This window comes from Pituophis catenifer, unplaced genomic scaffold, assembly GCF_029215685.1.
Source record: "Pituophis catenifer annectens isolate HBS135680 unplaced genomic scaffold, rPitCat1.0.hap2 SCAF_2, whole genome shotgun sequence".
Lineage (NCBI taxonomy): Eukaryota > Metazoa > Chordata > Lepidosauria > Squamata > Colubridae > Pituophis > Pituophis catenifer.
The window spans coordinates 165,136,569-165,200,742 of record NW_027256882.1 but is presented as its reverse complement, the minus strand read 5'-3'; the positions used below and the strand labels follow the sequence as shown (position 1 = coordinate 165,200,742).

Here is a 64,174-nt window from a genome sequence, read left to right as displayed (position 1 = left end):
CTAGAAAGCGTCTGGAGCCTGGGGAGGGGGAAAAACGGGCCTACTGGGCCCACCATGCCATTGCGTGCCAAAAGCAGGGGGTAACGTGTGCATGCGCGGGAAGTGGGGCACATTGAACTATGGATGTGGGCACAGGCATCCGCGACCCCCCTCCCCCCGCTTTTGGCACGTGACGGCAAAATGGTTAGCCATCACTGCACTATGACTTCAACTATTGTTCTCCTGGTCAACTAAGTAACTCATCTGATGCAATGTAACTGATTGGGGCACACCAAACTGGGTAAAACTAATTTAAGATTAGAAAGTAACCTGTGCCTTTGAAGTACTGACTAAAAGTGAATACAAAATTATCCGATATCCTTACTAAATATCTCCTTTTTGAATCTGAGGAACTGTAGAGGAAACAATTGATTCAAGAATGCAGCTGATTTGGATTTGAGAGGGTTGTCTCCTTCTACTGTGTATGCAGAGATTACATCTATTGACATCCCTGAACATGAAGTCTCCCTAAGATCAAAACAAGAGTTCCTCAGGGCAAAAACAGAACTTTATAACAACCAAGGTTGCTCCCCATATATTCCATGTCATAACCTCTGGAAATTTAAATCAGAGGCTCTGACACAGAGTTAGGGATCTGAAGATCAAACAGGAAAGAGTTAATTTCCCATGTTATGGTAAATAATTTATCCAGCTCTGGGTATCCAGCTCATATACTCAAGATCTTGCTTAATCTTGCATAACAAGGAAATTTTGGGGCCAAGGTAAGCCAAAAGAAATGCCAAAATATAGAAGCTGTACACAATTGTTTACAAAAATACAGAAAATATAAAAAGGCTAAAAAAATACAAAAAAGCTGTACAATACCATTTCCTTCCACTTATGACTGTATGACTATAACCTTGTTGCTGGTATCCTTAAGATTTATATTGTCTGTTTCCTAATATGATTTGATTGCCTATTTGTTCCCTATGACTATCTTTAAGTTGTACCTTGATTCTTGATGAATGTATCTTTTCTTTTATGTACACCAAGAGCGTATGCATCAAGACAAATTCCTTGTGTGTCCAATCATACTTGGCCAATTAAGAATTCTATTCTATTCTATTCTATTCTATTCTATTCTATTCTATTCTATTCTATTCTATTCTATTCTATTCTATTCTATTCTATTTTTACCAAGTCATTTATTAGCAATTTTCAAGTATGCCGCCAACAAACTCTTATCTAATTTATAATTTTTATAAAGATAGAACTAAAATTCCAAGGAGGGGTGTATACGTTGTCTAGTAGAATACAAATATTTTAAATTGCATGCCTTCCCAAACATCCATAGTGAATGGCTATATTGACTGGGGCTGCTGAAAGTTGGAATACAAAGTCTGGCAGGACTGTTACCTCTTTCCCATATTTTGTCCAGTCCCTAAGTCTAGACAAGTCAGCTCGAGCATCCTCAGTCAAGACTTGAACATATCCGGACTTCCGGTTTCCTGGTCTTTGGCGGTGGCGGTGCCTTTTGAAGCTCCGCCAGCCCCGCCGCTTGTAGAGCCGCTTCGTGACTAAGAAGCGGCTCGAAAACTTCAAAAATCTTTAGGATTTCTGAAGAGAGATCGCAGGGCACAGGTTGAGCCCCTGCAACCCCCCCAGGGGATAGTTTCTGGGGAGGGAACAGGAGCGGCTCCCATTCAACCTGCTGGAACTCCGGGCGGCGTGGGACAAGTCTGCATTTGCAGAACAAGCCGGCTACAGGAAACTTTAAATTGAAAGAAAAGGAATCAGCCTTAATAAGCAGCATACCGTTACTTGAACCCTGAAACTCGGAATCGCAAGTATTAGAGTTTTTTTGGCTTTCTAACCTGAGTGGAAAAATGCGGATGAGTGAAAGTGAACTGTAAAAATATGGCGCCTAGCCTCAGAGTTAACGAGCGGGCGAGTGTGGATTGCTGAACTCATCTTGCTTTGTTACAAAGTTTTTAAACTGCTACGAAGTTGCTTCGCTTGTAACAAGAGAAATAAGAGAGAAATTTCTCCTTTTTCAATACTGGACTTTGCTTTGCTTTGGTTTTTATTTGATTAAATCTGGGGGACTTTTTTAGAAGTCTTTGTGGAGGTGGGAGAGGAAGAAGAATTTCCCTTTTTAGTAAAACTAGCCTACGTGGCAGCATGGCCTCAAAGAAGCAGGAAGCGAAGGCAACAGGAGGTGGATCTCCCACACATAAAGCACAGCCTCCCCCTGCACAACAGATACAGACTCAGAAAAAAGATTTTGATGTGGGAGATTTAAAAGAATTTATTTCTAACACTTTGGATGATAAATTTCAAAAATCTCAACAGGAGATAGATGATAAACTCCAAAAATCACATCAGGAATTTATGCAGGAAATTAATGAAGTTAAAGATATGGTGAAACAAAATCAAAACAAGGTGACTAAAAAAATATCAGAAGTGGCGTCTGGCCTGGCAGAATTTATTATGAAAGTTGATTCTAAAGTTGAAGAACTTAAATCAGAAGTTAATGTTAAGATGAAAGATAATGATTATAAAATTGCTGATGTTGACAATAAAATGCAAAGAGTTGAAAATGAGATTGTGATGATACAATTCAGGGCAATGGAGTTTGCCATACGGCTTCGAGGAATTCGAGAAGAGGAAAGACAGGATTTGAGACAGGTTTGTTCTGAGGCCCTGGCTAAGATCCTACAAGTTAATCCTGATGTGGTTTTTCACAAAATAGATAAAATTTACAGAGTCAATTCTTGGGTGGCCAGACAAAGACAATTGCCTAGAGATGTGGTCATATATTTTACAGATAGAGAAATAAGAAATGACATCCTGCAAAAATCCTTCTACACCTCTGTCCAAGTGGGGGGCTCACGAATTGGAATTTATAAAGAATTACCTCCTAAAATGCTGAAAACCAGAAAAGAATTTGGCTTTCTTGTTAAGGAGTTGCAAAATTTACAGATACCATTTCGGTGGGACGCCCCAGCTGGTATAATTTTCAGATACAAGGGAGAAAGATATCGTTTGAATACCGTGGAGAAGGCACAGCACTTTTACACTACTATTCTTAAGGAAAGAACACCATCCCCACGTACATCTACAGTTTTGGAGATTAAGGAGAGTGATGAGAAGCAACCTCAACGAGAACTGCAAGAACAGTCTAAGCAGGAACCAGAGGAAATGCAAGGCGCAGAAGGAGGTTTTCTGGATGAGCCTTTGCTGGAATCTTCTCCAATCTTGGATTCGCTTCAGATGATTGAAGTTAAGGATCAATGTATAACTCGAGCTCAATCTAAGTTACTTAAACAAAAGCAACAACAACAACAGGAAAGACAAGACAAGAAGGCAGTTAAGAGTACTGCACAAGAGACTGGAGCCATGGGGGGAGCAAGATCGAAGCTTTCGGATGACATTCGATTATTCTGCTCTTTGCTCCAGAAAGAGGAAGATGATGCTTAAGTGTTTATCTTGGAATGTGAATGGGTTGAATTCAGCACAGAAAAGGAAGAAATTATTTACATATTTGAAACAATTTAATAATGATATAATTTGTTTATAAGAAACGCATATCACAACTCAAGATCAAAAATACCTGATAAACTCCAAACTAGGAACACATTTTATATCTTCAACTTCGCAAAAAAAGAATGGTGTGGTTATTTATGTAAATAAAAAGTTAACAGCAAAAGTTATAGAAGCAGACGAAGATGGTAGGTTTGTAGCAATTGAATTGCTTACAGCAAATGGCCAAATTCTTCTGATTGGAATTTATGCTCCCAATCAACAACAGGACTATTTTTATAAGATGTTACATACCAAAATACTGCAATGGGACTATAGATCTATTTTAATTATGGGAGACTGGAATGGAGTAATTGATCCTAAATTAGATAAAAAGAGTCTGGCAAAGTCTAGGATCAGATTACCACAGACTTTTTTTGATATGAAAGAAGATATGGAATTAAAAGATGTTTGGAGAATACATAATCCAAAAGATTTGGATTACACTTTTTTTTCTGACAGACACAGATCCTTCTCTAGGATTGACTTTATTTTGTTGTCAGATGATTTACTTGTTAAGACAAAAAGAACAAAGATTTTTCCAAGAACTTTGACTGACCATAGCCCAGTATGGATAGAAATTGAGATGGATAAGGTTGAGAGACGTTCTTGGAGACTAAATGAGAACTTGTTTAGATATGAAAAAAATATAACAGAACTTAAAAAGCATTTGAAAGAATTTTTTGAAATAAATTTGAATAAAGGTACCCCAATTGAAATTGTATGGGATGCAAGTAAAGCTTATATGAGAGGGGTACTTATTTACATGAACTCTAAACATAGACTGTTTCGACAAAAGAAAAGATCTGAATTGGAAATAGAAATAAAGAATAAAGAACAGTTACTTATTAAAAATCCAACAGATGAAAGAATATGCGGTGCTATAAAACTTTTGAAAGACCAATTTCAAATGCTTATGGCGGAACAAGTTGCAACAAACTTACAATATGCGAAGCACAATACATTTTGTAACGCTAATAAACCGGGCAGATGGTTGGCTTACACATTGAGAAAAAAACAAAGTATACGGACTATTGATAGTATTGATATTGGAGGGAAAGAAATTTCTCAACAAAAATTAATTAAAGAAGCTTTTGTGGACTATTATACTAAATTATATGCCAAAGAGGAGGTGCAGAATGGACTCATAGAAAAATATTTAAACGATAAAAGAGTTACAAAAATTACTGATCAACAAAAGGAAAGAATGAATTATCCTATAACAGAGGAGGAGATAATAGTAGCAATTAAACAGCTAAAAACAGCCAAAGCTCCTGGCACGGATGGTTTGACCGCAGTGTATTACAAAACTTTGCAAGCTGAAATGGTGGAACAACTCAGAGATTTATTTTGCAATATTCAACAAGGGGGTAAAATACCCCCATCATTGACAACAGCTTATATATCTTTGATACCAAAAGAACAAGTCGGTCCTAAAAAACCAGAGAACTATAGACCAATATCTCTTTTGAATACAGATTATAAAATTTATGCGAAAGTATTAGCCAACAGGTTGATGCCAGTAATTCAAAAGGTGATTCATGATGATCAAGCGGGATTTATCGAGGGCAGACACATGAAGGATAATGTAAGGCAAGTAATAGATTTATTGGAATATCTAGAGAAGAATAAACAGATTCCTGCAGTGCTGGTCTTTCTGGATGCAGAGAAGGCCTTTGACAGAGTGGATTGGAATTTTCTACTAAAGACTTTAAAAAAGATGGATTTTGGGGATCAATTTATACAGGCGATTTCAGCAATTTACCAAGAGCAAAAGGCACAGATTATTATTAATGGAAGCTTGACAACAGAGTTTAAAATTGAAAAAGGAACAAGACAGGGATGTCCGTTGTCCCCACTTTTATTTATCCTAACACTAGAAGTCTTGCTAAATACAATACGGGACTCTAATATCTTGAAAGGTATAATGATTAGGCAAGAGGATTACAGAATAAAGGCATTTGCAGATGATCTGGTTGTTACCCTATCACAACCAATGGAATCAATAATCCTGATGAAGGACATTATACAAGACTATGGTAAAGTTTCAGGTTTTAGACTGAATCCAAAAAAGACTAAAATGATAGTTAAAAATATGACACAAGATCGTAAATATGAGCTTGAAAGGAGGGCAGGTTTTGAGACTGTACCTAAGGTAAAATATCTAGGAGTTCAGGTTGCAGAATCAAACATGAAATTGTTTCAAAATAACTATGAGGTGTTGTGGCGAGAGGTGCAGAAAGACATGGAGACTTGGAAAAAACTGCAGCTGTCTCTACTTGGAAGAATAGCAGCAGTTAAGATGAACATTTTGCCAAGATTTCTTTTTTTGTTTCAAATGATTCCGGTGCTTAAAAGTGATAAACAATTGAAAGTCTGGCAAACTGGACTTAATAAGTTTGTCTGGAACGAGAAAAAGCCGAGAGTGAAACTGAAAATTATGCAAGATGTTCCAGAAAGAGGAGGTCTTAAACTTCCAAACCTACAGTTATATTACGATGCAGCAGCTTTAACCTTAACAAGTGATTGGTTTGGAAGTAAAAAGGCTGCAATATTGAATGCAGAAAGTTTTGATCTTGAATTTGGATGGCATGCTTACTTATTTTATGATGACAAAGTTGATAAAGTATTTAAAAGTCATATACTTAGAGACTCTTTGATGAGAGTTTGGAAGAAGCACCGACTCAAATGGGATTATAAAATACCACTATGGCTGGATCTTGGTCATATTTTATGGAATACAAATATAATGTCACTCGGGGGGTTTTCTTACAAAGAGGTTCTTTTTACAGATGCGGGCAGATGGCAGCTGAAGACATTGAAGACACTGTTGGACGAAGGGATTAATTTAACTTGGTTACAATATAATCAATTACAATTGAGATGGAAAGAGGACCAAAAAACTGGTATTATGTTGCACGAGGAAGAATTGGTTAGACATATAAAAGAGAAAGGTCCAATGCATATCAAAAGGCTTTATAATGTTTTGCTAGAAAGGGACTCAGAAACTGAATTAGTTAAAGATTGTATGATTAAGTGGGCACAAAATTTTGAAGAACCAGTGATGTTGGAAACATGGGAAAAAATTTGGGTTCAGAATGTTAAATTTACAGTCGCAGAACCTGAGGGAAAATTTTTATAAAATGTTTTATAGATGGCATTTAGATCCCAAAAAGTTGTCATGTATGTACCCTAATGTTCAGCCAAAATGTTGGAGATGTGAATGTTTGGATGCTACGTATTATGTTTGGTGGACCTGTAGGAAAGTTAAGGCTTTTTGGATAAAAATTTGGTGGGTCATGCAGAATGTTTTGAAGAAAAAAATTCAATTCTCTCCACAATTGTTTTTATTGGGTATAGTTAAGGGTTTTACATCGGGTGAAACAAAACTGATATTGTATATGATAACAGCAGCAAGATTGTTGATAGGTAAATACTGGAAAAATGAAGCTTTGCCCACTATTGAGGAATGGACTTTGAAGATGGCCAGTTTTGCAGAGATGGCGAAGATTTCAGCATACTTAAGACTGTTCACAAGAGACTTATGAATGGGAATGGAAAAGGTGGCTAGAATATGTTCAGAACAAATATCAAACTAGAAAGTATCAAATAGCTTTTATTTGAAAATAATGTATTAGAAATATTTTAAGGTAATGAGGGTAAAAAGAAAAATTATACAGGGGAGGGAGGGGTTCAAGTTTTTATATAAGTGTTATATTAAGGGTTTTTTTTGTGTTTTTTTTTTTATCTTTCTTTACCAGTTATGAGTATATTATAGGGAAGTCTGGGGGGAGGGTAGGGTTAGGGAGGGTTAGGGAGGTTGGGAAGTTTGGGGGGGGATGGTGGGGGGGGGGAAAGGGCTGAAAATGTAATTGTAAAACTTTTGCAATAAAAAAAAAAAAAAAAGACTTGAACATATCCCCTGCCCCAGGTTCAGGTTGCATGTATACACAGATCTTATTGGCATCCTTCAGTCTCAAGAGACTATGGTATCGTGCTCTGGAAAGAGGTCCTAAAACAGCATCTAGTGTGACTAAAAAGGCCAATTCGAGAGTGGCAATCCCTTCCACACTGAGGGCAGATACATTCTGTCCCCTGCCCAACCCCCAGATTTCTCTGGTTCCGGGACTGCCTCTTTGCCTCAGCCTGCCGAACAAGTGTCTCTTCGAATTGGAGAAGGCCATGCTGTGTCTTTAGCCTCCAAGCTGAACGATTGGATGTCAGGGTTTCCCAGTTGTTAATGTCCATTCCCAGGGCCTTTAGGTCCCTCTTGCAAATATCCTTATATCACAGCTGTGGTCTCCCTCTGAGGTGCTTTCCCTGCACTAATTCTCCATACAGGAGATCTTTCAGAATCTAACCATCAGCCATTGTCACAACATGCCCCATGGGGCATACGCAGAAGTTGTTTGCTTTTAACTTTTATTGAGGTTTTGAAACTTTAAAATACAAATACAATTTAATAACTTACAATAATTGTTGAACGTTTACTCTGTACAAATGTGATACATATTTCAAAAGATAGCAGCTTACATAGGTTCTTCTGTAAGAACGAATGCAGGCCTGCTACAGTAAAAAGGCAAGGTAAATATACTAGCATAAATTAAATGTTTATCTTTTCTCTTGAAAGTTAAACACAATGTATACTTAAGGCAATTCAAAATGTAGTAATAAATTCATTCAACCCCTTTCACTCCCCCCCCCCCTTAAAGGTTATATCTCATGTTTTGTTGAGTTTTCTATTTCAGGAATACTGGTAAGCCATATGCAACTGGAGCAGCTCCAATCATGTATCTGAGCTTGGGAGCCTGGCGGGATTCAATGATGTACTGTAGCAAAGGGGTTCCAGAACCTGCCTTGAGCCAGTTGTTCAGAAGTGCTTGCATATAGCGATCAATATCTCGATCTGTTACATCCCAGAGATTACCCAGCACCAGGGGACTGGAAAACAAGGGAGGGGAAAGAAGTATGTGAGCACAAGTCATGTTTATAACAGAATCCTGGATACATCAATTAGTAGGCAAAACAAAGCAAAAAGTTTACTTGAGTAATACTTAGGCTTGCACAAGCATTCCATGTTGGATGATGTCTCCTTGCTCCTGAAGCTTTAGGACAGGCATCCTCAAACTATGGCTTGCGGGACAGATACGGCCCGCCAACGCAATCTATCCGGCCCGCGTGCAGTGGTGATTAAGCCCCGCCCCCATCCTGCCCTTTCCAGCAGTCGCCCTTATCTTCAATTGCCCCAACACGCTCCTCTGTCCCAAAGTAGGATTTGAGTGGGTGGAAGGGTACAGGGGAAAGGGTAGGAGGGAAGGAGAAGCCCGGCTGGGCTGGCTTTCCTTTGGCGTGGAGCTGGGTCGGGGACCCAATACCCCCTCCATGCCTGCCCGCTGCTCTCGCAGTGCTTTGCACAGCACAGCACAGCAAAATCTAGCACGTTTCACAATGGGGGAGACTGGGTCCCCTCCTCCTCCTGGAGCCCATTCCCTACCCCATTTGCCCCTGGCAGCGTTCTCTCTCTCTCTCTTGGCGGAGAGTAAACCCGGAACTAGCCGCCTGCCATTTCCCACCAGTCAGGCAGGGCAGGGAGGGGAATGGGAGAGACAGATTCGGCTCGATTCAGCCCTTGCCAAAGACGCTCACCCATCAGCCAGTCTCCATCTGTGTGTGTGTGTGTGTGTGTGTGTGTGTGTGTGTGTGTGTGTGTGTGTGCGCGCGCGCGCGCGCGCGCATCTCTCCCTTTCTCTCACTCCCTGTCTCTGTGTGTCTTCTCACATGGAAAGACTTGCTTTCCTTGGGGCTTTTCGCTACCCGTTTTTCTTTCTTCCTTTTGGAAATCTGGGCTTGCTGAGGAAGGAGTAGCGGAGGCTTGCCTCCTCCTCCCACTCCTTCTCCTCTCGTGCACACCCTCCCGGCCCCGCCATAGTCAGCCAGGGGGTTGCGAGAGAAGGAGGAAGAGGGGGATCCAGTCTATGTCTCACTCAAGTTCATTATGGGCTTTGCTGTGGGAGGTTTTATCTCCACTCCCTTCCCAGGTATTTGAGTATCTGCAATGATGCAATCTTGCCCAGGTTTTTATATGAATAGTTCAGTCCTGCAAATGCTTTTATAGAAGCTGCATTAGCTTTTGGATCCTTCTGAATATTTTTGCCTTAGATCCTGATGAGAGCAGTTTACCAAACGTGACTCTGGGTGGCACACAATAGTGAGATAAAACTATATAAAAACTATAGATGTAAAACATAAAAATTCATATCAATAAATAAATTGGCCATGCCCACCCAGTCAACTTGACCACCCAGCCATGCCCACCCAGCCAGTCTGGCCCTCCAACAGTCTGAGGGACCATGAATTGGCCCGGTTGAAAAAATTTGAGGACCCTTGCTTTTAAGATTTCTTTGTACTGGCTTCATGTATACTCTTCCCATCATAGCTTGGAAGTCAGTATATCAGGATTTAGGAACTATGATTCTGGGCAATTACCATGATGATTGACTATCTTTTAGCAACTTACCATCCTGCCATGATGAACTTGAGGATAGCACCAGTTCCCTCCAGGTTGCCCTGTACAGCTAGAGCAGCACTGCTGCAGCCAAAAAGAAAAGCCACAGCTCTGCAATCCATTTTTAAGATGGAATCCACAAAACGTGCGCCTGCCCCGTGACCAGCATAGCTAAAAAAAGAAAAAAAAATTGACACCTCAAAAAATCTGGCAGATTCCCATTGTGCAATTTCTTGATTGTCTATTTCCCATTCATTTGCAGATATAAATGTTAAAAAATATACCATCAGAAACTAAAAACAGAAAATATTTTAAAATGCTGCTTCTCAATCACATATCAGAAAGCTGCATCCCCTTTTTTGCTCAATTTATCCATGGCAAAAGAGAGTGAGAAGTTTGCTTCCAGCAGGCGTTTTTTCCATTCTGTTATTTTTCCTTTATTAACATATAAAAAATACATATATCCATATTCATACACACATACAATGGAACAATACATTGGAAATTTTTAAATATCAAGTAATTTAGCCTAGACTGAAATCTGCTGTAAAACAAATACTTTGATATGTGTTTTTTCTTGAATCTTTCATTTCATTTTCAATGTTATATTTAATTTTGAAGAAAAAGTCCAATAATAATGCTTGCAATATTAATATTCAAAACTGTGATTACTACTGATAGACTATCTATTTTGTCTTTGTCATCTACATTTAATACTCTAAGGTACCTAAATAATAGATTACATAAATACCACTGCACTGAAATAAGATATTGTATGAAAACTGATGAAACAATAGATGATCTATATATGATTAGATTTAATAATACGTAAAAGATTGAGCTATTTCTATATTAACACTTTACGAATATATTTTTAGTTTCTTCAAATGTCAGTCATTTAATTACTTACTCTGTATATTCTCTTCTGATTTGATTAGCATTACCATATTTTTATTGTATTTTTGATATAATGATACAAAATATATGAGATACATGATATGACATGATATAGGATATGATAAGCAGCAGAGTATTGCCTGCTTAGTTAATCATCCAAAGGGACCATTCTTTTCCTTTGGCATTCTTGCTTGATGCTAGCAAAAGAATTAGGTCTGCTAAAACCTCCCAGCTGAACTGAATACATCTATTAAATGTGTTCTTGCACATGACTTGCTAATATGGTTCTAGGAAGAGGCTAGGCTTGGATTACAAGCTTCAGGATAAGCTTGTTGCTTATCTTGTCATTTAATGTAGGGTCATAAAAGCCACTAATAAATGTTATAGGAATGGGAAAAAGGGGGGTGGGGAGGAAATCAAAGCGTTTCCAACACTGTTGTCCTGGTAAGTAGCCCAAAATATAGTTATGGCATAGAAACGTTTTTCTTTCCCCATAAACCAGTTCTTACTTCTCTGTGATATTTTGGTTTTGCCTATTATCTGAGACTTCCAGGGGTGTCAAACTCTCATCGTCATGGCAGCATCACGTGACGTATCGTGACTTCCCCCCCTTCACTAAACAGGGCGTGGCCGTGGCCAGCAAGTGACGCACCCGGCCTGCGAGTTTGACAGCCCTGCTCTAGACCTCTGCTCACATACTTCTCGGACAATGAATAGCATTTCTCCAATGAGCCTATGTAGCCGAGATCTACTGTATTAAAACCTTTTTTAAAGGCAAGAACCCTTGCAATTAAGAGTCTAACCAAAAAAAATGTTATTCTCTCGGAGCAACTACGTCAGACCCAGGATCCACTTCCTCTATGTTTTAATAGCTTTCATTACACATGTTCTCAATCTGTAGTTCATTCAAGCATTCAAACTTTTTGTTGGCAGTAGTAGAGGATATGCAACTGTCTTGTACTCACATGTAGAGGTCACGTTCTTCGAGGGCCAGTGGTACTTGGTCTGTACTGGGAACCTCTCCCACCACTCCTGTCCATCCAGGTTCACTATCAAATAACAAGCAGAGAAAGAAAAAGATGATTGGTTGGAGTGAGTCAGTTTAGCTGTGTCAACATGATAAGCAACTTTGATTCAAAAGGAAGCCTATGGACAGATTGTGTAATGCTATAGTTTCCCTGATGGATCCAAAATTGGCTGCGATAGATACATAGTGCAAATACCTACCCTTGAAACCATTCTTTGAACATCTGCTCTGTGCCAGGAAGATTTTTGTGTGGGTTCAGAACATAGAAGGTACTGCTGCTATCGACTCCATTATCAAGGATAGTCTCTTCCCTATACTGTTTGAGAGAGATCAAAAGAGTTGCTTCATTAGATGGCGATAAAGCACCATGAAATCAGACACGAATTTTAGGATGTGAGGATTTTCACTTCATTATCCAAAGTCCATGAGAAGAAAGTGTGTGTGTGTGTGTGTGTGTGTGTGTGTGTGTGTGTGTCTTCTATTATCAGCTGTAAAAGCACCAATGAGCATTAAGGAAGGCCATTGTGGGATTCATGCTGTGGTTAGCACATTGCTTCTGAGCCAAGAAAGGTTTACCACAAACTGTACTGTTCTTTGAAATGACTTCTTGCAGTATATCAAGCTCTAATGTAGCCATATTTTTATCTGTATCTGTGTTTGTTTCTCTCTGTCTCTATTCTATCTATTCAACCATCTTTGGTCTCCTTTAATATTGTTCAGTCTTTTAAAGGACTATTTAATGGTTATTTTAAACTATTGGGGGGGGGGAATTGCATACAATTTCCCCCCCAAATTTAAAGTTTAAAGTTTAAATTCTTTAAACAAACAATGGTACTTGTAAGCAATATTTCACTCTCAATCAAGTTGATTGTTCCTCCTAGTTTGCACGCTGGCTTTCTCAAGACAAGGAACAGAGTTTTTAGAGCTATAGAAATTATGCTAGTTTTCTTAGCTCAAAACAGCTCAGTTGCTCTACTTAGGCCAGCAGAGAAGGCCTAATGAGGATCCCATTGGTTGAAGAACTCTGACTGTCCAGAAGAAGAGCCTTCTCTGCTGCAGTGCCTTCCAGGGTAAGATCTGCCCCCAATCGCCTATCCTTCCATAAGAGCCTAAAGACCTGGCTCTGCAAATTGGCCTGGGGATCTAATGGGGGAATTCAACTCTAGAGGTGGCTGCTAGATTGACAGCAAGCCACCTCCCCTCCCTGCTTTCTGCTCCCATCTTTTTTATAATCATATTGATGTATTTTCTTTGTTTTCTTTTTTGTTGTTTGTTTTATTGTTCTATTATTTTGTTCTATTAAACAAATCACTTTGTTTAAATTTCCTTTTTATTGTTTTTAAAAATGATTGTTAGCCACCTAGAGTAGCCCATAGCGAGATAGGCAGTAAATAAATTTAATATATTTTTTTAAATTTGATTTATATGCCGCCCTTCTCCGGAGACTCAGGGCGGTTTACAGTGTGTTAAGCAATAGCCTTCATACTTTTGTATATTTAATACAAAGTCAGCTTATTGCCCCCACAAACTGGGTCCTCAATTTACCTACCTTAGAAAGGATGGAAGGCTGAGTCAACCTTGAGCCTGGCAAGATTCAAACTTACTTTAATTGCAGACAGCTGGTGTTAAATTACAGTCCTTAGTCTGCAGAGCTATCCAGGCTCCTAATAATAGTAATAATCTCACCTACTGGGTGTAATCTTACCCAGTACCAGAACTAGGTGACTCAATTTTTGTTCGTCCAGCAGAACTAATGCCTAAACTATACAAATCAGAGATGGAGGCTTTGATGCTAATAGCATTGGCCAGCTTAAGTGAATCAGTCTTCCTTGCCACTTGCCAGAGAGGAAGCAAGGAAATGAATACTATCTAAAAATCTCCCCAGATTCTTGCAAAATAGTGCCTCCTAGCATTTATTCAGCACTCCTTTTCCCTTTAGACTCCAATAACGAGGCAGAACCCTAAGATGCAAAAGAACTGTTATTTAATGATAGCGTTAAAATTGCTATTAAATGCATCAGAAAGGGTGATGGAAAAGAGCATGATGGAAAAGAGCATATCTGAGTCAAGCTCTCAGCCTCCAGAAAGTTACAGATACTTCACCTTTTTCATAAGTGAGTAGCTAAGCAGAAAGTGTAGAGATGGTAACCGGGTTATTGACTGGCTTCTTAAGCATGGTATGTTTTCCCAAGGAAGCTTCTGGAGATGCTGCAAAGAAAGATCAAGTGGTCAGTTCCCCTTCCATGAAACATTTATTGGGTGAAGCAAGTCAATAATATGGTAAGTTGCTGGGCCAGTCTTGGAATATTTAGAAGATCAAAATATTTCATGATGATTCTCTCTACATGTTTCCATGGGATGAGAATCCAGGCAGCAGCCTCTTGCACAATACAAGAATGTGCCCTTGCCATTTGCTCATCCCTGTGGTGAAACAGAGATGGGCTCCATCCTTACTCACTTTATCCAGCACAAGCACCAAGTGGCCACTTGGTGCCTGGCCAGTGTATGATTTCAGTTTGTCCACTGTCTCCTGTAGAAGGCTCAGGGCTCTCTCAGGTTGAGCTGGGTGAAGGCCCCGTACCAAGTGCTCCACAAGTTGTGGAGTTAACAGATGGGATCCAGCCAGTATGACCTATCAAAAAAACAAAACAAAACAAAAATCCCCATGTCCGGAGCTGCCTGATAATAATAACCTGAGCCGATCATAACAGTAGAAAACAAAAAGGCAATTGGAATTAAAAACATGGCAGATTTCTCATTTGAGACCGAAAATGTTGCAGGCTGGAGGCTTATTAAAATTCTGAAGGTGTGCCGACAGAAGAACTAATCCCTTTTTTTTTTTTAAATCTCCCTTTTGAAGGCAAGGTGTACCTGGCTAACCTCACCTTCTATGGTCAAAGCCTGTCCATCTCCTCACCTTAAGCAAAGCTAAATCGACCTTTTCACAACCACATTCTCTGAGATGTGTTAGGAGATGGGTGGCTTCTTTCACCAAGCTGTCATTCTCACAGGCTGGTAGGAGTGCAATCTTCCAGCAGCTCAGCACATGTGTCTCCAGAGAATCCATCAACGCCTGTGGAGTCAAGCAGAAGAGTCCTTTAAACTGGGGGTGGGGGCAGAACAGCACAACAGCAGTGTGGTTTGGAGGATGCTACCCCTGACCTGATTCTGATTCCCACCAAAGGAAGAAAGTTCATTACATGTGTATTGGGTGTGTGTGTGTGTGTGTTGGGGAGGGAGAAGAACTTGAAGGAGCATGAAGGAATTGGATGTGATTGCACAATCAAGACAGCACATCATCCTGACAGCCTTGATCTCCAATTCTTTTTGTTGAACTCAGAACGTTTCAAGCTTGTCACCACCTCAACTTTTGTCAATGCAGTGCCTTTTACATGTGCTTAGATTAACAATCTCATTATCCCTATTCAACATAACTTATGTCCAGAGGATCATGGACATCATGGGCATTATATTCCTTGAAAACTATAGAGCAGAGATGAAGCCACCAAGAGGACTGACAAAATGGTCAGATATGGGAGATTCCATTCTATACCCTACAATGAACGTCTCTGCACCTGCAGAACAGAAGAGATACAGTAGAAGATCTGGCTTACATCCTATTTGATTGTTGCCTGTATAAGAGGGTGAGAGACAGGTACTTTGGTCTATATACCAAACAAATGACCCACTGGGATCCCCATATCAAAACAAGTTACCTTATGTGCGGCCAGATTTAACACAGCACAGTACTTAAGCAAAATGGTTCGGTTGAGATTGGCATATGTGGGACTGATTGAGGTAGGTTGTAGGGGTGATAGCGAAATATAATTTTATCATATTTTATTTATCTATATATTAAATTGTTGTATTTTATTCCAGTTTCATTTTAAACTGTATTTTATTCCAATTCCGTTCTAAATTGTATTTTATCCAATTCCATTTTAGACGGTTTTTAATCAGATTTTAGTAATAATTTGTGTCTGGAACTCTGCACTCTGCACTTCGATATGGCACAAGGGCTAATCAATAAAGTAAACTAACTAAACTGCAAATTTTAACTTGACTGAAAGAGGAAAGTAGTTTTAATATAGGCAGAACAAACGTGCTAAATTGGATTAATTTAATCTACTAAATGAAGGGTTTTTGCCCTTGATATGAAAGAGAACTATGTGTAGTAGGAAAGCAGACTCACCATCATTCTTTTGTCCAATGCTATCCGACCAGTCCACCAATCCTCTTTCTGTGTGAAATTTGAGATCTCTTTTTGTTTTTGCAGGATGGCTTCGAATTCACTTAGAGCTGCACTTAAGGAGACCTGGAAAAAAAAACACACCAAGGAATATTATGAGATAAAACATGGCCTATATCCAGAAAGTTTAAAGCAGGAGTCTTCAACCTTGGCAACTTGAAGACTTCAACTCCCAGAGCCCAGCTTTGCTGGCTAAGGAATTCTGGGAGTTGAAGTCCACAAGTCTTCAAGTTGCCAAGGTTGGAGACCCCTGATTTAAAGTTCTCCTTTTTGCTGTTCTTACCTTGGCATGCAGAGTCTGTATCTGGATGTTCACAGGAGTAGCACCTTTCTCTAACCTTGTCAATAAGAGGATGTCCCCAGTGGTCTCTGGCTGGGTGCTCACCAGAGTCATTATGCACACAGTGACTCCTAAGAAGGAGACAGCAAGACTCTTAAATAAGTCAATTGAAAAGAGAAAATGTAACGAGGTAGTAATATCACAGTAAAACAACACAGGCAAAAAACTGTGTTGTTTGCCAAAGCACAACACAGAGAAAATTCTACTTCAATATCTTGAACTAGGCCTTCAAGCCATCATCTCTGCTCATCGCTCTCCTCCTTTAAACCCTGTATTTTTTAGCCCCCCAAAAGTTAGAGCAGTAAAATGAAAAACCCAATTAACGATTGAAAAAAGATGGGCAGGACAAAACTCTGAATGTAAATCACATGACCATGGGGATGCTACAATGTTGGTAAAGTATGAAAAACAGTCATAAGTCAGTTTTTTCAGTGATGTTGTAACTTCGGTCACTAAACTGTTATAAGTCAAGGACTACCTGTATTAATGCACAAGAACCAGTTTGGTGTAGTGTTAAGGTACCAGGCTTGAAACCAAGAGAGCATGAGTTCTAGTCCAGCCTTAGGCATGAAGCCAGCTGGGTGACCTTGGACCAGTCATTCTCTCTTAGCAAATAAGTCAAAGGACTTCCCCCCAAAAAACCTTGCCAAGAAAATTGGAGGGGCTAGTCCAGTCATGAAGATTCAAAACTGACCTGAAAGCGCACATACATGCCCACGTGCACATTAACATACATCTCTGAGAAGGCCCCCTTATGTCTGAGAACAGTCTTCCTTTTCAGAGTGGTGCTACTTGCCAACCACAATCAAAATACAATTCTGTCTTACACATCCATCACATACCAGGGGGGATTTCCTGCAGGCCTTCTCTGAATTTCTTTGTTTCCAACCCTGTTGACCTGGGGCAACTGAACTCAAAAACGTTCTGAAGTTCTAAGAGCTGCTGAAGCCGAGAATCCGCTTTTCCTTCTTGCAGGGTAAGTGCCTCCAGTTGCTTGGAAACACTGGCCACTGATGTTTTTTTAATTTTGCTAAGGAGGAAATGTAACACTAAGATTATTAAAACATTCTTAAAATGCGTCTCTGCTTTATTGCAAAAATATGCTTTCAGATGTACTCCTTTCTATAGATGTTTCACAAATATATACCCACAGGGAGGCTACCCACTATATCTCTGCACGGTTTACTAATCTGATTTCCAGAAGATTCATAGTAATAAGACAGTTCTGCTGCATCTCTTGCAACTTTACTTCCATTTGGTATAAAATCACAGCAAAATCACTGAAAGAGCCTGTCTGATAAGCACCTTTATGAACTCCTGTTCTGGGATTATCTCCTTCCAATGAGGAACCTTGTTCAGATCCACCAGCATGGTGAATAAGGATAGGATTGTTTGGTGTCGTTTTTACATTCTTGCACTTGCCACACTTGTCAAATTGATAAGATACCATGTGTTCTGCCCCAGCTACAGACCCCAAAGAACACAGCACACACAAAGTCAGATCAAACCTTAGTTTACTAAATAAACCAGTCTTTTACAACAACGGCTGTTAATTAATTGCATTAACAGCCACCAAGAATTCTTTTTTTTTTTTTTAATATGTCGTCCTTCTCTGGAGACTCAGGGCGGCTTACAATGCGTTAAGCAATAGCCTTCATACTTTTGTATATTTTATATACAATTCAAAGAAGAATTCAAAGAAGAATAACTGAAAGCTTACTATGGTTGACAGAATGCCCAGAAGCAATTTGTAGGAAGCTGATAAGATAAGCAAGACAAGACATGAAGGTATGTGAAGTAAGTTGTTCCCTGCAAATTGCTTCAGCCGGTGTTCCTCCTTAAATAGGCTAAGGGAGTGGCCAATTAGCCCCAAGCCTTACTCTCGAGGAGATCTCCTCCTGAGGAGCCACTCCTGCCTTTTGGCAGCTCTGTGTGCCCGTGCATTGAGAAGAGGCTCCTCCTCTTCGTCCTCTTCAGTTAAAGGAGCTTCTGGAGGTTCTGAAGGCCCTGGCTGAATCCCCACCTCTGGCACCACATCTTCTACAGCCTCCTCACTGTCCGACTCGAGTGCCAGCTGCACAGGCTGCTGGCGCAGCACCACACCAGCCTCCTCACTGTCTGAATCAGTTACTAACTGCACAGGCTGCGTATGGGCCACAACACCATGTTCCCCTTTTCCCCTTCCATCACTATGAACTTACTTGACTTTCTTATGAATCATGGTCACCTTCTGATGACGAAGAGTGATAGAGACTGACTCAGAAACCAGATAGGCAGTAGCAATGGGGTCCTGGTTCCCAATACACAGCGCCATGAGTTGACAGAGATGGTTGTAGAGGGCACCCAGTGGATAATGGGCAATTGAATGAAAAGCAGCTTGCAGGGAGTCATAGACTGAGTCCATGGATAAGATGTCTGTAACATTGCAAGTTAGGGAAGAAAAACAAAAGCCGACGATCAGTGAAAACCCGAATGTGGTTATGTTGAGATTATTACTCGGTCTATTTCATACTCGAGCAGTGTTCGTTAGTTCTCCTTTTGAATTTGCAATATTAATCTATTAACCTGATTTCTCTAGTCATGGTTCCCTCTCTTCCCAATGTGGGCTACGTCAGCCAAAATACATTCAGAAATAAGTTCTTCTTTCCTAAAGATTCATTTGTAGATCTGCACTCCACATCCTTCTCGTAGCTCAAGCCAGGATAGACATGATTCTTCATTTTCCATTTTAAACATTATAAAGAGGTAATACATACAGGCTGCAGCCAGACAACTAGCATTTCGGTAGATTTAAAAGATTTTTTCTCAAGTAGCCAACTCAATTTCTGTGTTTGTCATGGGGACACTAATTTTACTTTTTCTCCTGCTAGCATGAAGCCCAGGTTGATCGAGTCATCTCTCCTTAGTCCTAGTTTGCCTATGGCTATCATGGAAACTTCCCTTACCATGTGGAACCAATTAGGACATTCTTAATGCCCTTTGCTAACCAAGCAAATGTTTAATTATAGGCTGAACTGGGTGGATTTAGTTGCTTCACTCCTCCTATTACAGCCCTATAAGCTATAAATTAATACTTTTGACACTCAAAAAACTAATTGATGTCTCAATATTACTAAATCGGTACCAAGAAAGCAGATGTGTTCGTAATCTAAGAATTCTGAGTCATGAGAATTGCCAGCAATAGGCTGAAATCTATGGATTTTTGTTTGTGGAAGGCAGCTGGTACAAACTATTGCTGATATTTTTAACTCAGCCTTCCCCAGTCCAGTGCCTTCCAATGATGCATAGGTTTCTCATCTCATCAGCCATAGCCAGTACAACCAATGATTTCTGGAATCATCAAAAACTACATCGAAGGACACTAGTCTAAAAAATACCAGTAAACCTAGGCAATAGATTGAACTTGGTCAACTGTAGCAGTGAAAACTAGAATAGAAATTTAAAAATAAATGATCCACAAAAATAGCAGAATTCAAACTTCTCTGTTAAAAAAGATGAAAGGGTTTTCACACAGTATATTGTGTAAGCCATAGTTTAGGTAAACCTTTCCAACAATAGTATCATTTTTAAAAGAAGATTTGACAGAAAACAGATTTCAGTGGCTCTTTACCAGCAGGGGCGTCTAGTGAGGAGGCAAGTGCGTTTAAGTTGAAGGGATCTTCCAAAGCTTTCTTCTCTGTAGCTGAAAACCCTCCCTGTAAGGCAGTGCTAAAATCTCTCCGGAGGACCTCCTGATCTTCTGTGCTTGGTTGTCCTCGAGTTTCTGCAGGAGATAAAGAAACAGAACACCAAAACTTTTTGATCTTGCCCAGACCAGACGTCAAAATATTGCCTTTGAGGCTATGATCATAATCCATGCCTTCTTTCTAAGTCCACAAAGGCTGGAAACTCAACATTTGATGCCTTCTAGTGTTAAATCAGGGTTGCTAAAGATATGTTAATCTGGACAGTAAACATCTAGAAAAGATTGATTTATGGATTTACAGTGCATCATCTATGTGGGCCTGTTGCTGCAAATCCACAGTAATATATTTGAAAAGGAAGGAGGCTTCTGCTCAGGTGGGTTGAAATATTCAGCTACATGATATATGATGCGATCTCAGTGGATGGAAATGATCATGCTGAGTCTCGTAAAAATCAATTTTAAAAAATCCCAAATGCAAAGGCAAAGTTTTAGAGAAGCAAGGCCTGAACATTTCCTTTTTCTTTTTTTAAAAAATAATTTTTATTGAACTTTTGACTTTTAAAAATAAAATAAAGAAAAATACAACAAAAAATGAAAACACATTAAAAACACATAACAAACATAACATTACATCATATATTATTTTACATCTTACTGTATCGACATGGATATATATTCTCTATTCTTATACATTAGTATCTATTTACAGAACCATCATTATCTGGTTAACACTATTCAGTAATTTACACTTCCTAGTTTTAACCTGATTAAGTTAATATTCCAAATTCTTATTTTGATTTCTTTTTTCTAACCAATCATATAGTTTGTTCCACACTCTATAATATTCCAACTCTTCCCTCTCCTTAATTTCTAGCGTCATCTTATCCATTTCTGCACATTGTAGAATATTTGGAATTACTGTTTCCTCTCCTAGTATGTTATTTTGTTTCCATTCATATGCGACGGTAATCCTTGCTGCCGTTAATATATGAAGTATTAGATATTGTAAAGATTTGTCTATTTTTGGGTTAATTATTCCTAATAATTAGGAATAATTATTCCTAATTATTAGGAATAATGCTTTAAATGGTTTAAATTCCATTTTTAATTGGGTAATTTCCTCCAGCCAATTTTTAATTCCCCCCCCCCCAAAAAATAAATAAATAAATTGGCATCAACATTTCCTTTTTCAGTTGGCTACCACAACTGTTGGGCCAGGCAGGCAAAGAAGAATTTGAAGTAAGCAGGAAGTTGGGATCAGAAATCAATACTACTTCCAATGGTAAATTTTAGATATAAGTTAAAGCAGATTTTTTTCTGTTGATTTCTTTCCTTCCTTGTTGCCTTTACATTTTTCCAAACCCCTTAAGAATTTGTGTTTAACAGATCTCCACACCCACTGGAGCTCAGTGGGTGCTATGCTTCAAAGCATAAAGCATAAGAACGGAAGGAAGGAAGCAGATGGGGAGAAGAAGAGACTGACAGAAACCATGTATCCTCCAGTTTCTTAGTTCAGATGGAGTTTATTTATATCCCTATAATCTCAGCTCCATTTCCAATTTCCGCGTCAAGTGTTTTGCATTTCTGCTGATATTAATATGAATCTGCAGGCTATTCACCCCTTGATTTTTGCTTTCTATTTTCATAAAATAAAGCCTACCCTTAATAGCTTCCTCTTCATCAGAACCTCGCAAGACTTCAATGTTGTCTTCTGAGCTCTCCTTGTTTGTCTTTAGAATCTCTTTCTCTTCTCCTCCTCCTTGATCTTCCTGAAGAATTCTCTCCTTGGAAGCTTTCTGGATTTCTTCTTGCTTTTCTTGTCTAGTGCCTCTCCTAGTGTTTGGCCTCCCAAGCTGGGGGTTTACCATTTTGGAATGTTCCTGTGAAGAGCCAGCGCTGCACTTCTCCGTTTTAGCAAGGTTTGCCTTAGCTGGTTTTCTGTTAGATGTTACTCTCCGTCCTGTCCTGCGAGTAGCAGCCATTGGTTCATTCTCAACACGGAGCTGGGATTCTGGCCCTGCTTCTGGATGGCTTTCAGCATCACTGTCATCGCTGAAGGGAATCTGGGGAGGACAAAAGGATGGGATTTCTCATTTTCTTGGAAAAGAAGGTGAAGGGAGCAGCAGGGATGGTAGAGTACAGAATGGCCAAAAGGGTCAGAGAGATGGAGGGAGTTAGGTGGATGGGTGGGTTTGAAGTGGAAGTGAGTGCTGTAAGGCAGGAGAAGCATGAAGTCCTCACCAAACGACTGTCAAAACCGCCATCACTAAGCAGTGCAGTCATGTGATGTTTTGCTTAATGACATCATCGCTTAGTGATGGATGTTCTGGTTCCAATTAGGATTGTTAAGCAAGAAGTGTCTGTGTTTTAAAAATTTAGAAACAAAGAGATTTATATGCTTTTCAATGAGAGTAGAGTAGAGTAGAGTAGAGTAGAGTAGAGTAGAGTAGAGTAGAGTAGAGTAGAATAGAATAGAATAGAATAGAATAGAATAGAATAGAATAGAATAGAATAGAATAGAATAGAATAGGTTTTATTTGGCCAGGTGTGATTCGACACACAAAGAATTTATCTCCAGTGTAAAAACTCTCAATGTACACACAAAGCAACAGAATAATAATAATCATGATAATGTTACCAATAGGAGGGGGTATTAAAGAACATGGGAAGGATAATAAAAATATTATAGCCATACAAATATTATAGCCATACTAACACCATACAACATGCGTAAATATACTTAGACATAAAACAGCACTGTGAGATTGGAGTTCAGGAGTGATGGCATGAGGAAAAAAACTATATACTATAAAAAAAAAACACTTATAATCTGTATCAAATGGTCGAAGCAACCATTACAACTGTAACATGCAGAAGTAAAGAATGCTGATTTCCCCCCCCCCCCAAAAGGCTATATATCAACTATACACTATAATAATCATGTTCCCTAATCAGGACAAGGGAACCTGGGGTTTTTTTGTGGGGTGGGGGTGGGGGGGGTGAGAGGTTGGAATACAGCAAAAGTTTGGTATAGTGATTAAGGTGCTGGAAACCATGAGATTTTGGGTTCTTGGCCTCACTTAGGCATGAAAGACTAGTTGCCCTCTCTCTCAGCCCAACCTATTTCATTGGACTGTTGGTGTGGGGAAAATAGGAGGCAGGAATATGAGGTACGTTTAATGCCTTGAGTTGACCAAAATATACATTAAAACGTTGGGATAAAAATCTAATAATAATAACCACCAAAAAGGGACATGGAAAGACAAAGTATTACATGGTCATTTAAAAAAAAAAAAAACAGCAGACAAAGCGGATAATAAGACCTGGCCATGGCTAAGAGCAGGAAAGCTGAAGAAAAAGACAGAGGGGCTAATTCTGGCTGCCTTAAGATCAAATGCATAGAAAGCCAGTATTGAGAAGACAGTAACAGACAGTAAGTGCCGCTTCTGCAAAGAAGCTGAAGAAACAGTGGACCACTTAGTTCACTGCTGCAAAAAAGATCGCACAGAGTGACTACAAACAACAGCACGACAAAGTAGCAACAATGATGCTTTGGAAGATATGCAAGAAATACCATTTGTCTGCAAGCAAGAACTGACGGGACCACAAAACCGAGAAAGCAATTGAAAGCAATTGAAAGCCTTGGTAGTATAGTGGTCTAAGGCACCCTGTTATTAAGCTGGTTATTAAGACCAGCTGCCTGCAATTACTGCAGGTTCGAATCTCGCCAAGGCTCAAGGTTGACTCAGCCTTCCATCCTTTCTAAGGTAGGTAAATTGAGGACCCAGTTGTGGGGGCAATAAGCTGACTTTGTATAAATATAAAAAAGGATGAAGGCTATTGCTCAGCACATTGTAAGCCGCCCTGAGTCTCCGGAGAAGGGCGGCATATAAATTAAAAATAAATAAATAAATGAAGAAACTAAAGTGGTCTGGGACTTTAGAATTCATACCGACAGGCACCTGCTATATAATACCTCAGACTTAAACAATTGTTCATCAGAAAGACCAAAAAAAAAAGTCAGAATAGTGGACATGGCAGTGCCTGGGGACAACTGAAGAGAAAGATCTAGAGAAGATAACAAACATTAACATCTGCCTGTCCCAGTTCCTTGGGAAGGGCTCGATAAAAATGCCAAATCTAGTCTAAACATCTGGCTGACCGTGCAATGAACCATTAACTTGTCATCCTGCCCAACCACTGGTTAAGATTCTTGGAGCTTTTGAGACCACCACTATATCAACACCCACAAGAAACATGTTGATTACACATGTAATGCATTTGCAATTAAAGCCAACCCGCTTTATATATGTATACACCAGCTAAGCAAAATATTCTGTGTTTTATGAGAATAACATTCATTTGCAAAGTCAAACCTCCTTTCATTTCATGGTTATTCGATCCCTCAAGTTAATTAAGTTACCTTAATTCGGGATTTCATTCTCCTGGTTACTTTGGGAGCCTTTGGAAGTTCAGGGTTCAGTTTTGGAGAGGATTCCTCAAACACCACAAATGGAGCCTTGTGGGTAATGATGGACTTGGCACTTAAGGACAGGTTTTTCTTGGAGACCGGAAGGGATTTTTGGGCGGGGGTACAGAAGGATTCAATAGGGGGCTTAAGAACAATGGGAGGAGTGTCTGAATCAGAGTCAGCCAGGGCAAAGGGGTCATTTAGGTTGACCACAGGCTGAGCTTTGGTCCCTCTGATTCTCTTAGGCTTCGATTTTGAGACAGGTCCTGGCTGCTTCTTTGTTCTGCTTTTCAGAGACGATGCATAAACTGTATTGAAAGTCTCTTCTGTTGTTGTTCCCGGCTTGATTTCCTGGTTTCCAGTAAGAGGCAATGGGGACTTCCAGGACCAAGTACTGGACAGTATATTTTCTGCATAACTGTCTTGTCTGGAGGTGAGAACAGAAATTGCAGCCACAGCTCTGGCAAGGAGGAGTTGGGCCCTGCAGTATTCAAGTTCAAGCAGTTGAGGCCTTTTGGAGGAAAGGAAGGTCAAACCCTTCTCCAGAAACTGCCAGAGTTTCTTCCCTGGTCTACTGCTGTTCATGCTTTGCTTTGTCAGAAGCACGTAGATGTGGGCCATTAGGCCATCAAGGAACCCAACGGTGGACTGACATGGAGCGACAACTTTCTTCCCTTCCTGCTGACATACACCTGCTACCACCTGGGCGATGCGCTGGGCCACAGTGGTGCACCGTTGCAGAATGGCCTCAAGGAGATGCAATCCTTCCCCTCTCTTCCCAAATGTCAAATCTCCCTCCACTGAGATGATCAGCCAACGGAGGCAAATGGTGGAAAGGATGACATCAGAACATAGCAAACAGCAACACTTATCTGAGTGGCTCAAGAAACTGGGCTGTTTCTTCAGCTTCGGCCTCAGGACAGGTGAAGTAGTTAGAGTCTTCTGCACAGGGACTGTATCAATGAATTCAAGGCAGGCTTCTTTCAAAAAAGTCTGTTCTTCTTCGGTAGACTCCAAGTGCAGGCTTTCGGGCTTCTTGCCCTTAGGGCCTCCTTTTTTGGGCTTGATTCTCACCTCCCCATTTCCTCCTTTGGTTTCAAACACTAGCAATAAAAGAGAAAGGTTCATTCAGTAATGTCTTCTCCTATCAATGAACTTAACAAAATGAAAAATCTACCACCTTTTCTTAAATGCTTAAACAAGTTTGTGACCCATCACAAGGCCCTCACTTGACACACCTATACCTGAAGCCCTTATAAACCGAAGAACACAGACAATGACATCCCTTAAACTCTGCTGAAGATATTACCTAGCCTGGTAATGAAACATTCAGAAACCAACCCACAAGCTCGGAGAACGAAACTTTATCTTCAAGTTTGCTACTATTCTAATGTATTTCCTCCCACTAATTTTGACAGACTTGCAAAGATTCTCCTATTTTAGGGAAGATCTTTTCAGAAACAAACTCTGAGTAGAACTCAGAGTCAAGTAGAACTTGACAAGTTCTTGACAAGTAGAACTTGTCAAAGTTTCTGTCAAGAACTACTACCAAAAATGCCTAGGCCAATTCTTTGGGCTCCAGATATAGAGGAGTACAAAGAGCAGTTATGTAAATAGCAATTTAGCCCTGAAAGAGAGAAGGGAGTTAAAAAAAACAACAACCTCAAGACTCAAACACATTCAGCTTCTTTGGCTAGTCATAAAAACAAATCATTTCACCAAGAAACTAAGTTTAAGTCCTAAAGAAACTAAGTTCTGGTCTAAAGTCTGAAATGCTGTGCATATGATCCTCAAAAACTGACCAATGTACAAAGTATTGAAATGCTAATAGAAGCAACATAGAAAAAATCTGACGTTTTTGATCAAAAAGATCAAAGGTTTTGTCAGGGGCATTATGTTGAATTCCCCAGGACAGCATCCTCTGATGTCTTGCTTCCTAATATTTAACTCTGTTGTGAAGATTACTGGAATTTGAGCACAAATCTTAAGAATAGGCTCTCAATTTATTATTTCATAATTTGACAATGAATCCTGTCCTGCAAATTCTGGCTTCTTTTGCACAAAATAAACTGGTGGGAGATGGCACCACTCACCAGGAGGGCAATGTAATGTGGTCCTTCCCCCACCAACACTTGCTCTTTTTTTTTTTTTTTTAAAGCCTTCACATTATTCCTGAAACACAGCTTAAATAAATTGCCGCCTGAAATGAAATACAATCTATCAACCTGGAACCTCAGTTGCTCCAAGTAAGACTGGTTTTTTTAATAAGAGTGGTTGATCAACCCATTCAAACCAATATATTCCTTGCAACAAAAAGCCCTTAGCGCTACCATTATTTTTGTTGTTTTTAATGCTTTAATGTGCTTAGTTTAATAGTTTTAATATGGTTTTATATGTTTTCACTTTTGACTGGGAGCTGCCTGGAGTTGGTTAGAAAATGGGCAGCTATGTAAATGTCTTAAGAAAATAAAATAAAATAAATAAAATAAAATAATAAAATAAAATAATAAAATAAAATAAAATAAAATAAAATAATTCAACCCTGCTTAGATTTATCACCTGTGCCCGATTCAAGAAGAAAGAGGACCTGCTCAAGATCTGAGCCACACAGATCCAGATTGTTGCGCTGGAGCTCCAGCTCGCTCTTCAGAACCAGAAAGCGAGCACACCTAAGAAGAAAAGTAAAAAGCCACATATCCTCTGTAACAAGATGGTATCCTTCATTGTTTCCATGGGCTTAGCGGCCCAGTTAGTCAACATTTCAAATTGTTGACTTGCAACTGCCATTCACTAACAGATGCACCCAATCTTATATACACCACACACAATTCCTTTGAAATAATTCATAGTCCTTTTGTTAGCATTATTCTTGCAGCAATAAGTAATAAGAGCAAGAGCAACAATAGCAATATATAATGTTTTATGGATCCCAAAGTGTTTCAAATGATTAGTTCTACGTCAAGGCAAACCAAGAACACCCAGAAGTCATCTTATGTTTTAGTGAAGGGTTAGAAGCTCATTTTAATTCAAAGTCTGTAATTTCCCACAATTCTGCCCCTTTTGTTTTATCTGCCTATTTCTTACCATCGAATGGATTGCACCTTCATGGAAATTTTGAGCGTTTCCAGGCAAAAAGCTTTGGCTTCGTTTACAATTTCAATCTTGCTAAGGAGAGACACAAAACGCTCTGAACAAATAAACATATCTGCCAGCACCTGCCATTTCTGCACCAGGTTATCACCTGAGAAGGAAGAGAGGAATAAAGAGGGAAAGGAAAAGCTTTATGTGGAGGTGGCAAAGATGAGCATAAGCTGAGATATTAAATGGTTCAGTCAGTGAAATATGCAAAGCATTCTGGAACATGAGCAAAATCCTACTTAGCTCACAGCTGGGCCACATAATACCCATTTTGAGATTCCATAAAGTCTCTTCCAATCATTATAATAAATTAGTTGTTCATGCCATTTTGAAGCCAAAAGGTGTTATAATTATGATACATACGTTACAAATAGGTTAATGTACTAAATGAAACTCCAAAACCACCAAACCTTTTCCCAAAGCTAGGGAAAAAAAAGGAAATAGTTGCCTGGATAAGTGCAGTTCTTCCCACTTTGCATCATCTCCAAACCTTCTCTGGTATTTATTTTTCCCTAAATGTTAAGTTTACCCAATAATTGTTAAAATAATTGATTTAACCAAAATAGACATACAAGGCAATCACTAACTATAAAATAATCATAGTTAAATGTGAAACAGGGCAGGCTCCTTTGGAACATAGTGGTGCCTTCATTTTTCACAATGACTTTTCAGATTTCTAAAAATTAGGTTAGCATTACCCTACATATTCTTAAGCCTAATATGCAAACTTAGTAGAGCAAATGGACCAAGAGAACAAAGAAGCAAACAATGTGATTATGTTGACCCTTTCTTTAAATCCTTAGAAAAGGGAATTTCATCACTAATGCCTTGCCTAACTTTCAGACAGTATACAAAAAATATTTTTTTCAGTCTTTATACTAGGCAAATTTAATTAAAAAGCCATAGACAGCTAATAGCTTCAAGATCACAGGCTTTTAGCCACTGCGAGAGTTCTTAACACACATAGAAAAACAGTAATAATTTACCATGGTCTATAAACGGATGCTCAAGAGACTCTTTTGTTGATGCATCACTGGTAATGAGCGAAAAGTTCAAGAGGATGCTACGGTACAGTCTGTGTGCATCACTTAGAGCTGTTTCAGGTGTCTTCCATCCTGCAGAGTAGAAGAGAAAAATATTACACTCTTTAAATGCCTTGGCTTTTGAGAAACTCTTTTCTCAAGAGATCCATGTAACGGGATCTCTGCACTGTTGTTATTTCTGAGGAGTGTTACAGGTATTGTTGAGAATCATTCTTCCCAACCTGTGGCTTGGGACCATAGCTGCAGAGGAACCATGGGACCATTTAATTTCTGCAAATGCCAAAATTAAGAACACAACTTCAATAAACAAGATCTCACAAGACTATTCTTCCTTTTAATAATTTATTTAATTTATATTTTATTTGGGGGAACAGCATCTGCTTTTGGATGATAACGTAGTGGTCCGTACAACATTGTCTACAGGCACATATGAAATCCACACATCAAACCTTAGTCAGAAGAATGCAACCTACAATATTTTCCAAGATTGCACATTTAAGAAATAAGTTGTTTTTCATAGTGGTAAATCCACCACTACATAGTTTTCCAAGGATCAAAAAGGCCATATAATGAAATAGTGAAGCATTCCAGAAGCATGGCATCTTTTGGGAGGGGGTGGGATTTTAAAGGAAAGAATGAAATGATTTGTAAACACCTTCTCAAATACCCCATTTTTAACATTTTATGGATGAGAATGGGAGCTGAAAGCTCTTTACTCTTTAACCATCCATCTTCCCCTGCAAGATGGACTCTCCAAATGCCCACAAATGCTGCTCTAAGAACATAGAGCAGTTATTTTTAATTCTGCTTTTCTTTGCTCCCTATGCTCTAACTTTCAAGTCAGTTTCTGGACCAGTTGAGGATCTTAAAAACCATAGGGTAAAACTTTCTGCTTGAATGGATTGTGCTGCTATTTTACAGTTTGCTTCCGGTCCTCTACCTATAGTAGGAAGCATATTGCACATGAAAGAAAAAGGGGAAACACAGATTTTTTTTCACACTCACCTTGAACAGAGAGCTTCTGCCTGAGTGTCAGTGGGAGAGTGGAAGAAGGTAAGATAAGATAAGCAGCAGTTAGCTGGAGAACACTGGCTCGCAGCAGATACCAGACCTTAGAGGATCTTTGCAAAGTTGGATTTTGAAGGATTTCTACCAACAGATTAAGGCCTTCTTCAATCTGTTCATAAATAAAAAAGAGGAAGAAACATCAATTGCTAAGAAGACTGTGCTCCATTCTGGAAATCAGCCAGCCATTTTCAGTAATTCATGTTTCAGATTGCAGATTGTATCCAATATTTGTTAGTAAATTGAATAAATTAAGAAAGGGGGCTGAATCAATTTCTTGCTTTCTACAGTAGTTTGCTTCCCAGAAAGTTGGTCACTTGAGGCCTTTGAAGTGCCAAGCTCATGGTGCCAAAGAGATTGATTCCTTACTTTTCTAAGCCACATGGCTCTCTGTTACACCAGTTCTATCATCCAGTTAATCATAGTTCTTGTTGTTCAGGAGGAAGGCCTTATATATCATTGCTGGTTTGAAAATGTTTTTAATAATCTTTTCACAAAAGTATGCCAATAATCTTTCTAAAGGATAAAATGTTAAAAATAGAGTAATGTGACCATGAAAAGGACAAGAAGATTCATTAACAATCATCACTAAATTTACCAATACAGGCTACAATGATTATTGTACAGGCCTCCAGAATAACCTTTAAAAAAAATGATTTCCAGTTGTTACTGCACAAAAATTTCAAGTATCGCTCACCACTAGTCAAGCCACTGGGAGGTAGTTCAGTAGCATCTGTAGGGACAGGGTGCACCATTTCTGGTAGCATTATGGTCATTCTAGGTATGGAAGGTGCCACTGCTATTTATTGTATAGGTACTCAATTGGGTACTGTATATTTCAAAGACAACCAGTTGATAATCTAGCTATGACGAATCTCGCCAGTTCAACAAATACCGGTAAGCACAGCTGAAGAAGTAGTATCTAGGAAAGAAGGTTAGCTAAACAAGAAGGTTAACTACCTTTCGATAGCAGAGCCAAATAGTAAGTATTACAACAGCCTCCCTTTGTGACTCTACAGAAGCAGGCTATCCATGTTGCTTTCCAGTATGTCATGCTAGATACAACTAGAATCAATGCCCATCCTGACTAGCAGCTGAATTCAGCCAATCTAGAGGGCTAGAGCTAACATAGATGAAGGCCAAGATACCTTTAACAACAGATATTTTTTTTAGCACACCAGCTTGTTAATCCCAGAGATCATCAATACATATAAAAAGGCATTCTACCACAAATACCTTGCAGTTTGCTAAATGCAGTGTGCTATGGAGCACAGCCAGTGTTTGATTCATCAGCAAGCAGAAGCTATTATTTTCATCTACATTTTTCAGGCATAGTTCAGCTTCCTTTAAAAGAGTCTAAAAGAAAAAAAAAAAAAAAAAGGGGGGGGGGACATTTTCAGAACAGGTAGCCCAGTAGCATTTAATAAGAGAATGTAGCTAATGTTTGACCACCAGCAATTCATCTCATCAGCCTAAAGACTCTTTAAGTTGTGAAAAATCCTTTAAGGAGGAGACTGTTCCTCCGTATACCTTCCCCTCTAGAATGTAAGATAGACTTTTCCTCTCAAGAAGCTTATATAATAGAAGCAAAGGTGATGCTGCAACTCTCTACATGTTCCAGCCTTTGAAGACTCTGCCTCCCCCAAAGCTTCAACTGGTCCAGAATGCAGTGGCACAAGCAGTAATGGGCATGTCTTGGTATGGGCATGTATGCTTTGTAAGCTTCACTAGCTGTCAGTTTGCATCTAAGTGTGATTCAAAGTGCTACCTGTAAACTCTTACATGGCATAGAACCTTGTTTCTTAAGACCACTTGCTTTCCATAGCATTTGCCCAGGCAATCCAACCTGGCAGGGTTGGTGTATTCTGGGTTCCTTAATTAGACATCATCATCTCTTGGGACAAGGAACTGCACTTTCTCTGTAATAGCACTCCTGCTCTCTAGAATGAGGTTCCCTGTGAAATCTGGATGGTCCCCACTCTGCTTTTGTTTAGAAGAGCAATCAAGGCCTAACTTTCCACCAAGCCTTTGGCAAGGTAGAATGAGACCTTTTGCTTCATTCCACTCGCCGTCTTTTATCTTTTACATCTTATTGATTATACTTTAATTTCTTTATTGATTGTTGTGAACCGCTCAGAGTCATTGGGAGACATATAGCAATCGGCTGCTTTCATGGCTTGTCTTAATTTACTGTGAACAAACAAAATGCTGCATTTATACATAGCTTACTTTTCCCTTCTTATTCCTCCCTTCATGAAAGACAGGAAATATTCCTTTATGAATCTGGGTTTTTGCTATACTAATTTTTTTTTACACGTTCAATGTTATTTTATGGTATTTACAAATAAAAATAGTAAACCAGAATGTGATAATAATCAGGAGAAGTCCATTAAACTCCATGTTTCCTATACTGGAGATCATTTTTAGCAAACCATGGATTTTGGGTGCATAAACTTCAAAGTCTAATTCCAGAAATCTTCTGTTGCAGAGTTTTAGTTGTACAGAACAGAACAGAACAGAACAGAACAGAATTGGAAGGGACCTTAGTGGTCTCCTGGTCCAACCCCCTGTTCAGGCAGAAAACTCAATACCATTTCAGACAAATGGTTATCCAATCTTTTTTTAATCACTTCCAGTGTTGGAGCATTTACAACTTCTGGAGGCAAGTTGTTCCACTGATTAATTGTTCTGTCAGGAAATTTCTCCTTAGTTCTAAGTTGCTTCTCTCCTTGATTAGTTTCCACCCATTGCTTCTTGTTCTATCCTCAGGTGCTTTGGGGAATAGTTTGACTTCCTCTTCTTTGTAGCAGCCCCTGAGATATTGGAAGACTGCTATCATGTCTCCCCTAGTTCTTTTTTTCATTAAACTAGTCTTACCCAATTCCAGCAACCATTCTTTATATGTTTTAATCCATATGCATGGGCAGACCTAAATGGACCAACAACATAACAATGGGCTATAAACAAAGATACAGGCTTGTAATGCTCAATCTGTTGGGGTATTTCTGTTGTGACCACATTTCATACTCACCTCAGCATAACTGGGACACTCCAGTTGGAGAAGGAGCTTAACTATTTGGCACAAGGCACTGGTTTTCCCAACAAAATCTTTAAGTGCACCAGAAAGAGTTATTATGAGGAAGAAGCTCTCTATAGCCTCTAACGGCTGTAAAATAAAAACAGAACAAAACATTTAGAGATGTAACTTTGAGCAGGAGGGTAAAACAGGAAATGTAGAGGATAGAAATATAATATCTGGAATAGAGATGACCAGCTATAACCTTCTGGAAAAATCTGATGGCCCAAACCTGTTCCTGTAGAACTGAGGTACTGTAGTAAAAGATGCCATTGTTTAAACAGAAAACTAAACAAAACTAAACTAAAACAATATGCAGTTTGGAAATTATTACTGGACTTGAATAACCTATGCTTCCCATTTCTCCCTGAACAGGAAACAAACTCATATTGCAAGCTTTATTATTCAGCCAGTCCATAAGCTTACAAAGCAAGCAGAACACATGCTGGAGACTCATTTCACTGAAACTGAACAAAAACTGAAACCGTTAGTACTTTATTAACAATTTTATGGCCATTATCTTCCAAATAAAGTTGCCATAGCCATTGGTCACCAGCTGGCCATCTACTTTGCTTTCTTTCTGATTGGGAAAAAAAACTTTCAAATGTAAACCTGGACAGAAGAGAAATCATAAAGAGAATTATCCTACATACGGCACATCATATTTTATTCCATTGCAAGAATTCATTCAAAATGCTGACTCAACGTTTTGGAAAGCCATTTTAAAATAAGTATATATGACAGTGCTTGTTTTGGGAAACTTTGCATCATCTACTTTTTCTATTGTTCCTGTACTGAAAATTACAGAAGTGCAAGAAAAAGGAACAGTGCCAAGAAACTGGAAAGCCATGATTCTAAGCATCTGCTACACACTTTTGCAAGCTTTAAAACCTTTATGACTAATGTACCTACTGTGTTTTTTAAAAACATGAATATACTGACCTACTACAATCTCGGAAAAACTCACGGAATGCTACAGAGATTCAAAACGTTTTTATTTTAAAAAGCTTGGAGATTAAGAGGAGCGATCTGGAGATGCCACCTTGCCAATTAGCATCCTTTTATGACAGTCAGTGGGTGAAAAAGTACAGGTGGATGCTACAAATAAAACCACAAGTAGTCCTTGTTTAGCAACTCCTTGTTTGCAAATACAGTGGTAATAAAAATAATAAAATAATTTTCTCACTAATCTGCATTTATACCCAAATTTCTATGCCTGACAACAACACATGCTGGAGAGTGAACACTGGCATTGCAACCATGTTGCTTAACGGCCACTTCGCCAAAGCCAATTGGAGTTGCTTAAGTGAGGACTACCTGTACCTTCAAGCTTATTCAATGGCTAATATACTTCCCCAAACTCCTTTGTACATTTTGACTTCGTTCTTGCAACCAGCATTAACATTTCCACCATGCATACATTTGGGAAACCTGCAGAGCTTCAACTGTTCTCGTATTCATGATTCCCAGAGTCCTTCCCCACTGGCTATGGTGGAAGGCCAGGGATTCTCCACTCCTTCTTTCACTAGACTAGCGATTCATATCCAGTCAAGGTTAAAATCAATGATGCTTTTTGGAGCAGGAGCCCCCAACCTGTGGGCCGCAGCCCACTAGTGGGCCATGTGGGGGTTTGCAACTGGGCTACAAAAAAGGTCCTTTGAGTGCGTGCGTACATCCTTACTTGCGCACTCCATTTGAGTGAGTAGCAGGTGCGTGTGCACATTGCTCACGCAAACCGCTGGTGCCAGCCGTTCATGCAGAACCATCCTCTCTCCCCCCTCCCACTGGTCCACAAAGCCGGAAACGTTGGGGAACTCTGTTTTAGAGCACCTCAATCCAATATCATTCTTAGATATTCTAACTAAGCGAAATAGTTAATCTTGCTTGGAAATTTTCTACTGGTAACACTGCATGCTTGAGAACAAAACAGCAGGTTGTTTATTACTATAAGCAGCAACAAGTGGAAGGCCACTCTTTCTCCTATAATCTGATTGGGAAGGGAGTTAACATTTGTAGTTAGAAGGGCAGAAAAGATGCATCACATTTGTGAGGTGCATAAACAGTTGTCATCTCTCATCTTCTCTAATTCCTGAGGCCCAAGACTTTACCTAAGTACAGGTAGCCCTAGATTTATAACAGTTCACTTAGTGACCGTTTGAACTTATGACGGCACTGAAAAAAGTGACTTGTGTGACTGTTTTACACATGTATGACCGTTGCGGCACCTCCATGGTCATGTGCTCAAAATTCAGATGCTTGGCAAATGGTTCATATTTATGATGGTTGCAGTGTCCTGGGACCATGTGATCAGTTTTTGTGACCTTCTGACGAGTAAAATCAATGGGAAAGCCAGATTCACTGTGTTTCTAATTTAAGAACTTCAGTGATTCACTTAACAAATGTGCTGAGAAAAGTTGCAAAATGAGGCAAAGCTCACTTAACAAATTTCTCACTTAGCACCATAAATTTTGGGATTAATTGTGGTCGTAAATTGAGAACTACCTGTATCCCAGACAGGCAAGAGAGGGTTGGAGTGGGAAGGAAAGAAAAAAAAGAGCGAACCTCAAGAAAGCTGAAGGAGCAAAGTCAGGTTATACAAAATTCCCAGACAAAATGGCCAGCATTTAATATACCTTTCCCATCATTCTGTATAAAGCTGCCATGATATGCAGGGATGCTGCTGTCTGCTCGATGCTCCGCACAGCTGGGATCCTGCCTTTTGATAGGAGCTGTTTCCATAAGGCAAGGGCATCCTCCAAACATCTGGATTGCACTGGAAAGAAAGCAAAGGGTTAGGCAAAGACAGATTACAAATTTAATAGGAATATTTTACCTCAATTCTGCCTTCAGCATAGGCAGCACATTGGGGTAGTAATAAACTCTCCTTTACTACCCTTGTGTAAGGTAACAGGGTTAACAATTGAAGCACTGTACTTCTTAATTATGGCATGGAATGCTACTCTTTGGCACAACCCCTGAGTCTGCAGTATCAAATACCTTTTCTTTAAAAAAAAAAATAGGTTGTGTTTATTGTTGTTACGTTACATGCTTTTATATTATGCTCATTTGTTTTTAATACTTTCCAACAAAAGAACTCTTATAAAGAACAAAAACTGAAATTAAGAAATCTTTTGTTTTATTGTGTAAACTGGTTATGGAGCCTAGATTTAGACTTCCTGTTTTCTATTTGAGTGTTTCCAGTAGAAAATTTCCAAGCAAGATTAACTATTTTGCTTAATTACAAAGGTTCAGAATGATATTGGATTGAGATGATCTAAAAAGCATCACTGATTTTACCTCTGTTTGGATATGGAAAATTGTTTTTCTAATATAATTTTTATTCAGAGTTTTAATTCCAGTAGTAAAAATTATACAAATTAGAGAAATAAGAGAATGGAAAAAAGAACTAAAGAAAAAAACAGAAGAAAAAAGAAATTTATACAGAAGTGTCTTCTAATCTTCATCACAACAAATGTATACAATTTAACAACTCTTCATCCTTTATAAAGTTAAACAGGTATCTCTTGATTCAATATTTTATCCCTTATCTATAAGCAAATCCATAAAGTATCAACTTTTCATTCCTGGTATCAGCAAAAAGTCCATAAAGGGTTGCCTGACTATTACGAAATGTCTTATTTTAACTTTGAACAAATAAACCAATAAGGGGATAGTTTCATGTGCTCGCTGGCAGCTTGCGTGACCTGGTTCCCAACAGGCCATGGACTGGGACCGGGCCGTGAACCTGTGACATTGTTTTCAAAGTAAAATGTAAAATTTTATTTGGTAAAGTAGTCCAAGGAGAGGAAAGTTGAATGTTGAAACATTAAAAAGGATGCCTTAACAATAAAGAAATATCTTCTCATTTCTACCAGCATCTCCCAACTTCTAAACATGTCTCCTGTCTCCTATCCCTGTATAATACCACTAATACCTTCCCAGCAAGGTACAGGATTACAAGAACTCTACCAGTCTTATTATTTATTACCCTTTTTATTTAATCTAATGCCTTTTTGAATTTAACAGTTCCCTTCATCCAATAGCAATATAAATTTCCTCACCAGAATCTGCACATAGATTAAATACAATGCCAAGATACAGGAACTTGTCATCGTGGGATTTATCTTCATAAGTGAGATCATTGGTTTCAAAGCTCTGAAGAACTTCGGTGTCTTTTTGTCCCTGAGTATTTCTGGTTCTCTGCTCTTGCTTGATACTCTGTTTGAGAGAGGAGAACTGACATTAAACCCACCAAGTATTGCAAACAGCATACTTGGTATGTACCGTAAGTAAGCCAGACAAGTATGTAAGCCATAAAGTGTTCTGGCTGTCTCTGTCTTCTTGTTTCCTGTTATATAATCTATACTGGATTTGCACATTTTGGGATAACCTTAAATTATGATGTCATTTAATACTAGGAATATAGTGAAATAAATATTTCTGCATTCTTTTCTCATTTTTAATTAAAATAAGCTAAGATTATGTTCCTTCCAGTGGCTTTCTTAGTCATTTTAGTCCTCCTGCTCTCTGGAGTATAGAATACACACATAGAATTTAGCTGGTTGAGATTTGTGCTATTTTTCTTTAAGAAACATACCTCGTGCATTTTGTCTTCAACTGTGCAGATATAAAGCCAGAGTAAAGCCTGGGCCTTATCATCCTGGAGCTGTTCCTCATTCTGTGGAGTCTCTGGCACAGATTCTAACAAACTCAGGGCTTCGTTTATAGAGTCCAGAGCAGAACTACAAGAGAGAAGATCTAAACAATCATTTCAGTCATGATTACAGACAATTGCTGAGAATTCTTTTTGTAATTGGACTCTCATATGCTCAGAAAACATACAGTAAATGATATGATCAGATTTCTTATTCATTTCTAGTTAGTTTAACCAGCATTCTCATCAGTTCTAGATTATCATATCTAAGTGCATCCAATCCCTGTATAAATAACTGATAATATCCTTCTCTTTTTTTGCATAAGAGCTATAAATACTTTAATCAGAAAGTATGGCAACAGCGTCACTTAAAATATGCAAAGATCCAGTATACTAATTATTAGTATTAGTATTTTTGAAGTGGCAATTGTTCCTTACATGTATCAGTTTTGTAACATCAGCCAGCAAGCCTTTGTTAGCAAGAAAGGTTGAGCCTCTCCCAACTCATCTCCAGTTCTACACTGAAAAGTCCACTCTCAAACCAGTGAAAAGACAAAAGCAAGAGAAGGAAATCAGGATACCAGAAACAAGACACTGAGGCTCTGGCAGTTTCCACTTCAAGTTCTTTTTTAATACTGAGCATCACTTCAATGGAGCGGTATCCAAAGTAGGACTTGAGGTAAATCATACAGCTATCATCAAATTATACTAAATACGTACTCACCATTCTGTTTGCTCACTATAATCATGATAGCACAGCACCTGTGCCAGTTCTACCAGGATAAAAGCTCTTTCGTGGTCCCATTGGTTGCCTTCTGAACATATATCTAGGAGGTCACAGATCACATTGAAACGCTCTTGGCCAGTGTCAACTCGCACAGCTTTGTATGCCTTCAGTTCCTCCAACAGCACTTTCACAAGGATCTCATCATCTAAGTGATAGTCTTCAAGACCTTCCTTCAGAGTCCTGTAATCAATATAGAAGGCAAACAATAGAAATTAGAAACGACGTAAAACAAAGACATGCAGCTTCTAACAACTACAGTGTCACACCATGCTTTATACAGTATTTTGAGGGCCTTGTTTCATATAAATGGGTAGAGATACTTGTTTCACTGTAAAACATTTTTTGTGTGTTTAGATTGTTTTATGGATTTTTTTTTTAATATAACAGCATTTTAAAGATTTTTAAGTTATCTTCTTCAAGAGTGCTTTAAAATTGATACTTTTCAGTATCAGGTTGTTCTACCGACAAAACCTCTTAAGTTTAGGGTCGTTCTCCCCACCCTTCCAATGACCCTATAGTAACAGAAGATGGCAGTGTCTAGCCAATCTTGCCAGACCTTGAAAAAGCCAAACAGGCTTATTAAACAGCAATCCATCGTAAAAAGTATCTGGCTGATTAAGGCACCAAATAGCATTCTTTCCAAATTTATCTTGCCAGGTCACATTTGCCTCAATTGACATGGCCAGTGCTGAAGGACACTGGAATCTGGGATCCTTCAAGTACCACAAGTTCCTCAGTCTTATGGCAGTTCCATGAATAAAAGCCCTCTTATTCTGGATAGGCCCTGAATAAGAGGATGACCCCTTGTAAAAATACAAAACATCCCAAACATGGAACATTAGTTTCATGTGATCTGGGCACATATATTTTAAATGTGTGGGGTTCATACATAGAACAAAACAAGGATGATTTGTTGGCATTCTGGATCTCAAAAAAACTGTTATTTGTGACAGAAATGCTTTTGGGGATGGGGAAAAAGAGAGGGTGGAGGAGACAAAGATATTATTTGCAATTGAAGGGAGATGGGGCAGCAGTGAGAAAATTATGGGGACAGGCCAGTCAGCTGTACTATGCTGGGACATTGAAAATGGCAGCATGGGTTAACAAGGGGGGGGGGAAGGAAGCAAGAATAGATATGGGAAGACATGGGACTGGGTAATCTGGAATATGCCATATTGGAATGCCAGCAGTGGGGGGGGGGGGGGGGACAAGGAAGGGAAGCTGCTGGGAAAATTAGGAAGCAGCTAAATCAGTGGAATATGTTACACTGGAAGTTGCTGAAAGGAGGAAGGGAAACACATATTAGCCTTGCCCTATTTGACCTGTAAAATCACTCCAAGATTCCTCTAAGTTTTCTTAAGACTTGACTCTGGAACAACCAAAATATTCCCTAGTTTTATTTCAGGAAAACATGATGGACTTGAAAAAGGTCTGCTGAACTTTCAAAACAGAGTGATTTATTCTGGGTTTGAAAACAAAATGTATCTTAACGTATCCTCTATTTTGCACACATTCTCATGGCCAATTTTGAATGGTAAAAAAATCCCTCTCTCTTTGAGCGAGGTGGGTGGCAGAGAAGTGTGAAAAATTAAATGAATAAACAAACAAAGTAACGTAAAGTAAATGTTTAATTCTTAAAAAGGAAAACAAGATTCTTCCTGCAGAAAAATTTTTTAAATGGCAAGAAGGATAAATGTCAGCCTCATTATTTCTACTTTATTAGAATGGCAGGAAACAAAACAAAACAAAAATATAGAAACAATTCCAATGTTGACAGTTTTGAACAGGAGGCTCAATTTTTAATTCATTTCTTACTTCAATCTCAAATTATCATCCCCATTTTTATTGGCGTCCATCTTGACTTTGACCCAGGAGCAGACAGGCTCCACCATCAATTCTGTGATCTTGCTGCCTTGAAAAGCCAACCAGAGGACTACAGTTTGGAGACCCTCCTCTAGCAAGCCCAGCTTCCTGTAATTTTCTACTTGCAGTTTAAAGCAGTTGTTTAGCTGGAAAGAGAAAGATAAACATTCAGGGTGGCAAAGAGAGACTCCTCCAACTGTCCAGAAGTTTAGAAACTCCTCTCATATCAAAACAACTGTGAATTATAAACTTTTGCTATTCTAGGAGTTCAACGTTCACTGAAAATAATGGAATGTCAGGCAGAAATAGTTATCCCAATTTTTATGTGTTTATTTGGTAAATTTACATAACTATCTCACATGATTCTGAGCGGTGCACAAAGTTAATATAAAAACACAATAAAACAAAATAAGTAAAAACGTAATAAAAATCATTTAACTATACTAAAAGGAATAAAAAATGAAGAAGCCCTAAGGAATTTCAGGCTCTTTGTAGTGATTAGACTTTTAAAAACCATGTTAGAGAGTTCCTGTCTTGTCCAAAAGATCTTTGGATACTACCGTATTTGTTACCATATTTTTCAGAGTATAAGATGCACCTTTTTCCCTCCTAAAAGGGGATGAAAATTTAGATGCGTCTTATACAGCGAATGTAGCCCCGCCCACCCACTGGCCCCCACCCTTTGGCTTCTACCTCGCAGCAGTTACCTCCTTGCAAGCAAACAGCAAGAAAAAACAGCTCCTTTCAGCTTCAGCACAACCTAATTAGCACAAATTGATTGGATCAGCCTCTCGACTCTCAGCTGCAAAGAGCTGGAGCAGATTTTTTTCCCCTTGTGCTAATCAAGCTATGCTGAAAACGAAAATGAAAGTAAAGCAGGCTGTTTGCTGTTATGAGGCAAAATTACTCAGAGGCAGAGGGAGATTTCTTTTTCTTCTTTTCCTCACCAAAAAAGGTAGGTGCGTCTTATACTCCGAAAAATACGGTAAATCACTGAATTCCAGGCAAGCAGAGGAATCCAAAGTAAGAGTAAAGGGAATGACTAGATATACTGGTAGGTATAATGTAATGGCAGATCTATGAAATTAGTTTTGTAAAATTGCATGGTCCAGGGAAATGAGATCAAGAAATTATTCAGGAAATTAATGGACACTATACAGGTAGTCCTCGACTTACAACAGTTTGCTTAGTGACCATTCGAAGTTACAACAGCACTGAAAAAACTGACTTATGACTGTTTTTCACACTTATGACCATTGCAGTATCCCTATGGTCACGTGATTTACATTTGGATGCTTGACAAGTGGTTCATATTTATGACGGTTCCAGGGTCCTGGGGTCACGTGATCTCCTTCTGCGACCTTCTGACAAGCACAGTTAATGGAGAAGCCAGATTCACCTAACAACCATGTTACTAACTTAACTGCAGTGATTCACTTAACAAATGGGGCACGAAAAGTCATAAAAATGGGGCAAAGCTCACTGAACAAATTTCTCACTTAGCAACAGAAATGTTGGGCTCCACTGTGGTCGTAAATTGAGGACCAGCTGTACTGAAGAGGCATATGGTTAACCAAACTGATTATGATTGGCAAATAATCAGAGGTCTCCTAGAAGCAGTACCTGTAGTCCTCAACTTATGACCATTCATTTAACAATGGTCCAAGGTTACAACAGCCTCAGAAAAAGTGACTTATGAATGGTCCTCAAATTTACAATTGCTGCACCACCCTCCACAATCACATGATCACAATTCCGTTGTTTGGCATCTGACCAGAGGTGATATTCAGCTGGTTCGGGCAAAATGGTAGTGGCAACCTGTGGATGGCCTGTCCACCCGTCCGGGTGCAATCCTGTCCTATATCATTGTGTTTTTGATGTCCCATGCATCTGTGGATGGCGCGCACAAGCGAATTGCCGTGTTTTGTGACACCGCACGCATGCACAGATGGCACATGCGTGAGCAAAGCGAGCATGTACCCTCACATTTCTGGTACTGGGCGAACCGGTTGCTACAGTTTGTGAATCCCATCTCTGCATCTGACTCATATTTATAATGGTTGCAGTGTGATCGTGTGATTGCAATTTGTAACCCCCTCAGCCAGCTTCCAACAAGCGAAATCAGTTGAGAAAGCTGGATTTGCTTAGCGGCCGGCAATTATTCACTTAACAACCTCAGTAAGAATGGCTGTAAAACATTTGCTTGTTAGCCACCCAGAGTTATATATTTAAGATAAAATTAAAAATTCTCTAAATAAATTAATATGAATTTGTTTGGAATATGGGGGTAGGGGGAATTTTTTTTTTTTTTTACATTTTAAAGTAAACATCCACAGGTTCTGTCTAGAAAAGAGTGATTTGCCAAAACCCTTCACTAAGTTGAAAACTTAGTGGGCTTCATTTCATTAGTAAAATAGTAGGCTCAAGACCTTTGTCATATAAAATTAGAACAAATCAACAGTCTTATTTCATAATTCCTGTGCCCCATGCACCATTCCCATTTCATGCTATAGCCTTCATTCAGACTATAAGGAAACTTAATTACCTTTTCTGTGGGCAAGTCTGTACATTTGGCCTTTCTGACTAGCCATCCGCAGAATTGCCCCATTATGGAGTTAGACTCTACATACATCTTATGAGAATAGAATCTATAGGCCAGTCGGGATACACAATATGCTGTAAGAACAAAAAAAACATTTGTAAGCCATCCGTAATGCCTAATAAATCTGCTTTGGCTAGTATTTACTCAAGAAAACTGTATGTTGAAATAAACCTCATTAAACAAACAATAAATTGTTTCCCTTTCCCTGGGTGAAAATAAGATTTGTATGAAAGCAATATTTATTTTATTTTATTTTTATTTTATTTATTTTTATATGCCGCCCTTCTCCGGAGACTCAGGGCGGCTTACAATGCGTTAAGCAATAGCCTTCATACTTTTGTATATTTTATACAAAGTCAGCTTATTGCCCCCAAACCGGGTCCTCAATAAATATATTAATTTAACCAAGACAAGACCAAGATTTGTTCTTTCTAAGAAGGTTCATATATCATGCTAAGCAACAGATCTCAAGCAGTTTCTAAATGAATAAATCAAATAATCTGTACAGGTAGTCCTCAACTAACAACAGTTTATTTAGTGACCACCCAAAGTTACAACAGCACTGAAAAAAGTGAGTTATGACCATTTTTCAGTTATGACCGTTCCAGCATCCTCATGATCATGTGATCAAAATTTATATACTTGACAACTGGTTCATATTTATGACCATTGCCGTGTCCCAAGATCATGTGATCACCTTTTGTGACCTTCTGACCAGCAAAGTCAATGGGGAAGCCAGATTTACTTAACAACTGGGTTAGCAATTGCAGTGATTCACTTAGCAACTGAGGCAAGAAAGGTCATAAAATGGGGCAAAATTCACTTAACAAATGTCTCATTTAACAGCAGAAATGTTGGGCTCAATTGTGGTCATAAGTCGAGGACTACCTGTATTCACTCTTGAGAGCGGTGATCTGTTTTGGTAATCTAAACTGTCATCCAAAAGTGATTATCTAAATCGGAGGAAGCCTCTCGTGACACGTGGCAGGAACTGTAATGAAGCATCTAAAAACTACAGCACACCCATACATACAACCCAAAGTGTGGATCCAGTATGTAAACAACACCTGCTTCATAATAAAAACGTAATAACTAGAGAAGACACAAGAAACAATCAACAACATCTTCAAAGGAATAAAATTTGTAAGGGAAGAAGAAAACAACACTACCCTTTCTAATATCCTCATCAGCAGAGGAAATGAAAGCTAACATGCAGTACAATGAAGTGAGCCGTGTGCAATCAGATACTGTACATTGGGGAAACAAAACAAGCACTTCATAAACACATGGCACAACATAGGAGAACAAACCCATCAGAACAAGATTCAGCAGTCCATCTGCATTTTAAAGACAAAGGCCACTCTTCTGAAGACAGCAAAGTCCACATTTTGGACAGAGAGGACCGCTGGTTTGAAAGAGGTGTCAAAAAGGCCATCTGTGTCAAAATTGAACAGCCCTCTCTCAATAGAGGGGGAGGGATACGACATCATCTATCTCCAGTCTACAACACAGTCCTTTTAGCAGTTCCAAGAAGGCTCCACACCCATTTGCACTACACAGATGACCCTGACACAGATAAACCTCCAGTTGGCCTTAACAACTCTCTAAAAGAATGCAAATGACCAGCTGTCTGCAAGGAGTATAAATCCTTCCCTACCATCCAGTCAGAGCTGAAGAAGCTTCTTGGATGTGAAGCAAAATGTCTTCAAAGAAAAACAAAGTTCGGTTTTCTCTTGAAAAAAGCATCTTTGGGACAACCAAGCTAGGAGCCATTTTCTCTTGGTGGGAAAAATAAAACTCTCAACTATTTTTTTTTGTTTTGTTTTAGAAATAAACTAAAGTGGTATTAAACTGTTACTTGTGACTACGGAAACTGGCTCTGAAAAGTTTGCATAATGAATATGACTATTTATTAATAGTTATATTGTAGCCTGTGCACGAACTGAATCATTGACTGACCAACTCAAGATGCTATTTATCCTCAACAGTTATTTGTACAGTTCTCTAAGGATCTAGATTGCTTATTATTATTTGCTTGCAAGGGGAAAAGGGCATGAAATTAAGAGCTGAGGTGCCAAGATAAGTCTGTTGGTAGGGAGTGAAGGGCTTGCATTTTATGATGAAATATTGTAAGTTTGGGGAAGAGAGAATAAAATACGTTTCCTAGTTACAACTTCTATCTTGTTATGCTTGTAATAATTCTTGTAATAATTAAGAGCAAGATATATTTTTCCTAGTTATGAAATAATCAGGGCAACATATTGTAGAAAGTTAACACCCACCCCTCTTGGAAGAATGAAATATTTTAGGAAATATTAAAAACACAGAACATTATATTTTCCCTAAAGGGGAAACATGCTTCTAAAGACAGAAATGCAGAGCTTCAGCTCTCTGCCGCCAACCAGATACAAAACTGAGGCTAGCCTTTAGAAATGCAGATTTGGTAATCCATTACTCCCAGCAGCAAGATCTGAACAAAGGTAGGATTAGCCCTCAGCCCCTTCATTGCATCAGCACACGTCAACCAAACTTGACTTCAAGACAAACATGATCCCACGGGAGTCTGACAGCAACCAATAGAATACATGCCCTTGCCACAGGAACAGGAAGCTCAAGGGCAAGGCCCAAGAGAGGGTATAAATAACCCTCTCTCTCCATTCCATGTGTTCAGCTGCAGGGCTGTGGAGTTGGGAGATAAATGTTCCGACTCCGACTCCAACTCCTCAGTTTTTTGTACTTCTGACTCTGACTCCAGGTACCCAAAATTTCCTCCGACTCCGACTCCTCGACTCCGACTCCACAGCACTGTTCAGCTGCCCAGGACCTCAAACCCATGTGGTCCTGCCCATCAATAAACCATCTTTCCAATCAGCCTCCATGTTTCCAGTGTCTTTCTTCACCATTTGGAGCTGAACCAGATGAATATTTCTTCCAACAATATAATTGAAGAATATTTAATTTAAAACACTTTTATTATTTTTTTATTTGTGTCTACTAAAAAAGCAATACAGTGCCCTATCTGCCTCCTATTTACTGACAACCGGAAATATAAGCGACTTACTCCAAACACCAACCTGAGAGATCCAGATATTCGGCCTGCTCTGTCTTAGGGAGTCCTTCCAGCATTTCTAGCATTCGGGTAACAATCTTTTGAAAAGATGCTAATAACTGTGGCAGCCCACAAAAATCCAATCCCTGTGAGTTAATACATAAGTTTTAGGATGAGAAACAAGAGTAAAACTTTCAAAACTAAAGTGACACTGTGCAGAACATTTATGACTAATTGTGGACTGCTACCTCAATTATCTTTGCAATCAGTACTGAGTATCCAAGGGCAGTTAGCATGGAATCAAACGTAAATTTTAACCTGAATTTTACTATTATCATTAGAAAATTAAAAAGGGAGAAGGGGAAGGAAAAGGGAAGAAAATCATATTAGAACACTCTAACTTCTTGCATGTGTTATGATTAAGGACAGAGTATGTATGTAATAGATTCAGACTTCCCTCCTTTAACTCTTAGGCCAATTCCATTCTGTTTTTATTCTGTGATTGGGTTAGCCTTATTTAAAACTGATTTGTACTCATTCCAAACAAACCGTAAGCAAAACTGCAGCGGGATGTTGTGGTGTTATATTTACTCAGATATAAACATGGATGCTCTAATGGTTATGAGTGCTAGTTTCTTGCCAAAAAGGATGTGAACAACTGTAATAAGGTAAGGTAATTAAATATGAGGGACATAGTGTCTCAGTGGCTGAGCTTGTCGATCGAAAGGTCGGCAGTTCAGCGGTTCGAATCCCTAGTGCCGCATAACGGGGTGAACTCCCGTTACTTGTCCCAGCTTCTGCCAACCTAGTAGTTTGAAAGCATGTAAAAAATGCAAGTAGAAAAATAGGGACCACCTTTGGTGGGAAGGTAACAGCGTTCCGTGCGTCTTTGGCGTTTAGTCATGCTGGTCACATGACCACGGAGACGTCTTCAGACAGCGCTGGCTCTTCGGCTTTGAAATGGAGATGAGCACCATCCCCTAGAGTCAGGAACGACTAGCACATATGTGCGAGGGGAACCTTTACCTTTACCTTTAATTAAATATAGAATCTGTTGTTTTCAGAACTAGATAATGTAACAAATACCATTTGAAAAGAGCTGAATCAGGCATATCAGGGTAAAAGAAAACCATTTTTAAAGGGGGGAAGCCAGCGGTAACAATAGGTATACTATTGTCATTAATTTTTAATTGCAATCACAGAACTACATTTGCCACATCAAAATGGGAACATTAGATGTTACAAAAAAGGCATACTGTTAAGTAAATGGGCAGACAGCAGGTTCCTGCCACCCAACCTATCTCTAAATTGCTTATTCTTTCAAATCCAAAACTGTAAATTGCAGAAAAATCTGAAGAATGGTTCAACACGTTAAATTAGAATATACTTAATTTCTATTTGCAATCAAAGATCCTGTTTTACCAGGACCTGCTTTGATCACAACAGAAAGCCTTGCCGCTCATCGGACAAGGTAGAGAATAAAAAGAGGCAAGGCAGGCACTAACTTTGTCTCTGCTCTGAGCTAGCATGAAAAGAAACACATACTGTACCCATGTTTTGCACTATATTAGCCCATTTGGTGGCTTTATGGTCTCAAGCCTCTATTTTTTCTGTGCAAAGGTATTTTCCCCCAAGGTGAAAAACCTAGCCAGGATGGAAATTTGCTATTCAAGATTTCACTAGACTAGGCCAAGGCAACTCCTGAATTTCCCTTACCGGAAGCATCTGAAAAGAATCATACACCACAGTTGTGTATAATTGGAAGTAATGACATAGTAGCTTCACCAGAACTTGTTGCTTTTTCACATTGTCTCTTGGAACCTGTGGAAGTAAAAGGAAATGAAAAAGACAATTTGTCATGCCTGGAAGCCATATTATCTGTGTGCCTTGAGGATCCAGGCCTGCCACAATCATACCGTGGGAAGTTAGGAGGGGGGATTGCATGAGTGAAGTAGAGATAGCCATAACAAACTTCTCTAAGAGAAGTTCAAGGCCATGGTGTCCAGCAGCTGTGCAAAGAAGAAATTGGAGGATGTCTTTTGTTCGGGAAAGAACTGATTGGAGCTATGTGAATGTGTAGGAGATGTGGGCAAGGTCTTGAACTTTCTTGTGGGTGAGGAAAACCCTGAAGCTTTCAGATTCAGGTTTCCCCAGATGTGCCAATATGACATCTTTAATAAAAGTTAGCTTTGAGGAACTTCAAGCCTCGGAATTTGATTTCGTTGGGGGTGTTACTTGGAACCCTGACATTAACCTGAATATATTTTAATTAACAGAATCCCCAATCCAGAAATATTATATGAATTTTTTAAAAAACCTGGTACTCTAATTACTGAATTTCCTGAGATTTTAATCCAGAAAAAGTACTGGTCACTGATTTATCCCCCATTCTTTCCTGTTTTTGCCCAATATGACATTTGCCAAATTATGTCTTTTTGGAAAAAAGCTTATATATGAGGAATGCAGTTATGAGTGAACCTCAGATGTATACACAAACTGCAATAGGTTCTGTTTTTAAAGCTAATTTTCTAGACAGGAGATTAATAAAGTGTCAACACTTTTTCCTCTCCATCTCCACTACACCTGTAACCTAGTAGCATTCCAGATCCATCCAATCCAAAATAAAGCCATTTTGAAAAAAATGGCTTTTATCTAAATCACATAAATTTGCAGAGTGATGCAGCATGAATTTCAACCAAAAGAATTAAAAAAACAGCTATACTTACCATATCTAGCAGCTTGCAGAGCAGCCTGAAATAACTTTCCATGAATGTAGAAACCCTCAGGATATCCTCCAAATCCAAAGGTGCCTGATTATCTTTTTTTGCACACTCATATAAAGGAGTTATAAGCAACTGGCTACTTTCAGCCAGCACTTTAAGGAGAGGTTCTTGAGCACCCAGAGAACAGTTTAGAACTTCTGCAGCTTGGTTGAAAAAAGGACCTAGAGGACTTTTGGCAACTAACAGTGCTTTATTCAGTTCAACAGCAGCAAAGAGAATGTCTAAAGTGAGTCTTAAGCAACGGGACTCATTGTTGGATTTTCTCAAGAAGACTTTAGACTGCTGAATAACTTCTTTGCTCTGTCTGAAACAGCCGGTTTTGCAGAGGTAACGTACTCTTACCACCATAAGCTCAAAGATACAGAGGCAGTCCTGGAAGGGCAAAGGTTCACTAACACCATTCTTTTCCAAAATGGCTGCCACCAAGTGATGGAAAAGCTGCTCATCGAGAAAACAGGCTTCTTCCTTCTTCAGAGGGCTGCACCGGGCCTCAAAAGAAACAGCGGCAGCCGAAGCATGCCAGGCCACTATGGAGGTGAAGAATGGAGGTTCATGGAGCAAAAGGATAGGGGAGTTATGCTCCAAGAGCATTAAAAACCGCACTGCTTGTAGCTGGGTGGAGAGTTCAAGCTTAAACTCAGCAGGCATTTTTTCCACTTTGGCCACAGCGTCTGTGGTCTTCCACAGCACACTAAATGTACTTTTGGCAATAGAGGTATAGTCATCAACAGGCACTTGGGGAGGCTGATGCTTCAACAGATCAGCATACAGAAGGTTAGCAAATCTCAGGCAAGTATCAGATGGGCCGTTAGCAGCTGCTCCCCGCAGCATGTGGTAGAGTAGCCTTTCCAAATAGAGAGGAACATATTGAAGCCTTGCAGATACATAGCCATGATAAGCCATGTCAGCTAGGGCCTGGAGGCTTTTTAAATGACCAGGGCAGTCCACGCTTTCTCCAAACCTGTAGATGCAAGCTCGAAGGACCCGATCACATGCTGATATTTGCATGGAAGCTTCTTTTGGACAGTCTGCATTTTTAGGCCCACATACAAGGTATTCCTGTAATTAAAAAAGCTTATATCTAATAAGGCAGCCTTCTTTTTAAAAAAAAAAATCATCCAGAGCATCTTTCCTACCTTGGTGACCTCGTTGTCCTCCTATTATTTGGCAAAACCTACAGCCTGTAAGGCAGGTATGGGAAGCCTAGAGACCTCCAATTATACCACAACCACGATCATTCCCATACAATGCTTATGTTGATTGAGAACTCTGGGAATTGCCAACAACCATATACCCCAGTTGAAGGAAAGATTAACATCCTACAGTCCAATTTTCTATTCCTGCCCTACAAAATTTACTCAGATGTCTATTTCCAGCAGTTTTGAGCAAGCAGTTTGCAAGACGCCTGCAAGAAAACAAGTAACTGATGCTCACAGATAGGAGTAAATTTTTACTACAAGGAAAGCAATGCAGTGCAGTGCTAATAACAGCAACAATATACAATTAATATAAAATATAACATAAAAGAAACCTATTCGGTATAAAGGACAAATAAATATTTCTTAAAGGTCCTTTGAAGTGTTTTAAGGCCTTCTAAAATTTCAAGCAATCGACAGATGTAATTGAAGGAACAGTCCATTCCAGAAGGCAAGACATAAGATTTCTGGGTCCACAGTGAATGGTTAAGATTCAAAATGTTTTAACTATTCTAAGCAGAATCAAATACAATACAATAACATTTAGTTATTATTAACACACATTTCAGATATGCCATCCTTGAATACATTTAATCTTTTTAAATCATTGGATAGCAACACTCCATGCAGATTTCTTACCTTCAGCAGTGATAACAAAGTCAGAGTTTCTTGCGGAGTATTAGTCTGTGCCACAAAATCCACATTTTTGAGGAACTTCATTTTGCATGCCTGAAAAAAGAAGAAAATATGTATATACATTTAGCCCATAGACACTGCCAAGCCTCATTGGGCCTCTCAGTGCTTCTCTATACCTACCATCTGTACCTTACCACAATTTTCAGTAGCTATAATTTTTCTGTGTTATATCTTTTCCTATCAGGCCATAGCAGCAAGCTTTACATTCAACTCTAATATCCATAACTGTATTAGAAGTTCGGTTGAGCTTTTTACCATGGAAGTCACTAGGTGACTTAGGCTAGTCAATTTTTTTCAGCCCAACCTGTCTGGGTTATTGAGGAAGGAGTAAAAAAACAGAGGATCTTCCCCCAAAAAGTCGAATGGTTGTAAATTCGTAAGTCATAAAAACCTATGCAAATCAAAAGCATAAAAATCTGACACATTCCCATATCTGGTTCCCTTTCCCATAGATTTTCTACTTATTCTCACTTATTATTCTCAACAAAAATAACCAACTTCCCCACCTAAGCTTCTAGGAGACAACCTGGAATGAGGGACAGTTTAAAGTGCAATTATTATACAATTTGAACACTTGGAAAAACTTTAGATTATGGAGATATAGTAAAACTATACTCGTCATATTCCATTATTGTGCCATACTTTTGTAAAAAGCTGCAAATGTATCAGCTTAAGCTTATCTCACACTTTTGGATGCATTTTGTTGTGTCCTACTTCATTCAATATACTGCTATTAAGCCGTATTCAGAATTCACAAAGTGATTCAGGCTCATCTCACTTTGTATGGAATCTATCAATATTGCATTTTCTTTCACTTTCACTCTGGACTTTCTCCCCCTAAATTACAAATTGCATGAGATATTTTAGTAAAGTATCATAAAATCAGTTAATTACAAATGTACAATTTGGGCCACCATCTCTTATTAGCGCTACAAAGTAGACCTGTCCAGGAAATCAACTGACAGGAAGAATATAACTTTTATTGAGATTAACTATAAGTAATAGTTGTGGCACCACCTCCTCCTAATTCACTGAATCAGGGAGTTGCTTTCTCACTCCGCTTCCAAATGTTATCTTGTGGTAGATGCTTAGAGTTATCTTATTCTGCATATCTTCTGATAACAGGGTTAATATACATAACAGGGTTAATACTTATAATGAATGTGTACAACACATGGAGCCCAATATACCACAAAAAGTGTGCAGGCGTTAACTCATAGAACATCTATTTTATAAATAGTCTCATAAAGTTCACTTAAAGACATTTTCTCTCCATATACAAAACTTGTCCCAAGCCCAATGAACCTATCTCAATTTAAAGAACAGTTTAAAAGCATTTATTGGCTCCTTTAAACACCTCTAGTCTACTAGATTAAATATAGACTTGACCAGTTTTATATATTTGTGTGTATATATATATATATATGTGTGTGTGTGTATATGTATATGTAACATGCTGTTATATACGTAGAGACACACAAAACATATATACATTTTATGTGTCTGTGTATGTATATAACAGAGCATGTATATATTTTTTTTAATTTTTTAATTTTTATATGCCGCCCTTCTCCGGAGACTCAGGGCGGCTTACAATGCGTTAAGCAATAGCCTTCATCCTTTTGTATATTTTATACAAAGTCAGCTTATTGCCCCCACAAACCGGGTCCTCATTTTACCCACCTTAGAAAGGATGGAAGGCTGAGTTGACCTTGAGCCTGGGGAGAATTGAACTCGCAGTAATTGCAGGCAGCTGGATGTTAAATGCTGCCTTAGTAGGAGGCATTAGCCTCCTATGCCACTCAGGCTCCTGAGAATATATATATAGTATGTGCATAGTATGTGCACTATACATATAGTATACATATATAGCATGTGTATGTATGTTATGTATGAATATATATATGTATGTGTGTATGTATATATATATATCCTTTTCTTTTTCGTAGGCTTTTATGTGCATATTCTTTCTAGCCAGGTTTTACCTACGTAAACAGGGCTGTAGAACAACTTAGTTTACGTAGGTAAAACCTGGCTAGAAAGAATATGCATATATATATATATATATACACACATACATACATACATACATATACTTTTTTTTAGAGTGAGCAACAGAATTTCATTTTTAACGTGTGCCAGTGTGCTCACAGTAAAAAATAACAATAAAGGTCATTTTACTTCATTTCAGCCCACTGCAAAATTTGCATTTAGAGCGTGTAACAAACCCATGACCGGCCAAAGCGTTTCACTTTTTCAAAAAAAAAGATGCGGCAGATATTGCTATTTTGAATTACCGGTCTGCAGTTTCCTTCAGAAGAGTAGGCATAATTCAACGTTAGCATTACGCCGGACAGGAAATACTGTATGGGAGTTGTGGTCCAAGGCTACTATTGGGAAAACATGAGGGATAAATACAGTACAAGTACACGGTCGCTGTTCCGAGCATCTCCCGCACGATTTCTGACTCCTCCTCCCTAGCACCCAGTGCGAAGAACACCCGCCCACCCGCCCAGCGTCCCCCCAAACTCAGCCTACCCGCCGCCAGAGTCTTTCCTCGCAACCGGCCTCTCGCTCTCTAAAGCTGCCACGACCGGCAGCTGAAAGAAGAACAGGCTCGGCCCCGCGCCCCGTTCAAATCGACAATGGCGGCCAATCACAAAAGCGGCAGCGTAGCTCCGCCCATTCCCCCCCCACCCATTGCCTTCTGGGAATTCGCATGGGAATCGCCGCGACAAGCCTTCAATTAACTTCCGGAGGGCGCGTAGCGTTTGTATGCTAGCAATTCTTACCTCCGATTGCTATTCTTAAGTAGGCGCACAATACACCTACGGTCTATCTTATTTGGGTTTCCCTGCCGTATATGACTTGAGTAAATAGCTAATAATTTTGTTTTAAATGCGTTTGTTTTTTACAAGCTGTTAGACAAGCTTCCCTTAACATTTAATACTATACAGTGCTTCTCAACCTTGGCATCTTTAAAATAAGCCCAGAATTCTGAGTGTTAATGTGTATACCTTGCCAAGGTTGAGAAGCACTGATTTAATGTATAAATATCCACGCACACTTTCTTGAGTGTAAGTAAAGTGGAGTACAGGTAGTCCTCGACTTAAAACAGTTTGCTTAGTGACCACTGAAAAAAAGTGACTTATGACCATTTTTCGCACAACCTTTGCAGCATCCCCATGATCATTGTGATCAAAATTAAGATGCTTGGCAACTGGTTCATATTTATGACCGTTGCTGTGTCCTAGGATCATGTGATCCCCTTTTGCAACCTTCTGACAAGCAAAGTCAACGGGGAAGCCAGATTCGCTTAACAACCAGGTTATTAACATCAACTGCAGTGATTCACTTAACTACTGAAGCAAGAAAGGTCGTATAATGGGGCAAAACTCATTTAATAAATGCCTCACTTAACAACAAATTTTGGGCTCGATTGTGGTCGTTACTCGAGGACTATCTGTACGTGATATGGTATACCACTATTACGGCACTTTGAACTAAAGCAGCACGTACTTGTTTAGTCTGATAAAGGGAGGCTGTTTTCTCAATTTAGAGTCATAGGGCTGGAATGCTAAAACGGGGTCTCATTCCATGAATCTTATCACAAGAAGTTTCAAACAAGCTCTATAGTTTTGAGGTTTATAATACCTACAAAAAAGATTTAACTGGAAATATGGGTGCATGTTGAGGTTAATGGATCTCGGCCTTCACTCTAAGGCAGAGGTCTTCAAACTTGGCAGCTTTAAGACTTGTGGACTTCAACTCCCAGAATTCTCCAGCCAGCTATGGTGGTTGGAGAATTCTGGGAGTTGAAGTCCACAAGTCTTAAAGCTGCCAAGTTTGGGGAGCCCTGCTCTAAGGCAATTGCATGTTGTCAGATAAACCACTTCTTTCAAGTATCCTCCCTGGTAAATGCGGCCATGTAATTACCAAAAGCCTAGCCTATACAGCAGGAGGAAATCTGTAACTGCAGTACTCCCCAACGTACGCCCACAATTGAGCCCAAAATTTCTGCCAGTCACCCGCACACGATGATTGTTGTGAGGAAAATAGGAGGGAGGAGTATCATATATGTTTGCCACCTTGAATTACTCATGAAGTAATAGATAAAAATCTTAATAAATGAGTCTATATAGCGAGACCTCAATTTTGAATAAAACACAATACAGGTGGTCCTTGACTTATGACCACAATTGGGCCCAAACTTTATGTTGTTAAATGAAAAATTTGTTCAGTGAGGTTTGCACCATTTTACGACTTTACTTGCCACTTTTGTTAAGTGAATCACTGCAGTTGTTAATTTAGTAACAAGGTTGTTAAGTGAATCTGTTTAAGCTCATAAATGCCAAACAAGAAACTTAAACAGAGGCTTGAGTAAAATCGCATTTAATCTTGATCAAGCTTAAATGGTTAGCTGTTCCAAACACATACAAGATACATGCAGGTAACAACTACAAACAAGAGAGGGAATGTGAACTCCTTTTATATTGTTTAGGAAAGTCATAAACCTCCAATTCTGGCATCTTTGATTTGTGTATTCCCTGGAATTTGGTTTGTGTATCCCCCCCCAACAGGGTAGTGCCTCTTCATTAGCCTTATCTCTTCCTGATCATCCTCTTTGTGTTCACACTTGGGTATTTAGCCCCCTGGAGTGGTGGGAACTCAAAAGATCAAAGATGAGATAGTTCTTAGGCAGGAGGGGGAGAGATAAGGCTCTGATCAAAAAGTGGAACATATAGTTTGACAAATGCCAGATACTTCACAACAGACCCCAATAACAGTCCAGGAAGTTAGTCAATGTGGCATGTTTGTGTTATAACTACAAAGGGCATAATATAGTGTCACAGGAAACAAATATTTACAGCATGCAGGTATACAAAGACATCATATATCATACATATATGTTGTAGGAAACAAGTAGTTTCTACTAATTCTAGTATTTCAGTATATCTATTTCCTTACAGTCATAAGCGTGAAAAACGGTCATAAGTCACTTTATTTATTTATTTATTTATTTATTTCATGTATTTATATGCCACTCTTCTCCAGAAGGACTCAGGGCGGCGAACACAAGTTAAAAACATGTACAACAAAATCCCATTTTAAACCAAATTAACTAATAAATAATAAATAAAACCCAGAATCAGAGTCAGCCTGTTTTAGCTTTTTTTTTTAGTTTTTTCAGTGCTGTTTTAACTTCAGTCAGTAAACGTGACTGAAATTCAGTAAGCGTGAATGAGTTTTTAATGTTTTTAATTTTTAAATGTTTTTTATAATGATTTTTTAAAATGTATTGTGAGCCGCCCTGAGTCTTCGGAGAGGGGCGGCATATAAATTGAATTAATTAAATTAATTAAATTAAATTAAACGAACTGTTTTAAGCCGAGGATTACCTCTACCAGTCTTTCCAACCCAGTGCCTTTCAAGTATGTTGAAACCTGCCTTCCACTGCCCAAGCCAAGCACGGGAATTGCAATTTCTACTGCATCACATTGAGGAAGTCTGGGATATAGCACTGGATCTATTCAGACCAATTCGGGAAAGGGGCATGACTCCATTCGATCTACAGCGCGGGCTTGTAGCTTGTTTTACATCTGCCCTTCCAAGCAAACGGATTTAATTAATGCCTGTCTCCTTTATCTTAACCAATTTCTGGGACCGCAGAGTTTGATACTACAGCCGGCTCTTCTTTCTTACGAATTATTAGAGCAGAGGTCTTCAAACTTGGCAGCTTTAAGACTTGTGAACTTCATCTCCACAAGCTATGCTGGCTGGAGAATTCTGGGAGTTGAAGTCCAGAAGTCTTAAAGCTGCCAAGTTTGAAGACCTCTGTATTAGAGCGCCTTTGCAGAAGGAGACGCGCGCGCTATACACACCCAACGACAATCTTCGCAAAGGCTCGAAACAGGTGGCCGAACCTCGAACGCTTCAAAGACACGAGGCGTCCATTGAGGAGATGGGGGACGGCATTGCGCAGGCGCAGTTCGTTTCCCGCGGTTTTCCTTGGCGGTTTGGTTTAGCAGGAGAGCGGGTCGCCGAGGGCGGGGGCCGCGATGGCTGCTTCCTCCGACGGAGGCAAGCCGCTACAGCCCGTCACTCATGTCATCTTTGACCTGGATGGCACCCTCATAAACACCGAAGATATGTACAACGCCATCATGACAGAACTCTGCAGCCGCTATGGGAAGACGTACACTTGGAAGGAAAGATCCCAGATCATGGGGATACAAGAAATGAACGGGCTGGTGATTTTCCAAAAGCTCTTCGACCTGCCCTTAACCGTCGAAGAAATCCTCCGCGAAACCTCCCAAAAGAAACGAGAACAATATCCCAACTCTGCCTTAATGCCCGGCGTGGAAAAGCTGGTCCGCCATCTGCACGGGCACAAGATCCCCATCGCCGTCGCCACCAGCTCCTTTCGCGATGCGTTCGAGATGAAAACGGGGAAACTAAAGCCCCTTTTCGGTTTGTTCCATCACGTTGTGATGGGAGATGACCCCGAGGTTAAAAACGGCAAGCCGGAGCCCGATATATTTTTGGTGGCCGCCAAGAGGTTCGAACCGCCGGTACCTCCGGCAAAATGCCTCGTCTTTGAAGACGCCCTGAACGGGGTCAAAGCGGCCGTGGCTGCCGGCATGCAAGTAGTCATGGTCCCCCACGGCGGTTTCCCAAAAGAACTGACGAAAGAAGCCACCCATGTCCTACAATCAATGAATGATTTTAAGCCAGAAATGTTTGGCTTGCCGAAGTTTGATTGACATTTGCTGGCGGTTGATCTTACCGATTCCGGTTTTCCGATGGGAGGACATTTCTTCCAGTATTAAAAAGCATTCCAAAAATTCCTAAGTGGTACTATAAAAGCATGCTCTCAATTCCTGGATAATTCGCTTATTGAAATCCACCACTGCTAGGTGGAAAAAGATGAGTTGTATTTATTATTCCTATGTTGCTAACAAATACCCTGCCAAGGAATAAACTGGTGCCTTGCATGGGAGTGTATGTAATTTACTCAGTAGTTTTCCATACAAAATAACATTTATCTTTGCTTGTGATTCATCACAACATTCGAAATTCCTAGCTGGGGAATGCTGCAATCTTGTCCAAGGGTGAAATCCAGCAGGTTCTGACAGGTTCTGGAGAACCAGTAGCGGAAATTTTGAGTAGTTCAAAGAACTGGCAAATATCCCCTCTGGCTGGCCCCAGAGTAGGGTGGGAATGGAGATTTTGCAGTATCCTTCCCCTGACATGCCCCCCAAGCTACGCCCATTAAGCCACACCACACCCACCAAGCCATGCCCACAGAACCGGTAGTAAAAAAATTTGGATTTCACCACTGATTTTGTCTCCAATTGATACCCTATCTTCCCAAAATAAGATGCAGTTAATCCACTTACTGCTCATGTTAATTTGATTCCAATATAATTAATCATGGTCTGTTAACTAGAACATTGCATGAGTCAACAATTGCTTGGATTTACACAGTACTTCTGAATCCTATGCCATATTCTGTAATAAAAGTAACAGGAATCCATGCACTTAGGTCAGGATCGATAGTTTTGGACTAGTGAAACTTTTGGGGTTGGGGAATAAAGAGCCACTACTGTATTCCAAAATAGCTGGTAAGATAAGGCAGCACAAATTATAAATCTGTTTTTTGACAATCACTACTGAGTAAATCTTTACAGGGAGGGAAGGGGAGAAAGTCCAAGGTAGTTGGAGCAGTGGTAGTAAATGGGGGAAAGGGTGAAAAAAGTAAATATAAGTATAGGAAGTGATAAATAGCTTATTTTTTTTTGTCTACATTCTAGAATGTTTAGTTTTTCTATTTGGCATATTTATTTGTATTGTCATCCCTCCCCCCCCTAAAGTACTTATGGTTCAGTCCTTTGTCTCGTGCATGATCTGCCCATCAGTTATTCCATCATAATCCCAAAGATGGGACATAGACGCTCCCCCAACAGAAGTGGAGGAAGATGTCAATAGCCTCATTGGGAACTGCTTTAAAGACTTCAGAATTAGCTTGTCCATACTTTAATTGACAACCTGCAGAGGAAGATGATTAAGATAGAAAGAAAAAGAGCTAGTATATGTACATCCATTAAATGAAACAGAAGCAAAGATTCAAAACTGTAAAAGTTCCTATGGATAAGTAACAGAATTTAGGCAGGTATTCTAATTTACTGTAGTGCATGTGTAAATATTTAAACACCCTTTCACTAAAAAGTATTTAGATATTTTATAAAATAGAAGTTAACGTCAAAGCATGGTATTTTTTAAAAATCTAGCTTGTTCATGACTCTATTCTAAGAACAATGTCATTCTTCAATATTTGAATATTTGAATATATGAAAGATTACTATCGTAAGAATACCTGAATGTCAAAGATCTTTAAGATGAGATTCTTTGAGATTCAGATAATCTTATGATAGGTTTATGGTATGAGAAATCTAGATATATTCAGTGATAATGTGGGTAAATCTTCTAAGTTGATTTTTTTATTATAAAGAGAACAATTATTTCAATATTTTCAAGTGGAAACAATGTTTCAAAGGAATTATCTGCTACAAGAAAACCAGAACAGATCTTGACTGCAATATTTTTCACTTTTGGACTTATGTTTTTAAGCCCACCTTTTTACTGTACATTTTGAAATTGTGATGTTGGACTTAAAATGTCTACTGTTCCTGTAGGAAGCTGTATTCTAACTGCCAAGAAAACCAAAATTGTTGAGATTATCTTTAGTAGTGCTGAATAGAGCAGTTGCCTCTGTAAAGGGCAAGGAATGAAGAAATTAGCAAGAATGATGGGCTTCAGACATTTTGTATTTGTAGGAACCCAATCCAAAAACTTTCCTTCTGCAAGAGAGAGAGAAATGGAGAACCTTAGGAGGAAACCACATTGGGTTTGTGTTGTCTGATTCTTCAGTTATATTAATGAACATGTCTCAGAGCCATTTTGGGGTTTAGCAGGATAGAAATACCAATAATAAATAAAAGGAGCCCTTCCAGAATAAAAGGTTATTGCTTCATAAAAGCACTTAGAACACTGGTAAAATGACATCACTGCAGATACCTTTGATATATACGCTAAATCCGCAATACTCTGTCATGTCTGAACATGTGGAGCTCATATGCTGCACTGGAGCAAGCCCAACACTACTAACATGGGGTGGTGATCTCTGGGTGTTAACACTAATGCAAAACAAATGCCACAAGTGATAACTCTTGGCTGAAGAGTTTTATCAAGACCAGTTTATCAAGTATTATTTTTCTCCCAACTCTATACATATTCATAAGTTGATTGGCATATAGATAAGTTAATTGGGTATATTAGAAAGACAGGCAATGTAAGTTATGTAAGATTCTGTTGAGATCACCTCCATATATTGTAGGACTTTCTCAAGGTACAACTGGAGCAAAGGGTCAAACCAGAATGGTGACAACTGGAGCATGCTTACTGATTCTTATCAAAGCAGCTTTTCTATTGCAGTGTTTGTGCAATCTTATCCATGACTAATGTAGTTATGATTTAGTTGCCTATATCATCTATCCATGACATTCAGCCAAAAATTAACTCGTTTTGTATGAATACCCTAAGCCACAAAAAGCCTAACCTAGGTTACAATTAATCAAACTTAGTGCAAATACAGCTTCCATGTGGCTTTGCAAAGTTTGTTCAGTAACTCTTATGTCATTAAGAATATAATAATTACTCTGAGAGTTATAAACTACAACTGAGTGTCTGCTTATGATTATCCCAAAGCAACTGAATAGAAGACTATCTACTGGACAAATAGGTAGTCACCGTTATGTTTTCTAGCTATGACAGTATACAGTAGTGGCATTTTAACTTTTGTCTAGTTCTTGGCAAAATTACCCCATCCATCTAAAGCAAACGAATGGCTCCCGATTTGGCAATAACTTGCTGAAAAACAAGTTCTGGACTCTGGAGCCTTGTTATTGTTGGGATCCATATACCGGAACCAAAGCTTTTTAAATGTGCCTGGAGGCCGTACGGATCTGGATGGGGAGGAACAAACTCAGACTCAACCCATCCAAGACCGAGTGGCTGTGGTTTCCGTCGTCCCGATATAGTCAGTTGGCGCCATCTCTGACTATTGGGGGCGAGTCGTTGGCCCCCATAGATGGGGTTCGCAACTTGGGCATCCTCCTGGACTCACGGCTGTCTTTTGAAGAGCATATGACGGCCGTAGCCAGGAGGACTTTTTATCAGGTTCGCCTGATTCGCCAGTTGCATCCCTTTCTGGATCGGGACTCGTTACGCACGGTCACTCATGCCCTTGTCACCTCACGCCTGGATTATTGTAATGCTCTCTACATGGGGCTCCCCTTGAGAAGCACCCGAAGGCTCCAACTGGTCCAGAATGCGGCCGCGCGGGTGGTAATGGGAGCAATGTGGCGCTCTCATGTAACCCCCCTCCTGCGCGAGCTGCACTGGCTCCCAGTGGTCTTCCGGGTGCACTTCAAGGTTTTGGTTACTATCTTTAGAGCGCTCCATGGCTCAGGACCAGGGTACTTACGAGACCGCCTCCTGCCACCAATAGCCTCTCACCGACCAGTTCGCTCCCATAGAGAGGGACTCCTCAGGGTGCCGTCGGCCAAACAATGTCGACTGACGGCCCCCAGGGGGAGAGCCTTTTCTGTGGGGGCACCTACCATCTGGAACGGGCTTCCCCCGGAGTTACGAAACATCCAAGACTTACGCATATTCCGCCGTGCCCTGAAAACATTTCTATTCCAACAAGCTGGTCTGGCCTAACTCTCCCTTTTTAATTGGCTTTTAAACTGGCTTTTAAATTGGGTTTTAAACCTCTTTAGATAAATTTGGATGTTTTTTAATCTTTGAGCCTAAATTACTTAATCTGTTTCTTAATAGTTTTTAACTTCTATATGTATTTGTATTTATTATGGCTGTTCACCGCCCTGAGTCCTTCGGGAGTAGGGCGGTATACAAATATGAAAAATAAAATAAATAAAATAATAAATAAATAAATGTTCCTTTGTAGTGTTGGAATTTGCTTATACTCATCATCTTGGCATAATTCCAAGGGCTAATTTTTTGACAAGCCTAATAAACCTAGAACTTAGGTCGACAGTGTTGAGGAGCACTTTAGCCAAGTCAAGCACTCATCTTAACTTTAGCTGTTCATATTGTCTGGACCAGGTAGATAATTAATTTGTGATTAACACCCTTCTGGTCTCTTTGGACAGAAACAAAAACCTAAAACAGCTACCAAACACAGCGATGCTAACTGCGGTATCTTTATTTCTCCAACTTTATCTCCATCTCTTGTCATGAATAAAGACAATTGTCTCTTCCGCCTATTTGTCTCCATTTTCACCCAAAAGAAATGTTAATAGCAACAATAATCTAATTCCTCTTAAATTGTGGATTGGATATTTCTGGATATTTCTATAATTTCCACACTTCAACTGAAAACTGTTAAGTTTTCAGGACCCAGATTGTGGGGACCCAGATTGTGGGGAGGACCCAGATTGTGGGGGCAATAAGCTGACTTTGTATAAATATGCAAAAAGTATGAAGGCTATTGCTTAACGCATTGTAAGCCGCCCTGAGTCTCCGGAGAAGGGCGGCATATAAATTAAAGCAAAAAAAAAAAAAAAGTTCCCAACAGCTATTTGATGAACTTTTTCCTGAATGGACTCCGGTTTCACTCCCAGGATTCAAAAAATAATTTTGCAATTGGAAAGCAGCAGGAGGAACCTTCTTAAGAGTACAAGATACCAGGTATCTTATACTCCATAACACATCCTGCCCGCCTGTGTTCCATATCACTTGCTTGTGGCACCTGCTGATCCACCTGCATTCCATAATGCCTTCTCACAACAGCCCTTAACCCAGTGGTTCTCAGCCTTCCTAATGCCACGACCCTTTAATACAGTTCCTCATGTTGTGGTGACCCCCAACCATAAAATTATTCCTAACCATTGAAAATATGTGTTTTCCGATGGTCTTAGGCGACCCCTGTGAAAGGATCATTCGACCCCCAAAGGGGTCGCGACCCACAGGTTGAGAACCACTGCCTTAACCCATGGCATTCTGAAGCCTATGCCCCCAGCACCATCCCACACTCCCACCTGTTCCTATGTAATGACTTGCACAGTCCTTGAGGTTACAGCAGCAACTAGGACTGTCAGGATTGCTGTTACTAAGCAATGTAGTCACATGTCCTGCTTTACAACAGCATTTTGGGATCCTTGATGTTTTCCTGCAGACATTCCATTACCAAACTAGGTAATATCGTCAGTGCTGGCATGAACGGCTGGTCAACATGTCTAGTTGCCCACTACCGCAGAGCACAATATTCTACAGAAAGACTTCAACTTCAATGGCAGCACTGATGATGTTACCTAGTTTGGTAATGAAATGTCTGCAACCCCCCCCCCAAAAAAAACCCCTCACACCAAACTCAGAGAACCCCATAATTTAACCCCGACTTACAAATATTCTCTTGTTTTGATACAATAGCATTTCTTAGCAATGGAAATTCCAGACCAATTGGCATTGTAATCTGAGGACTACCTATACTGGACTTTTGTTTGGTCTTGAACTGTAAATAAATTTTGAATGTGTAACAACAAATATATATTAAAAGTGGCAACATTTTTACATCGTTAGAACTTGTTAAAAAGCTGAAGAAACACAAGCTGTTCTGTTGAAGGAAATCACTGACCCTAACCCTAACCACTCATCACCTGGCTATAAAAGGAACAGTTGGTTTAAAAGCTGTCTCCTGAGATAAAGTTTTTAAAAAGAACTGGGGAAAAAAGAAACATATAGAAAAGAAAAAAGAGGTAAGAGCCGAGATCTAAAAAAACTGGACAAAAACACAATGAAACATATTGTTTTGCCTTTTGTTTGCCACTTGAATATACTTTTAATTCTGGGCAGGGCAAAAACCAAAGCAGAGAAGATCAAGGCCTATCACCTTAAGCAAAACTATAGCTCCTTTAATAGCAGTAAACAAAAAAATGCTAATTACTGTACTAACTGCCTCAGGTGTTACCCATTAAAATATATTGTAAAGTGTCTTGTCTGTTAAATAAGGCCGCTTCCACATTAGCATGTGTTATTAGAAGTAATGATCCTGAGAAAAGTAAACACATTTACTTCCCATGTAGATACAGCATGCAACTGTCAGAGTGACTTTTTCTAAGGAATGCAGAGAAGGGGCAATGCTTTCTCTCAAGTAGCAAGTATTGCTTGTCTGTAGTTTTTGGTAAAAATAATAATCATTCAAAGGAATTTATTGGCTAAATCATACAAATTTACAAGCTAGATGATACAAATCTACAATCTAGATGCACTAATGCAGGAACATTGTTAATATAATCTAAATATTATATAGTGCAGTGTTTCATGACTGCTACTGTATTTATTGGTGAAATGAATTCTGGATAAGTTCTCCAGATATGACTACAGTTGCCATATACCTTTGC

At 39.3% G+C, this 64,174-nt stretch overlaps 1 protein-coding gene and 1 pseudogene across 1 annotated transcript; one reads left to right on the top strand and one right to left on the bottom strand.

The window, feature by feature from the left end:
* Window positions 1–8,300: 8,300 nt before the first annotated feature.
* Window positions 8,301–50,720, bottom strand: ESPL1 (extra spindle pole bodies like 1, separase). The gene is made up of 30 exons (XM_070934974.1): window positions 50,631–50,720; window positions 48,739–49,854; window positions 47,729–47,833; window positions 46,038–46,158; window positions 42,907–43,037; window positions 40,314–40,507; window positions 38,436–38,678; window positions 37,655–37,799; window positions 37,119–37,275; window positions 35,691–35,830; window positions 33,013–33,147; window positions 31,218–31,337; window positions 29,922–30,093; window positions 28,860–28,988; window positions 27,820–27,976; window positions 27,295–27,404; window positions 24,688–25,838; window positions 21,925–22,327; window positions 20,190–20,342; window positions 18,781–18,994; window positions 17,422–17,609; window positions 16,523–16,650; window positions 16,183–16,305; window positions 14,908–15,063; window positions 14,449–14,622; window positions 14,094–14,198; window positions 12,191–12,306; window positions 11,929–12,012; window positions 10,079–10,237; window positions 8,301–8,502 (listed from the first exon to the last, which is right to left on the bottom strand). The coding sequence occupies exons 1-30, from the start codon at window positions 50,709–50,711 to the stop codon at window positions 8,301–8,303; spliced, it is 6,612 nt and encodes a 2,203-aa protein (XP_070791075.1). The 5' UTR covers window positions 50,712–50,720.
* Window positions 50,721–56,746: 6,026 nt separating this feature from the next.
* Window positions 56,747–57,451, top strand: LOC139310752 (pseudouridine-5'-phosphatase pseudogene; annotated as a pseudogene).
* The last annotated feature ends 6,723 nt before the right edge of the window (window positions 57,452–64,174 follow it).

Bases quoted from the DNA above. Each gene is read 5' to 3' on its own strand.
- ESPL1 (XM_070934974.1), bottom strand. From the start codon at position 50,711: ATGAAGTTCCTCAAAAATGTGGATTTTGTGGCACAGACTAATACTCCG. The intron at 18,995-20,189 runs GTAAAGAGCCAC...GCAATGTTACAG, and splicing joins CTCACTAGACGCCCCTGCTG to ACATCTTATCCATGGACTCA. The intron at 10,238-11,928 runs GTGAGTACAAGA...TTCTTTTTTTAG, and splicing joins GAAGAACGTGACCTCTACAT to CTATGCTGGTCACGGGGCAG.